Raw genomic sequence first — 72,089 nt, 5'->3', positions numbered from 1 at the left:
GTTATGTTATACTATGGGGCTGGATCATATGTAAGATCATGTTATACTACGGGCTGGATGGTATGTAAGTTTATGTTAAACTATGGGGCGAATGGTATGTAAGGTTATGTTATACCACAGGATTGGATGGTATGTAAGGCTATGTTATAGCCCGGGGCTGGATGGTATGTAATGTTATGTTTACCACAGGGCTAAATAGTATGTAAGGTTGTGTTATACCTTGGGGGCTGGATGGTATGTAAGGTTATGTTATCCCACTAGACTGGGTGGTTTGTAATGTTATGTTGTACCACAGGTCTGGATGGTATGTAAGGTTATGTTATACCACGGGGGCTGGGTGGAATGTAATGTTATGTTATACCACGGGCTGGATGGTATGTAAGGTTATGTTATCCCACTAGACTGGGTGGTATGTAAGGTTATGTTATACCATGGGGCTGGATGGTATGTAAGGATATTTAATACCACAGGGCTGGATGGTATGTAAGGTTATTTTAAACCATGTGGTTAGATGGTATGTAAGGTTATGTTATACAACGGGGGCTGGATGGTATGTTAGGTTATTTTATACCATGGGGGCTGGATGGTATGTAAGGTTATTTTATACCACGGGGGCTGGATGGTATGTAAGGTTATGTTATACCATGTCACGGTTTCGGCCGAGGCTGCCTCTCTCCCTTGTTCGGGCAGGCTTCGGCGTTCGTTGTCTCCGGAGTATTAGCTGCCACCGTTGTATGTTTCATGTTCGTTTGCTTCTGTCTAAGTGTTGTCACACCTGTTTTCATTCAGTGTCATTAGTGTCCTATTTAGTTCCCGTTGTGTGTGTCAGGTGTTGTGTATTATTGTTTTGTGTCAGACGTGTTTTCGCTCGGTTGAGCTTCTCTCCACTGCGCTGGAGTTTACGCACCTGTTTGTGCGCTGTTCTGTTTCTATTTCGCCTTCGTTCGTATTTCGCCTTCGGGCAAGTGTTGTCCGTTTGCCGTGTGTCGGCTCAATACAAGTTGGTTGGATTATCCGTCTGCGTCCTGCATTTGATTCCGCCACTACACCTACAGCACGCCTTGACAGAATAATACACCACCTATGGAATCAGCAGGAGCCGCAGCAGCCCAGGCGACTCTGGAGGACAGGGTCCGCGAGCAAGGGGACCAGATCCTGCAGATGGGGACCGCACTGCAGGAGGTGATCACCACCATCCGAGGCTGGGGGACGCCTCCACCGCCACCCTCCGTGCCAGCACCATCGGCCAGTCAGCCTAGTCCCGCACCAGAACCCCGAGGAGTCCGACTCTCGCTCCCGAGGGCTTACGATGGGACCGCAGCCGGGTGCCAGGGTTTCCTTCTCCAGGTGGAGCTGTACCTGGCCACCGTGCATCCGGCTCCCTCGGGACATGAGAGCGTGTCCGCCCTGATCTCCTGCCTGTCCGGGAAGGCGTTGGAATGGGCCAACGCGGAGTGGAGGAGGATCGACGCGGACACCATCACGTACAACGAGTTCTCCCGCCGCTTCAAGGCGGTGTTTGACCATCCCCCGGAGGGGAAAGCGGCGGGGGAGCGTCTGGTCTTCCTCCGGCAGGGGAGGAGGAGTGCTCAGGAGTTCGCCCTCGAATTCCGTACTCTAGCGGCAGATGCAGGGTGGAATGATCGGGCCCTCGTCGATCACTACAGGTGTAGTCTACGAGAGGACGTCCGTCGGGAGCTGGCCTGTAGGGACACCAGCCTCACGTTCGACCAGTTGGTCGACATGTCCATCAGGCTGGATAACCTGCTAGCTACCCGCGGGCGTTCCGAGGGGGGTCCGTCCATTTCACCCTCCAGCGCTTCCGAGCCGTGCCCCATGGAGCTCGGGGGCGCTGGCGCTAGAGAGAGGAGGGGTCGGCTTACTAGGGGGTCCATCCCTTGCACCAACTGTGGTCGGGGAGGACACACCGCGGCTAGGTGCTGGGGATGGCCTCCTAGGGGAGAGGACGACAGGTCCCGCACTGGGGATTCCCTCCAGGTGAGTAGGCGCCCCACTCACCCAGAGCTCTCTGTTGCACATTTTTGTATGCCTGTGCGTTTTCCACAGGTAGCACCTCATTCCCAGCATAAGGCGCTGGTAGATTCAGGCGCGGCTGGGAATTTTATTGATAAAAAGTTTTGTTTAGCGTTAGGGATTCCCCTTCTTCCTGTTGATGTTCCTTTCCCCGTTCATGCCCTAGATAGCCGTCCGTTGGGTACGGGCTTGATCAGGGAGGTCACGGCGCCACTTAGGATGTGTGCGCAGGGGGGTCATCAGGAGATGATTCAGCTATTTCTGATTGACTCTCCTGCGTATCCGGTGGTGCTGGGCATGCCCTGGTTGAGTACCCATAACCCATCCATTTCGTGGCAGGAGAGGGCTCTGATGGAGTGGTCTGCTCAGTGTGTGGGTAGATGTTTGGGCGTTTCCGTAGGGGCTACCTCGGTGGAGAGTCCAAACCAGGTGCCCGCATTGCACGTTCCCCCTGAGTATGGGGATTTGGCTATTGCGTTTAGTAAGGCGAGGGCGACGCAGTTGCCGCCCCATAGGCAGGGAGATTGTGCGATAGACCTCCAGGCAGGAGCTGCGCTCCCACGGAGCCATGTGTATCCTCTGTCTCAAGAGGAGAAGAAAGCTATGGAGACTTACATAGACGAATCTCTGAGACAAGGATACATACGGCCTTCCACTTCCCCTGCGTCCTCGAGTTTCTTTTTTGTGAAGAAAAAGGATGGTGGTTTGCGCCCGTGCATCGATTACCGTGGTCTCAATCAGATTACGGTGAAGTACAGTTATCCACTCCCGCTGATTGCGACCATGACTGAGTCATTGCATGGGGCGCGTTTCTTCACAAAATTAGATCTCAGGAGCGCGTACAACTTGGTGTGCATCAGGGAGGGCGATGAATGGAAGACAGCCTTTAGTACCACCTCGGGCCATTACGAGTATCTGGTCATGCCATACGGGTTGATGAACGCTCCGTCAGTTTTCCAATCATTCGTGGATGAGATCTTCAGGGACATGCAGGGGCAGGGGGTGGTTGTGTACATTGATGACATTCTCGTGTACTCGCCTACCCGTGTCGAGCATGTGGCCCTGGTGCGTAGAGTGTTGCGGAGGCTGGTGGAGCACGACCTGTATGTGAAGGCAGAGAAGTGTCTGTTTTTCCAGGAGTCGGTCTCCTTTTTGGGGTATCAGTTGTCTGCGTCAGGGGTGAAGATGGAGGTAGACCGGGTGTCGGCCGTGCGTAATTGGCAAACACCAACCACTGTGAAGGAGGTGCAGCAGTTTTTGGGGTTTGCGAATTACTACCGGAGGTTTATCCGGGGTTTTGGACAGGTGGCAGCTCCCATCACGTCTCTTTTGAAGGGGGGTCCGGTGCGTCTGCAGTGGTCGGCCGAGGCGGACAGGGCGTTTGGGAGGCTGAAGGACCTGTTTACCTCGGCCCCGGTGCTGGCGCATCCAGATCCCTCTTTGCCGTTCCAGGTAGAGGTGGACGCGTCAGAGGCCGGTCTAGGAGCCGTGCTTTCACAACGGTCTGGCGCACCACCTAAACTCCGCCCCTGTGCCTTTTATTCTAAGAAGCTCAGTCCGGCGGAGCGGAACTATGACGTAGGGGACAGGGAGCTGTTAGCCGTGGTACAGGCCCTAAAGGTGTGGAGGCACTGGCTTGAGGGGGCTCAACACCCTTTCCTCATTTTGACGGACCACCGTAACCTGGAGTACATCCGGGCGGCGAGGAGGCTGAACCCTCGCCAGGCAAGATGGAATATGTTCTTGACCAGGTTTACTTTTAAGATCACGTACATCCCTGGGTCACAGAATGGTAAGGCAGATGCGCTGTCTCGGCGGTATGACACGGAGGAGAGGTCCGTGGAGCCCACTCCCATACTGCCGGAGTCGTGTCTGGTGGCACCGGTAGTGTGGGAGGTCGATGCTGAACTCGAGCGGGCGTTACGCACCGACCCTAGTCCACCACAGTGCCCGGAGGGTCGGAAGTACGTTCCGCTCGAGGTTCGGGATCGATTGATCTATTGGGCTCACACGTCACCCTCCTCTGGACATCCGGGTATCGGCCGGACAGTGCACTGTCTTAGTGCCAAGTACTGGTGGCCCACGTTGGCAAGGGATGTGAGGGTTTATGTTTCCTCCTGCTCGGTGTGCGCCCAGTGTAAGGCGCCTAGACATCTGCCTAGGGGTAAGTTACTACCCCTGCCCGTGCCACAACGACCATGGTCCCACCTCTCGGTGGATTTCCTTACTGACCTTCCTCCTTCACAGGGGAATACCACTATACTGGTCGTTGTGGACCGGTTTTCTAAGGCCTGTCGTTTGCTCCCCATGCCGGGCCTTCCTACCGCCCTGCAAACTGCCGAGGCCCTGTTCACCCATGTGTTCCGGCACTACGGGGTACCCGAGGATATTGTGTCTGATCGGGGTCCCCAATTTACCTCCAGAGTCTGGAGGGCCTTTATGGAGCGGTTGGGGGTCTCGGTGAGCCTCACCTCGGGTTACCACCCGGAGAGTAATGGGCAGGTGGAACGTGTAAACCAGGATGTGGGCAGGTTTCTTAGAACATACTGCCAGGACCGGCCGGAGGAGTGGGCAAGGTACGTTCCCTGGGCCGAAATGGCCCAGAATTCCCTACGCCATTCCTCCACTAACCTAACCCCTTTCCAATGTGTGTTAGGTTACCAGCCGGTTCTGGCACCCTGGCAGCAGAGCCAGATCGAGGCTCCTGCGGTGGATGAGTGGGCGAGGCGCTCGGAGGAGACATGGAACGCTGCACACGTCCACCTGCAGCGGGCCCTCCGACGTCATAAGGCGAGCGCTGATCTCCACCGCAGTGAGGGACCGGTGTACGCACCTGGTGATCGAGTCTGGCTCTCTACCAGGAACCTGCCCCTCCGCCTGCCCTGTCGGAAACTGGGTCGGCGGTTTGTAGGGCCATTTAAAGTCCTGGGAAGGTTGAACGAGGTGTGTTATAAATTACAGCTACCTGTTGAATATAAAAGTATTAACCCCTCGTTCCATGTGTCCCTTCTCAGGCCGGTGGTAGCTGGCCCACTCCAAGACAGTGAGATCAGGGAGACTCCTCCGCCCCCATTGGACATCGAGGGGGCACCGGCGTACTCCGTGAGGTACATCTTGGATTCGAGACGTCGGATGGGGGGTCTCCAGTATCTAGTGGAGTGGGAGGGGTACGGTCCGGAGGAGTGGTGCTGGGTGCCGAGGGGAGACATTTTGGACCCGTCTCTCCTGACGGAATTCCGTCGTGGACACCCGACGCGCCCGGCTCCGCGTCCTCCGGGTCGTCCCCGAGGCCGGAGTCAGCGCACGTCTGGAGCCGCGCGTCAAGGGGGGGGTACTGTCACGGTTTCGGCCGAGGCTGCCTCTCTCCCTTGTTCGGGCAGGCTTCGGCGTTCGTTGTCTCCGGAGTATTAGCTGCCACCGTTGTATGTTTCATGTTCGTTTGCTTCTGTCTAAGTGTTGTCACACCTGTTTTCATTCAGTGTCATTAGTGTCCTATTTAGTTCCCGTTGTGTGTGTCAGGTGTTGTGTATTATTGTTTTGTGTCAGACGTGTTTTCGCTCGGTTGAGCTTCTCTCCACTGCGCTGGAGTTTACGCACCTGTTTGTGCGCTGTTCTGTTTCTATTTCGCCTTCGTGCGTATTTCGCCTTCGGGCAAGTGTTGTCCGTTTGCCGTGTGTCGGCTCAATACAAGTTGGTTGGATTATCCGTCTGCGTCCTGCATTTGATTCCGCCACTACACCTACAGCACGCCTTGACATACCAATGGGGTTGGATTGTATGTAAGGTTATGTAATACCACAGGGCTGGATGGTATGTAAGGTTATGTTATACCAAAGGGCTGGATGGCATGTAAGGTTATGTTATACCACGGGGCTGGATGGTATGTAAGGTTATGTTATACCACAGGGCTTGATGGTATGTAAGGTTATGTTATAGCACGGGGCTGGATGGTATGTAAGGTATGTTATACCACGTGGCTGGTTGGTACGTAAGGTTATGTTATACCACAGGGCTGAATGGTATGTAAGGTTATGTTATACCACGGGTCAGGATTGTATGTAAGGTTATGTTATACTATGGGGCTGGATGGTATGTCAGGTTATTTTATACCACAGGGGCTGGATGGTATGTAGGGTTATGTTATACCACAGGGCTGGATGGTATGTAAGGTTATGTTATACCACAGGGCTGGATGGTATGTAGGGTTATGTTATACCACAGGGCTGGATGGTATTTAGGGTTATGTTTTACCACAGGGCTGGATGGTATGTAAGGTTATGTTATACCAAGGGGCTGGATGGTATGTAAGGTTATGTTATACCACAGGGCTTGATGATATGTAAGGTTATGTTATACCACAGGGCTTGATGGCATGTAAGGTTATGTTATACCACAGGGCTGGATGGTATGTAAGGTTATGTTATACCACAGGGCTGGATGGTATGTAAGGTTATGTTATACCAAGGGGCTGGATGGTATGTAATGTTATGTTATGCCACATGTCTGGGTGGTATGTAAGGTTATGTTATACCACGGGTCAGGATGGTATGTATTTGTTTTCAATAAACATTGGAGAAGAAAAATAGTTTACATGTTGTCGACAATCTAAGCCAACCCCATCTGTTTTGACTCATAGTTGCGCACACGTCGGTTTTGTTGCTAAGTAACCAACCCATCTATAGCAGGGGTGTCAGACTGACTAATGGTTTTAGTTATTTCCTTTCAATTCATTTCAATTAAAACCTAGAAAACCAGGTGAGGGCAGTTTCTAACTAATCAATTAAAACCTAGACAACCAGGTGAGGGAAGTTTCTAACTAATCAATTAAAACCTAGACAACCAGGTGAGGGCAGTTTCTAACTAATCAATTAAAACCTAGACAACCAGGTGAGGGCAGTTTTTAACTAATCAATTAAATCCTAGACAACCAGGTGAGGGCAGTTTCTAACTAATCAATGATGTTAATTGATCAATCAAGGACAAGGAAGGAGCTAAAACCTGCAGAGCTAAAAGAGTTTAACACCCGTCCTATAGATACAGTATAGCTATGTTTCATACAGCCAGAAGAGGGCACCAAAGACAAACACTGGGGACTGTGTCCCTGCCAGACACCAGAACCAGCTAGAATACTAGAGCCAACGGAGAGAGGGACGATGAAAAGAAAGATGGAGAAAGGGGGAAGAGAGAGAGAGAGAGATGGGGAAAGAGAGAGAGAGAGAGAGAGATGGGGAAAGAGAGAGAGAGAGAGAGAGAGAGAGAGAGAGAGAGAGAGAGAGAGAGAGAGAGAGAGAGAGAGAGAGAGAGAGAGAGAGAGAGAGAGAGAGAGAGAGTCATCACTTGTAACACAGGCTGTCCAATGTTCAAAACATTGAATTGTGCATTCATATCTTTAAATAAATCTTACACTTGCACAATCATTGATTCAAAATACAAATTTATTATGAAATACCAATGAAACGTTAATTTAGATCACCCACACACAAGCAACCGATAGTTTCACTGTGTCATTGTTCGTACAATCATTACAGTTTTTGCCCATAGCATCGATAATAAGGACATTCCGACTGGAGAACAGCTATATCTTCAAGTTTCTACTCCAGACTGTACCTACTGTATGTGTCACATGATTCTGTATCATATTACAGTATTACTGTACTAACTATACTATACAAAAATGGATAGTACTGTGAAGAACTGTATATGTAAAGGAATACCATTGTGATGTTGCAGTACTGTGTACAATTTGAAAGTACAGTATGTGAAAAATAACCCAACCAATGACATCTTGTGGTGGCATTTTCTACAGAATGGTTGGACGACCTCCTCAAGGTGGAAGGGAACGGCTCTTCACTCAACAACAAGAGCTTGCCATCATTGAAATGGTGCGAGAAAATAATGCAATCCGACTTCGTGAGTTGCAACAACGCATAATTGCAAATGGAAATGAATTCAACAATATCAACAGGGTCAGCATTTCTACACTAAGTTGCATCCTACAGAAACAACTTCAGAATGAAGCAGCTGTACAGGGTGCCATTTGAGAGGAACAGTGTCAGGGTCAAGGACTTGCGCCATGATTATGTGCAGGTATGTGTCACTTTACTTTACATACTATATATTGTGATGTGGAAATGAGGGTTTATGCTGCCACCTGCCCTGCCTGTAGCTTGTAGTTTTGGTCTATACTCACTCAACCCAGCCCCTACTTGTGTGAAAATATAGACATTGTAGTTCCTTTATGTGTTTTCAGTAACAATATTCAATATTTTCTGTTACAGACGGTTCTGGAGTTTGATGCCGCCGAACTGCCGCATTAGTTCATCTACGTGGATGAGGCAGGCTTCAATCTGGCCAAAACCAGGCGTCGGGGCCGTAACGTAGTTGGACAAAGGGCTGTTGTAAATGTCCCTGGGCAGCGTGGCGGAAATATCACCTTGTGTGCTGCAATTAGTGTCGAAGGAGTCCTGCATCATCATGCCACTCTAGCTCCCTACAATACAGGACAGATCATTGCATTTCTAGATGCACTACAGTTGTGCAGGACAGACCACAGCAGCCCAGGTTGGTCATCTGGGATAATGTTAGTTTCCACCGGGCTGCTCTGGTCCGAGATTGGTTCAACAACCATGATCATTTCACAGTTTTATACCTTTCCCCTTATAGCCCCTCTCTAAATGCAATCGAGGAATTCTTTTCAGCGTGGCGGTGGAAAGTATATGATCGGCAACCACATGCCCGCATGACTCTTCTGCAAGCAATGGAAGAGGCATGTGGAGACATTGAGGTGGGATCAATCCAAGGGTGGATTCGGCACACAAGGCGATATTTTCCCCAATGCCTAGCCCGCGAGGACATTGCCTGTGATGTTGACGAGGTCTTGTGGCCAGATCCGAACAGAAGGCGTGATCCATAATCCCCCCCGCCCCCCACCACACACACGCACAAAACAAGTATACGTTTTTTCCCCCAATAGCAATTTATCCAGTAATTGTTTTGTTTTTTTACTTTTGTTTGTTGCTAAAATTGATGTTAAGAATTTCTGTAAGAATATTTGTTTTTTTGTAAAAACTTTTTTGTAAATACTGTTTGATTACTGCAGAAATTCTACTTTTGAGTTTTACAGAAGACATTGACAATAAAATGACAATAAAAATAGAAACATGAAGACTGCAGTGTTTTATATAAAGCCCATCAGTGTGTTTCTGGTGATATGAAAGTGTAATTCAAATGTTGCTTGTGTGTATGGTTTTGTTGCAATAATTTCATTTGTAGAAAGGAGTGTTAAGTTTTGATGGCAGTGTTTCATTTTGGCATATATGAGAGTTGTTAATCTCCAAGTGCTATGTCTGATAGGCTTGTGTGTTGAGTTTTGACATGAGCCAAATTCTGCAAAAAGTGTGTAAGCAATAGGCAAAAACTGTAAATATTGTAGTACAAAATAGGTGATACATGTTTCATTATGGTACTACATGTAAATACATCCCTGTAAAAGTACTGCAGAAGTAGAGAGAATACTACAGACACAGTGGAATCATTGAACAAAATCTGAAATATTGATAAAAAAAACAATACAGTACTGTAAAACATCAAATGCAGTGTTCCTCAACTTGCTTGTACTGTAAAAAGCTTAACATAGGAGTGATTACTGTACTTCTCACATTTTCATCAACTCTGTCTTGTGGTTTTGGCCACAGGTTCTCATCTACATCACAATGGATGTTTTCATTAGCCAAACATCTTGGAAAAAACCTTTGGCCATGGCGAATCCAGGCCTGACACTGGTCTGCCGTGATGTCATTGCATGCGTCATCCATGGCCTGGAGAAGTGTGACTTGTTCATGAGGGCGCCTATCATAAACCTTCCATCTCCATGTGGAGAAAAATTCCTCAATCGGGTTAAGGAAAGGAGAGTATGGGGGTAAATACAGGGTGGTAAATTGTGCATGGGCCTGAAACCATGCTTGCACCATATGAGCATGGTGGAACCTGACATTATCCCACACAATGACATAGGTCACGCCACCAGCTCTACAGGCCTGATCGAGCTCATCAAGGAAGGTTACAAGGGGACCATAGAAACGGTGTCTGATAAAGAATGATGATGAAATATTACATCCCAGATGGCATCTGCCATAGACAAGGGTGGAAATATAAACAATATGCAGGTTCTTTTAAAATGTGTTGTTTATTTTAAAGTGCAGATACCCAAAACTGAAATTTAAGTTGAACATATAAATATATTACAAAATTACAGATGTACATTTTAAAAATGGGTTTAAGGATATTTTGAGTCCCATCAGCTATTGGTGATTCCGTGCTGACTGGCCTAGCTGTCAAGCCATTCCAAAATCTTATCCTTCTCCACCAAAATATTTTCTTGACACCCCATAGTCAAACAACAGTTCTTCCTGCACCGGAATGTCTCGTTGGGCAATGAAAAGGATGACGTTCCACACTTTGCCATCCTCTTCAAGTTGCTGAAGCTGAGCTTTAATGTTGCTTCTCTTTCTGGAGTGGTTGATCCTCCGTCCAATTGTGTCCTTCTCTGGGTGGCAAGGGCAGGGCACAGTCTTGGCATCTATGCAGCACGTTTTCCCTGATACATCCCTGTAGAAATATAGGTACCCCATCTCGTCTTCATCTGTTGCTGCCAAAAGTTCTTTCCCCTGCTTCCCTGAGAGTGGGAGACCGTGGTAGTCACAGACGACTTCCCCTTCAGCAAATTTCCGTGTTGTCATGACCTTTCTTCCTTTGACAGGGTCATTGGAAATGTACAATCCTCTCCACTTCTGGGACTTCACCAGTTTCATAATTGCTTTGTTTTCATTTTTTGTGTCAATGTTGGTTGAAGGTTGCCAGTAACGAAGGACATCCTCCACCTTCACTTTGTTCTTCTCCCAGTTCTGCCGTTTAATGTATTTCTCTGCTTTTCTGGCAGTGGGTTCTCTTCTGGGGAAGTGAGCTGTAACAATGCAAAGACAAAAATACATGTGTTATTATTAATGTCATTTACTCAATAGCAGAAGCCCTTATCCAGGACTACTTACAGTCGTAGTTATGTGACTAAATCAAGTACATTCTCGTAATACCTAATATGTTAAAATTGTATTCAGTCTATTGTATTTTAGCTGCATCTTACCGATCACATAATCCTGTCTCATTTTCCCTTGCTGGTTTCTCCACTTGTCAAAGCAGTGTCTCTCATGCCTTCCTGCAATCAGTAGTCTATCCTTCTTTTTGATTGATTGTCCATCAATTGTGACAGGGAAGCTTTGATAGAAGAGGTTCAAGGCCTGTGCCTCATCCAACGTTTGGCTGCTGGACAATGCTCCTGTTCTACAACTTGTGCTTGCAGAGGAGGGGCCTGCAGTCTCATTACTTGAAAAAGGGAAAATAACAAAAACGTGTTAGCCAGATGTAACAACTTTACAAGACATTGTAAAGGGTCATTTATATAATGAGTATAAATACTTACTCAGATTCACTGGACATGGCAACTTTGGAGATCAGCTTCATTCCCATGCAGGCATTGAGTGGTGTCTTCATGCGGTAGTGCCTGTCAGCTGTAGCAGTTGTATGGGCCAAGTAGTCAGCAACAAGTTGTTTCTCTGCATCCGTGAAGTTGGCTTTGGTATGTGTCTCAAAAATGTGCCTTGCTACCTGGCTGGTGATGTTGGGGAGTTTGTATCTGATGAAAGAACAAGAATAATCAGTTTTGGATTTAGAAAACTGTACTGTCATAAAAGTATTGTGTAATGATAAAAAACAGTGTTGTTCTTAACAGTGTTCGACTTACTTGGCATGAAACCTTTGTAGGTCATTGGAAGGGTTGTAGATGGCTCTTCCAACTGTGGAAATGAAGAATCTCTCATCTTCTTCCACGTCATCACAGTTTTTAAGAAAAGCTGGTCAAACGTGTCGGTAGTACGTATCCAACCACTGAAAATGTAGACAAAAAAAACATATTTACCAGGTTTGTATTAAATCAATCTCATTCACAATAACCAGATTGTGGTAAATATACTTACAGCATCTTCCTCCTCGTCTAACGAATCAGTTGCCACCTGCTGTGTCCCTGTCTTGTGTTGCTTAACACAGATGACAGTCCATTTCTCATCATTTGGCAAGATGCACTCCTTCCTTGAGAGCCATTCGTTCAGCTACAATAAAAAATGTGACATATCAATAAAACATATGCCGAAAAAGCAAATACGATTCAACATTATAGCAATTAAATGACATTAGTTAACTTACGGTCATATTTTTTACAACTCCAGCCCTTTGGAGATGTTTCAGCATGAGCAGAGACTCCAGGTAGTACAGCATGAGCAGTTGTTCAGGTTCATCCAAAGATTCTTTACTCATGGCCTTCCCAATGACACCCAGAAAGTCTTTCTTGGCCACCTCCAAGACTGCCACACATTCTTTTGGTGTCTTTGCAACTGTCATCATCTGTGTGTACCTGCAGAAAAACAATAATACATTAATGATTTGAAGAACGACAACAATATACACTTAAAATGTTAACTACATTTCCGTGAGGATCAATTTAAATATATACACCTTTTCCTGGTAATTTCCTGAGACACCTGCTTGCTCATGGACTTCTGTAAGTCATTCAGGCAGTCCTGGAAATGCTTGCATTGCTCATACAAGCTCCTTTCTGTCTGGATGAGGTTTGTTGACGTCGTGATGTAGCGAAGAAACCTCTTCAGATTCTTCATGTAGTTTGCAATTGTTTGCTTCTTCTGTCCAATGTTTGCAAGCTTGGTAAAAAAGGACCTGCTTTGCTCCAATTTATTGACAAACTCCAGGGAAGGTTTGGTGGAGTCCATGTAAAACAAAAACCTAGACACATTTGCAACCTGTACATGAAAATGAAAATAATGTTAGTTGCATAGTTAATAACTACTTTGTAATTAAGTAATTCTCATTAAAATATTTCAACAGTTAAATTAAAGTAAAATTGCTGTACATACCTCCTGTTTGAAATTGGGAATGTTGTGGTCATCGCGGAGATATTTGGCAAATCCAGCCAGCAGATCACAATCCAGAGGGTGCTTTTGTTACAAACCACTCATTTGCATTGCCTTTCTCAGTTTGTTGTCCCATGACTGGTTCATTGGTCTGGAAAACATTTGGTATGCAGATTAGAATCAATAAAATACATCCATGTTCACTTATATACTTATGTGTAGTAGTTGTTTATGAGATTATTTATATTTGTATTTACTTACGGTTGGTACAAGGCAGACTTGTCATCCTCCGTGTTGTTGTCTGATTCAGCATCTGCATCTGCATCTTCAGTTGGTGTCAACACATGAGCCACTTCCACTTGGCTGAAATATCATACAGATAAACAAAAACAATTATATTATATTACAATCAAACATAATTGGACAACAGTTATAATGAGTTGAAATATGATGTAACTTGCATATATATTATTTTATCAGTGTAAGAAATAGCTTACACAGGTGCTTGTTTGACTTCTGGCTTGTTCTTAACAATATGACCCGTTTCTTCAAGCTTCTGGATCAGGAGTCGGAGTGCGTCTTGTTGTATAACAATACAGCTCAGTAAACTGTAGTCAAAGATCCTGCCTTTGCAAAGATGCTCTATCATGGAATCTCGGGCAGTGGTGACTTCTTGAACAATCTCTTGTTTTGTTTTTAACTTCATGCACACTCTGCTGAGGTGTAGAGAGAGGGTGTCCTGGTTCTTCAATTAAAATCTGCAGACAAGAGGGATCCTTCTTTGTTTTCTGTAAGACAGTAAATGCACAGTAAGTCCATGTAATAAAGTTACTAGCAGTATGTCAATACTTACACACCTATTATTACAGATGCTAGCAGAGCTACTGCTAACATTAGTAACAGCAACGTTACTGTGGTTTAATTGTGTTTATGGCCTCAAAGCTTATAATGCTCTCACACAAAAGCACATCAAATTTAGGTCATGCTTCATTTTGGGCCTACTACTAACATTAATAACAGCACCATACTAACAGTAATATACATTGAATAATTATAGAGATAAATTACCTTGAACCAGTTGCATTTGCAGATGCCATCTTGCTGAAAAATGAAGGAAGTAATAACACAATCGCGAAGAAATCTCTGCAGAATAAGGAAAAAAGCAATAATCCAAAATATCAGCTCCCAGAAGGAAAGAGTGTTGTCGTTGCTCTCAGTTGAATTCTCTTTTCTGAAGTGGAGTATATACTGTTGCCTTGGTCAGTATATATACAATCAGATTGGCCCAACCTCTTTCCACAATAAAATGTTCCATTCAGGCTAGATTTACACATACGCAAATGAGATGGCTCATTCAGCTTCACACCTCACAATACCTCTGGAGGTCAGATTTCAACCCTGCAGGGTAAACACCGTGCTTTACATTTAACAGACACTCTTACCCAGGCTGACTTAAAGTTAATGGATGCATATATTTTTTGTGTAATTATTTTTTTCATACCTTCCCCCAGTGGGAATCGAACCCACAACCCTGGCATTGCAAACACCATGCTCTACCAACTGAGCTACATCCATGCCACAATTCAGACTACTGCCCATAATAATTCCTATCTAAGCCTTTCGGCTTGTGAAACCCCCAGACAAAGGTGTGAAATTCCTCAACTTGAGGAGCTTCAAACATCAGAACAATGGCCTGACAACACCTGAGACATTTTTTAGCAAGATGGCATCTGCCAAAAGTGTGTTGAATAGACAAGGATGAAAATAAAAACAACATGCAGGTTTTCTTTTAAATGTGTTGTTTATTTTAAAGTGCAGATACCAAAAACTGAAATTTAAGTTGAACATGCATGGCTAAATATATTACAAAATTACAGATGTATATTTTAAAAAGGGGTTTAAGGATATGTTTGAGTCCCATCAGCTATTGGTGATTTCGTGCTGACTGGCCTAGCTGTCAAGCCATTCCAAAATCTTATCCTTCTCCACCAAAATATTTTCTTGACACCCCATAGTCAAACAACAGTTCTTCCTGCACCGGAATGTCTCGTTGGGCAATGAAAAGAATGCAATGGCCTAGGCGACAACACCTTGGGAGGGCAATTGTCTTCAAAATGAATGTTCATATATAACATGCCATTCTCCATGCATTATGCTGTTGGGTCAGGGAGGAGGGAGGTTGAAATGCTGGGAAAAACAACTCCACAGAAGATCCACATAGCATTTAAACATTTTTCAAATGAAAGTAACAGCATTAGAATATATATAGGGTTGCCTAATCACACATTTGACATTTTGGAAGGATTTAACCTATTTGAAAAAAGTTGAAAGGCAACGTGGATCTACTGTGGAGTAGTTCTTCCCAGCAATTCAACCAAATCAGATTTATATTACATATTGCCTGGTGTGATTTAAAAAGGAAATAAAGCTCTAATCTTTTCCCAAATGGTCTCAAATTATAGGCCTGATCACCCTGGACCAATGGGAGAAGGCACAAGTGAATAGGTGTGTCTGTGTGAGTGAGTGAACCTGTCCACAGGGGGGCAGAGCATGCAGCCCCTAGGAGCTGTTCTCCTAGTGAAAACCATCCGATTTCCAGGTGAACGGTTAAGGGGGGTTTGCCCCCCCCCCTTGGGGTCCCCCCCCAACCCAGCCATGGACCCCCAGCACGCCCATGTGTGAGTCAGGAGCCATCCCCTGGTTCTCCTAGTGAAAACCGTCCGATTACATGGTGAACGGTTAAGGGGGGTTTTTCCCCCCCTTGGGCCCCCCCCCCAACCCGGCCATGGGCACCCAGCACGCCCATGTGTGAGTCAGGAGCCATCCCCTGGTTCACCTAGTGAAAACCGTCCTAAAATGACAGGTGGCGCCCCGTTTTGGACGAATCCGGGTGGGGGGTTTGCCCCCACTTGGGGTCCCCCCCCCAACCCGGCCATGGATCCCCAGCACACCCATGTGTGAGTCAGGAGCCATCCCCTGTTTCTCATAGTGAAAACCTTCCTAAAATGACAGGTGGCGCCCCCTTGTGGACGATTCCGGGTGGGCCCCGCCCTTGGGGGTCTCCCCCAAGCCAGCCATGGGCACCCACCCGCCCATGTATGACTGAAGGAGCCCTACTCTAGTTTAATTAGTGAAATCCATCCTAAAATGCGAATTGGCGCCACCCCATAGCCGAAAATCAGCTTGGGGGCAGTGCACCCATACCCCCAACACCCCCCACCCCCAACCATCAAGCCCCTCGGGGTCTCCCCCAAGCAAGACATGAGCACCCATCCTGGGCATGTGTGACTGAAGGAGCCCTCCTCTGGTTCTCCAAGTGAAATCCGTCCTAAAATGCGAAACGGCGCCACCCCATGGCCGAAAATCAGCTGGGGGGCAGTGCACCCACACCCCCAACACCCCACACCCCCAACCCCCAAGCCCCTTGGTGTCTCCCCCAAGCCAGTCATGAGCACCCATCCTGGACATGTGTGACTGAAGGAGCCCTCCTCTGGTTCTCCTAGTGAAATCCGTCCTAAAATGTGAAATGGCGCCAACCCATGGCCGAAAATCAGCTGGTGGGCAGTGTACCCACACCTCCACCACCCCCCACCCCCAACCCCCAAGCCCCTTGGGGTCTCCCCCAAGCCAGACATGAGCACCCATCCTGGGCATGTGTGACTGAAGGAGCCCTCCTCTGGTTCTCCTAGTGAAATCCGTCCTAAAATGCGAAATGGCGCCACCCCATGGCCAAAAATCAGCTGGGGGGCAGTGCACCCCCACCCCCAACACCCCCCATCCCCAACACACAAGCCCCTTGGGGTCTCCCCCAAGCTGGACATGAGCACCCATCCTGGGAATGTGTGACTGAAGGAGCCCTCCCCTGGTTCTCCTAGTAAAAACCGTCGGGATACCATGTCCAATTGGAAGTGGGGTGTCTGACCCCCCACCCCAATCCGACCAAGAGCACCCATTTCGGCCATGTGTGACTCAGGAGCCGGTCCCTGGTTCTCCTAGTGAAAACCGGAGGGTTACCATGTGGGGTGTCTGACTCTCCACCCCAATCCGACCAAGAGCACCCATTTCGGCCTTCTGTGACTCAGGAGCCGGTCCCTGGTTCTCCTAGTGAAAACCATCCGATTTCCAGGTGAACGGTTAAGGGGGGTTTGTCCCCCCCTTGGGGGTCCCCCCCAACCCGGCCATGGACCCCCAGCACGCCCATGTGTGAGTCAGGAGCCATCCCCTGGTTCTCCTAGTGAAAACCGTCCTAAACTGACAGGTGGCGCCCCCTTTTGGTCGAATCCAGGTGGGGGGGTTTGCCCCCACTTGGGGTCCCCCCCCCCAACCCGGCCATGGATCCCCAGCACGCCCATGTGTGAGTCAGAGAGAGAGAGAGAGAGATAAAGAGAGAGAGAGATGGGGGAAGAGAGAGAGAGAGAGAGAGAGAGAGAGAGAGAGAGAGATGGGGGAAGAGAGAGAGAGATAGGGGAAGAGAGAGAGAGAGAGCGAGAGAGCGAGAGCGAGAGAAAGAGAGAAAGAGAGAGCGAGAGAGAGAGATGGGGGAAGAGAGAGAGAGATGGGGGAAGAGCGAGATAGCGAGAGAGCGAGAGAGCGAGAGAGAGAGAGAGAGATGTGGGAAGAGAGAGAGAGAGAGAGAGAGAGACAGAGAGAGAGAGACAGCGAGAGAGAGAGAGAGAGAGAGAGAGAGAGACAGAGAGAGAGAGACAGCGAGAGAGAGGCAGAGAGAGAGAGAGAGAGAGAGAGAGAGAGAGAGAGAGAGAGAGAGAGAACATGTCAGAGTGGTCCTAGCTTCCTGTGTGGTGGTAATGGGGTTACCTTGGTAACATGTCAGAGTGGTCCTAGCTTCCTGTGTGGTGGTAATGGGGTTACCTTGGTAACATGTCAGAGTGGTCCTAGCTTCCTGTCTGGTGTCCCGTGTACAACAGGAGTTCCCTGGTGCAGAATACACAGGGTTTCTCCTTCCCCATATTAACTGATACCAGTTCAAGAAGACAATACCAGTAAATGTTGTGCCTAGTAACATTTTTATGCGAAGTGCCACGTGTCAGTATCAAGCCTGTCTGTCAGAGTGCCAGGTCTCTCTCCATTCAGATACATCAGTATCAAGCCTGTCTGTCAGAGTGCCAGGTCTCTCTCCATTCAGATACATCAGTATCAAGCATGTCTGTCAGAGTGGCAGGTCTCTCTCCATTCAGAGACATCAGTATCAAGCCTGTCTGTCAGAGTGCCAGGTCTCTCTCCATTCAGAGACATCAGTATCAAGCCTGTCTGTCAGAGTGCCAGGTCTCTCTCCATTCAGAGACATCAGTATCAAGCCTGTCTGTCAGAGTGCCAGGTCTCTCTCCATTCAGATACATCAGTATCAAGCCTGTCTGTCAGAGTGCCAGGTCTCTCTCCATTAAGAGACATCAGTATCAAGCCTGTCTGTCAGAGTGCCAGGTCTCTCTCCATTCAGATACATCAGTATCAAGCCTGTCTGTCAGAGTGCCAGGTCTCTCTCCATTCAGAGACATCAGTATCAAGCCTTTCACTTTACAACCTGTTAGTTTGTTGTAATTATCCATTTAAGAAAATCAACCCCTTCCTCCAATCAAGTTTCAAGTTTTTTATGTCACGTGCACAAGTACAGTGAAATGTCTTTCTTGCAAACTCTAAACACAACAATGCAGTAGTCAATATCAAAGTAGTACTAAAAATAACATAAGGTAGAACAAAAACAGGAGAATTAAGCAAGCTTTATACAGGGTCAGTTCCAGTACTATATTTCCAATGTCATACTAAAGTATATACTATATATATATACTATATATATATATATATATATATATATATATATATATATATATATACAGTGGGGGAAAAAAGTATTTAGTCAGCCACCAATTGTGCAAGTTCTCCCACTTAAAAAGATGAGAGAGGCCTGTAATTTTCATCATAGGTACACGTCAACTATGCCAGACAAAATGAAGAAAAAAAATCCCGAAAATCACATTGTAGGATTTTTTATGAATTTATTTGCAAATTATGGTGGAAAATAAGTATTTGGTCAATAACAAAAGTTTCTCAATACTTTGTTATATAACCTTTGTTGGCAATGACACAGGTCAAACGTTTTCTGTAAGTCTTCACAAGGTTTTCACACACTGTTGCTGGTATTTTGGCCCATTCCTCCATGCAGATCTCCTCTAGAGCAGTGATGTTTTGGGGCTGTCGCTGGGCAACACGGACTTTCAACTCCCTCCAAAGATTTTCTATGGGGTTGAGATCTGGAGACTGGCTAGGCCACTCCAGGACCTTGAAATGCTTCTTACGAAGCCACTCCTTCGTTGCCCGGGCGTTGTGTTTGGGATCATTGTCATGCTGAAAGACCCAGCCACGTTTCATCTTCAATGCCCTTGCTGATGGAAGGAGTTTTTCACTCAAAATCTCACGATACATGGCCCCATTCATTCTTTCCTTTACACGGATCAGTCGTCCTGGTCCCTTTGCAGAAAAACAGCCCCAAAGCATGATGTTTCCACTCCCATGCTTCACAGTAGGTATAATATGCCATTTAGCAGACGCTTTTATCCAAAGTGACTTACAGTCATGCGTGCATACATTTTTTTTTTTGTGTGTATGGTGTTCTTTGGATGCAACTCAGCATTCTTTGTCCTCCAAACACGACGAGTTGAGTTTTTACACAAAAGTTATATTTTGGTTTCATCTGACCATATGACATTCTCCCAATCCTCTTCTGGATCATCCAAATGCACTCTAGCAAACTTCAGACGGGCCTGGACATGTACTGGCTTAAGCAGGGGGACATGTCTGGCACTGCAGGATTTGAGTCCCTGGCGGCATAGTGTGTTACTGATGGTAGGCTTTGTTACTTTGGTCCCAGCTCTCTGCAGGTCATTCACTAGGTCCCCCCGTGTGGTTATGGGATTTTTGCTCACCGTTCTTGTGATCATTTTGACCCCACGGGGTGAGATCTTGCGTGTAGCCCCAGATCGAGAGGGATTATCAGTGGTCTTGTATGTCTTCCATTTCCTAATAATTGCTCCCACAGTTGATTTCTTCAAACCTAGCTGCTTACCTATTGCAGATTCAGTCTTCCCAGCCTGGTGCAGGTCTACAATTTTGTTTCTGGTGTCCTTTGACAGCTCTTTGGTCTTGGCCATAGTGGAGTTTGGAGTGTGACTGTTTGAGGTTGTGGACAGGTGTCTTTTATACTGATAACAAGTTCAAACAGGTGCCATTAATACAGGTAACGAGTGGAGGACAGAGGAGCCTCTTATAGAAGAAGTTACAGGTCTGTGAGAGCCATAAATCTTGTTTGTTTGTAGGTGACCAAATACTTATTTTCCACCATAATTTGCAAATAAATTCATAAAAAATCCTACAATGTGATTTTCTGGATTTTTTTTCCTAAATTTGTCTGTCATAGTTGACGTGTACCTATGATGAAAATTACAGGCCTCTCTCATCTTTTTAAGTGGGAGAACTTGCACAATTGGTGGCTGACTAAATACTTTTTTCCCCACTGTATATACTATAAGGATACTGGAGTGATGGAGGTAGATACACTACATGACATCTGCTCTGTCCAACATCTCGTTCCAAAATCATGGGCATTAATATGAAGTTGGTCTTCCCCACTGATGTTGGCCGTAAGGGTCTTCCCCAAACTGTTTCCACAAAGTTGGAGGCACAGAATCATCTAGAATGTCGTTGTATGCTGTAGAGTTAAGATTTCCCTTCACTGGAACTAAGGGGCCTAGCACGAACCATGAAAAACATCCCCAGACCATTATTCCTCCTCCACCAAACTTTACAGTTGGCACTATGCATTCGGGCAGGTAGCATTCTCCTGGCATTCGCCAAACAAGATTTGTCCGTAGGACTGACAGATGGTGAAGCGTGATTCATCACTCCAGAGAACGCGTTTCCATTGTTCCAGAGTCCAACGGAGTACGACCCTGCCTTACACAGGAAGCGGCACAGGTCCTAATCCAGGCACTTGTCATCTCCCGTCTAGATTACTGCAACTCGTTGTTGGCTGGGCTCCCTGCCTGTGCCATTAAACCCCTACAACTCATCCAGAACGCTGCAGCCCGTCTGGTGTTCGACCTTCCCAAATTCTCTCACGTCACCCCGCTCCTCCGCACACTCCACTGGCTTCCAGTTGAAACTCGCATCTGCTACAAGACCATGGTGCTTGCCTACGGAGCTGTGAGGGGAACGGCACCTCCGTACCTTCAGGCTCTCATCAGTCCCTACACCCAAACGAGGGCATTGCGTTCATCCACCTCTGGCCTGCTGGCCCCCCTACCTCTGCGGAAGCACAGTTCCCGCTCAGCCCAGTCAAAACTGTTCGCTGCTCTGGCACCCCAATGGTGGAACAAGCTCCCTCACGATGCCAGGACAGCGGAGTTACTCACCACCTTCCGGAGACACTTGAAACCCCACCTCTTTAAGGAATACCTGGGATAGGATAAAGTAATCCTTCTACCCCCCCTTACCCCACCCCCCCCCCCAACCCCCCCCCCAACATAAAAAAAAAAAAAAACATATTGTAAAGTGGTTAACCCACTGGCTATAAGGTGAATGCACCAATTTGTAAGTCACTCTGGATAAGAGCGTCTGCTAAATGACGTAAATGTAAATGTAAGTTGTGTTCATTAAGTGGTGTGTTTGTTTAGTGTGTTTTGTGGAAATATGTAGCTCTTCACTTCTCTCTCTTTTCTTGACCCCTCCTGTGATTGGCTTTTGAACTTGTATCATGCCCCTTTTGTCACCTAGTGTCTGTGTGTATTCAAAGTAGCTTTCTCACATGTAAATGAGTATGTCATTCACTCAGAGTTTAACAATCTGAGAGAAAAATACACACTGAAGATTCCTCATAGTGAGGAACTTTGACAAACATCTTGTAGGTACACCTTTAAAATGTTTTTATAATTCTCTTTTCAAAATACAGCTTGTGCAGAGTGGCCTGTCAGATTATTGTGTGACTCTTGGGAGACTGTGTGCAGCTTTGGGGAGAGTCAGAGCAAGGTGTATGTATGGGTGGGGGTCTGCTCTAGCTGTCATGTTGGGGAAATGTTTTTAAAACAATGCATGGTGAGACTTTTTATATTTTCCCCTCACAGATGAGCTCAACAATGTTGTGTTGCCCCATTTGTCAGCGAAGTTATGCTGTCCTTCGTTCTCACTTAAGGATTGTCCACAAAGTGATGAACACGATGGAAAGAGCCTTCCTTTAGGCCTTAGTGAGAGGCAAAATAGGAGTACAGAACACACACTGTCCCATTTGCAAAATAAAATATGCACGGCTGTTGCGTCACATGATGACAGTACACAGGCAAGATGTAAGTCCTAGCTTTGATACATTTTTAAGTCCTATTTGTGTTTGGTCAACTGCTTAACCAGAATCAAACCCTCATACATTTCTTGTTTTTTCTGTTTTTTTCAGCATTCAGAAGCCACAGCGCAGCTTGACATCCTGAGAAGAGAACTAGCCCTGTCTAAATTAAGGGCTCTTCGATTAAAAAACCCTCAGCCTCCAATGGTGACCGAATGGGACATTGTAGGACTGCTGGAATCTCCCATTGGGCCAGACTGGAGTGTAGCTGGTTGGGATGTACAGGATGGGTATACCCAGGCAACACAAGCAGAACTGTCTGTCGCAGAAGAAGAGTTTATATCTTTTTTGCATGAGAATGTTGATCAAATAATTATTCCTTTGTGTAAATCTGTCTAGATTGTCAACGCAAGTGTCATCATTTCTTCCTATACTGAAAATTGTTTTTGAAGTTTTATTAAAGATGTTATTGTTATAAAAGATACTTGTTCAATTGAATTGTTATTTGTCAATACCACAAGGGTTTGGGATAGGGTAAAGCAGTGTTAGGGCGGCAGGTAGCTTAGTGGTTAAGAGCGTTGTGCCAGTAACCGAAAGGTTGCTGGTTCTAATCCCTGAGCCGACTAGGTGAAAAATCTGTTGATGTGCCCTTGACAAAGGCACTTAACCCTAATTGCTCTGGATAAGAGCGTCTACTAAAATGTTATTGCATTCTTATTTTTAAATGAACCAAACTAAGTTAAGGAACACAAAAGAATAGAGTGGATATAGGTGCTAAATGAAGCTACCAAGTTGAAAAAACACCATTATTTCAGGACATAAACCTCTGAAAAGTCAAACCAACAATAAACCTAGTTGGCAGCTGCATTGTGTTCACACTCTGAGAAGGTTTTGAAATGGACTATTTCCTAAGTAATTTCACTCTGATAAATAACAGAGTGAAATTAATTAAGATGATTGTCTTTACCAACATTCACAGACACAATGGATTAAGACTATTGTCTGTGAATGTTGGTTAAAAAAAATAAAGACAAGACAGTGCAGGTTCAACACTTGCAATATAAGTGACACAGACCAAATCCAAACCTTAAAAAAAGCACAACACAATAAATTACTCAAAAACATTTTTTATAAAACAGAGCAAACCTTGGAACATTATAAAGAATCACACCAACATGGAAAATAGATTAGACAGTTTGAATAAATTACACACATTTTATGATCTGAACAAGCACACTAAAATAGAAAACCACACAACACAAAATCAGAACAGTGTAAATGTGAGTCTTTAAGAGTCTTGGTAAGAGGTGCTGCTGTTTCCTTCCTCCCCTTGTTGAGTCTTGAAGTGGGTCGGCTCCCCTTCCTTCTGGCTGACAGAGGTCTCCCCTCTTTCCTTGTGCACCTTCTCATCCAGCTTCCTCCTCCTTGAGGCAATGGCTTTTTTGAGTCGGTCTTCATTTGAATTCAGCTGCTGCATACCTTGCATCGTGACAATGGGGGAGGTGAGGGGCGACTTGCTCTTCAATTTGATGGGTGAGACTAGCAGGGGGCTGACGGCGACCACCATGCGGCGCCTGAGGATGAGCTGCTTCTTGCTCGGGGTATGGTACTGCTCCAGCTCAGGCATGGTCAACTTGGAGGGTGTCTTCAGGCACAGCAAACACAAAAGAGAACATATATATATTAAAACATGCACGTTTGACTGTTACATGGTGTACAAGCACATTTGGTAATCTAATGTGTGGTGTCGGAATAGCTGATCTTACCACAGGTTGTCTGGCCGTCCGTTCCTCATCCTCGACCTCTTCCTCCTCCGAGTCCCTGGAGGACGGGCCAGACTCCTGGTACATCACCTTGGTCTCTTCGGGGGTGGTGCTCCCCTCGGAGAGGGAGTCCTCCTCTCTTGCCTTCCGCTTTCTTTTTGAAGAGGTGGAGGCCTGGTTCTCGGTGGTGACAGAGGTATCTTCTCCCTTTAATGCTGCCTCGAAGAGTACCCTGGTTTCACTGGCTTGGGACCGATTTAAATTGATGGCATAAAATGTATCTGCCGTCTGGATGTCGTGGCACATGAAGTTGGCCACCCTTTCCCTGTCAGCCTTCGGGAGCATGTTTTTGACCTGTAAGACACAAGCAAAAAAGACACACACACACACACACACACACACACACACACACACACACACACAGACACAAATAAATAAAAAGATTTGATATTATTTCAGACAACAGTGGAATAGGATCTTACAATACTTCTATTCATATCTAACCTGACTTACATGAGTGACAATGGAGGTCCGCAGGTCAGTGAAGGTAGGAGTTTCAGGCAGACCCATCTCCTTCCACACCTCCCTCAGGTAGGCAGGCAGGTTCTTGAGCTGAGTGCTTGTAGAATTGAAAAAAAAGTGCTGGGACTTCTTTCCCCCTGGGAGGCAGTGCTTGAATTTGAGGAAGTCTGAAAACCAAGTGTACTCATCCTTTGTCAGCGACATCTGGACCATGCCATGGTCTCTATTCGTTTTGTGTTCCTCTACCTATTAGAAATTGAACAGAAAAAACACACAAATGAAGCAAAGGCGACTGCAATTGTTTCCAAAAACAACCAACCAACCAAACAAACAAATAAACACATTCAGGTGTACGTTTATAGACTTACACTGATCAGATACATCCCAGACTGGTCACATTTAGCCTCCTCCACCTCCTCCACCAACATGTTCTTATCCAGGCCCGGTCTATGGCCGTCTATGGAGGTAAAGTAGGCCCACAGGTATCCATTAAACTGGTACAGATTTTTCTGTTTCCTTGTTTCTTTCAAGGTTTCTGTGGGGACATGAAAATAATAACAGGCATCTTTACACTGCACTCTATACATGTCTGACGTTTATATGTGTGTAATAACAGTGACATCAGAGATTTAGAAATACGTACTCAGCACTTCTGGGATCTTGGCCTTGGCAAGAGACTGGCACTCCAGCAGGGTCTTTCTGGAAACCACCTTGGCTTCCTTGCTGTCTTTCACCTTTACACACACACACACACACACACACACACACACACACACACACACACACACACACACACACACACACACACACACACACACACACACACACACACACACACACACAAACACACACACACAAATCATACAATCAATTACTGCATTGTTAATGAACGCTGATGAGACTAAAAAGAAAGAACTCTGCTTACCCCCTTATTTTGTCATGGTTAATCAGGAAAATGAGATTGGATGGGTAGGTCTCATCCTTCGCCATGTAGTTCAAAAATTGCGTCACCCTTTTGATCTTTCCGGCACAATTTTCCCTTAGTTTATAATTTGGATTGGGGCCCTCACAGGTCTTCCTGAATCCCTCAAGAAACACACCTGTCAAAGAAACATAACATTTTAGACAAGAATTACAATCTCATGAGGCAACATGAATCAGTCAGGCTGTTTAAAAAAAAAAAAATTGTTTCAAATACTTGCCACTATTTAAAGAAACAGTACTTACTGATGGCAGAGCCCGGGAAGATAAGTTTGCTGCCAGATCTGGACGCTGTAGCCTCCTCTGTCTGGTCCCCTGAACCTGTCACTTGGTCCAGCTGCAGCTCCTCTTGGGCTGTGTCTGCCTCGGCCTGAAAGCTGAGGGACCTCTATGCCGACCTCTCCTTTGCCGGACTCACCCTGAGAATCCTCATCTGCCTTTTCAGTAGCTGGTACCTCTTCCTCACTCTATGCAGCTCAGAGATCAGCTTCAGGTTGTCCTCTCTAATGGATTGGATGGTCTCACTTTTCTTGGTCAGGGCCTCATCCCTCTCTTTCACAGCTTTCTGCAGCCTCAAAAGTGGTGCTTGGCAGTGGCAGTAATCATATGTGCAGCCCTCTTCCTCCTCTTCCTCTGCAAAAGTATCTAAAAAGTTATCCTCCTCTTCTTCTTGCCTCGCAGTCTCCACAATATCAAAATCGGTGGCCACTGGGATGGCAGGGACCGACGCCCTCAATGCCGCCAGCCTCTCCATTGTCAGACGTCTCTTCACCTCCTCTAAAGCCCGTCTCCTCTGTGCTCTGTTGAGCTCTGTATGGGAGTCCATATGCCGGTCCAGCCTGCTGACATGGGTGGAGCATCCTGTCACTGGACACCGCTCCTGCCTGATATTGACACGGCCCCACTGCCAATTACAAAGGAGAATCCTCTCCTCAGTGTTCCGAACGTTGTGTACTTGCCTAAGGTGCTGACTGAAGCCAACCACAACCTTAAAGCAAAGTGGACATGAACGAAATAGAGAACGCACTGGAGCCATCTATATTATTGAAAAGTGAAACAACAGTAAATAAAAACCTTTACACAATCACTTCAGCTATCCAGGAAGTACAATGCTCCAGGCTGCTTAGTTGCTGCTTATAAACACATCTGAGACCACTCCCTCCACCCCTCCTCTGCCTGTCAGCCTCTAGTCAAACACATTCTATTTCCACAACAGACTCCTCCCACTTAACACACCTCCAACTCCTCCCCCTTGCTGTCAGCCTCTAGTAAATACATTCTATTTCCACAACACACTCCTCCCTCTAAAACACACCTCCAACTCCTCCCTTGCTGTCAGCTCAGTCAAATTCAGTCTTTTACCATTAAATCAATTCATCATTCAGTCAATTCCATACCTGTTACAAAAAATGTACACTATGGCTTTAAGTAATAAAGTCCACTACTGGGATACTCTACTGTACAAATACATTTCAAATGTTCTGTCCTTTGACTGTTTTTGATGAATTTATCAATGGGATGGCTGACTTGACTGCTTTCCCATGGCAATTAGTTACAATGGAATTTGACATAAGATTTATTGTTAAAATGTCCCGTTTAAGATATGAAGGGGACCATGTACTGTATTCATATTGATATCTGTAGAGCTACAGGTGACCCTGAACATGTGGCAAAAGGAATTTTGCTAATGGAATAAACAGGAGCAGAGTTAGAGCATAACCTTTAAACCAATGTTGTCAAAAAGGGCAACAACTCGGATGGGTTAAACTGAATGAACCGCCACACGAAGCTAGAATAACTCTGTGGCTTGTCCACCCCAACCTCCCCCAGATTACAATGGCCTGACAACACCTGAGACATTTTTTAGCAAGATGGCATCTGCCAAAAGTGTGTTGAATAGACAAGGATGAAAATAAAAACAACATGCAGGTTTTCTTTTAAATGTGTTGTTTATTTTAAAGTGCAGATACCCAAAACTGAAATTTAAGTTGAACATGCATGGCTAAATATATTACCAAAATTACAGATGTACATTTTAAAAAGGGGTTTAAGGATATTTTTGAGTCCCATCAGCTATTGGTGATTCCGTGCTGACTGGCCTAGCTGTCAAGCCATTCCAAATCTTATCCTTCTCCACCAAAATATTTTCTTGACACCCCATAGTCAAACAACAGTTCTTCCTGCACCGGAATGTCTCGTTGGGCAAAGAAAAGGATGACGTTCCACACTTTGCCATCCTCTTCAAGTTGCTGAAGCTGAGCTTTAATGTTGCTTCTCTTTCTGGAGTGGTTGATCCTCCGTCCAATTGTGTCCTTCTCTGGGTGGCAAGGGCAGGGCACAGTCTTGGCATCTATGCAGCACGTTTTCCCTGATACATCCCTGTAGAAATATAGGTACCCCATCTCGTCTTCATCTGTTGCTGCCAAAAGTTCTTTCCCCTGCTTCCCTGAGAGTGGGAGACCGTGGTAGTCACAGACGACTTCCCCTTCAGCAAATTTCCGTGTTGTCATGACCTTTCTTCCTTTGACAGGGTCATTGGAAATGTACAATCCTCTCCACTTCTGGGACTTCACCAGTTTCATAATTGCTTTGTTTTAATTTTTTGTGTCAATGTTGGTTGAAGGTTGCCAGTAATGAAGGACATCCTCCACCTTCACTTTGTTCTTCTCCCAGTTCTGCCGTTTGATGTATTTCTCTGCTTTTCTGGCAGTGGGTTCTCTTCTGGGGAAGTGAGCTGTAACAATGCAAAGACAAAAATACATGTGTTATTATTAATGTAATTTACTCAATAGCAGAAGCCCTTATCCAGGACTACTTACAGTCGTAGTTATGTGACTAAATCAAGTACATTCTCGTAATACCTAATATGTTAAAATTGTATTCAGTCTATTGTATTTTAGCTGCATCTTACCGATCACATAATCCCGTCTCATTTTCTCTTGCTGGTTTCTCCACTTGTCAAAGCAGTGTCTCTCATGCCTTCCTGCAATCAGTAGTCTGTCCTTCTTTTTGATTGATTGTCCATCAATTGTGACAGGGAAGCTTTGATAGAAGAGGTTCAAGGCCTGTGCCTCATCCAACGTTTGGCTGCTGGACAATGCTCGTGTTCTACATCTTGTGCTTGCGGAGGAGGGGCCTGCAGTCTCATTACTTGAAAAAGGGAAAATAACAAAAACGTGTTAGCCAGATGTAACAACTTTACAAGACATTGTAAAGGGTCATTTATATAATGAGTATAAATACTTACTCAGATTCACTGGACATGGCAACTTTGGAGATCAGCTTCATTCCCATGCAGACATTGAGTGGTGTCTTCATGCGGTAGTGCCTGTCAGCTGTAGCAGTTGTATGGGCCAAGTAGTCAGCAACAAGTGCCTTCTCTGCATCCGTGAAGTTGGCTTTGGTATGTGTCTCAAAAATGTGCCTTGCTACCTGGCTGGTGATGTTGGGGAGTTTGTATCTGATGAAAGAACAAGAATAATCAGTTTTGGTTTTAGAAAGCTGTACTGTCATAAAAGTATTGTGTAATGATAAAAAACAGTGTTGTTCTTAACAGTGTTCGACTTACTTGGCATGAAACCTTTGTAGGTCATTGGAAGGGTTGTAGATGGCTCTTCCAACTGTGGAAATGAAGAATCTCTCATCTTCTTCCACGTCATCACAGTTTTGAAGAAAAGCTGGTCGAACGTGTCGGTAGTACGTATCCAACCACTGAAAATGTAGACAAAAAAAAACATATTTACCAGGTTTGTATTAAATCAATCTCATTCACAATAACCAGATTGTGGTAAATATACTTACTGCATCTTCCTCCTCGTCTAACGAAACGGTTGCCACCTGCTGTGTCGCTGTCTTGTGTTGATTAACACAGATGACAGTCCATTTCTCACCATTTGGCAAGATGCACTCCTTCCTTGAGAGCCATTCGTTCAACTACAATAGGAAATGTGACATATCAATAAAACATATGCCAAAAAAGCAAATACGATTCAACATTATAGCAATTAAATGACATTAGTTAACTTACGGTCATATTTTTTACAACTCCAGCCCTTTGGAGATGTTTCAGCATGAGCAGAGACTCCAGGTAGTACAGCATGAGCAGTTGTTCAGGTTCATCCAAAGATTATTCACTCATGGCCTTCCCAATGACACCCAGAAAGTCTTTCTTGGCCACCTCCAAGACTGCCACACATTCTTTCGGTGTCGTTGCAACTGTCATCATCTGTGTGTACCTGCAGAAAAACAATAATACATTAATGATTTGAAGAACGACAACAATATACACTTAAAATGTTAACTACATTTCCGTGAGGATCAATTTAAATATATACACCTTTTCCTGGTAATTTCCTGAGACACCTGCTTGCTCATGGACTTCTGTAAGTCATTCAGGCAGTCCTGGAAATGCTTGCATTGCTCATACAAGCTCCTTTCTGTCTGGATGAGGTTTGTTGACGTTGTGATGTAGCGAAGAAACCTCTTCAGATTCTTCATGTAGTTTGCAATTGTTTGCTTCTTCTGTCCAATGTTTGCAAGCTTGGTAAAAAAGGACCTGCTTTGCTCCAATTTATTGACAAAATCCAGGGAAGGTTTGGTGGAGTCCATGTAAAACAAAAACCTAGACACATTTGCAACCTGTACATGAAAATGAAAATAATGTTAGTTGCATAGTTAATAACTACTTTGTAATTAAGTAATTCTCATTAAAATATTTCAACAGTTAAATTAAAGTAAAATTGCTGTACATACCTCCTGTTTGAAATTGGGAATGTTGTGGTCATCGCGGAGATATTTGGCAAATCCAGCCAGCAGATCACAATCCAGAGGGTGCTTTTGGTACAAACCACTCATTTGCATTGCCTTTCTCAGTTTGTTGTCCCATGACTGGTTCATTGGTATGGAAAACATTTGGTATGCAGATTAGAATCAATAAAATACATCCATGTTCACTTATATACTTATGTGTAGTAGTTGTTTATGAGATTATTTATATTTGTATTTACTTACGGTTGGTACAAGGCAGACTGGTCATCCTCCGTGTTGTTGTCTGATTCAGCATCTGCATCTGCATCTTCAGTTGGTGTCAACACATGAGCCACTTCCACTTGGCTGAAATATCATACAGATATACAAAAACAATTATATTATATTACAATCAAACATAATTGGACAACAGTTATAATGAGTTGAAATATGATGTAACTTGCATATATATTATTTTATCAGTGTAAGAAATAGCTTACACAGGTGCTTGTTTGACTTCTGGCTTGTTCTTAACAATATGACCCGTTTCTTCAAGCTTCTTGATCAGGATTCGGAGTGCGCTTTGTTGTATAACAATACAGCTCAGTAAGCTGTAGTCAAAGATCCTGCCTTTGCCAAGATGATCTATCATGGAATCTCGGGCAGCGGCGACTTCTTGAACAATCTCTTGTTTTGTTTTTAACTTCATGCACACTCTGCTGAGGTGTAGAGAGAGGGTGTCCTGGTTCTTCAAGCAAAATCTGCAGACAAGAGGGATCCTTCTTTGTTTTCTGTAAGACAGTAAATGCACAGTAAGTACATGTAATGAAGTTACTAGCAGTATGTCAATACTTACACACCTATTATTACTGGTGCTAGCAGAGCTACTGCTAACATTAGTAACAGCAACGTTACTGTGGTTTAATTGTGTTTCTGGCCTCAAAGCTTATAATGCTCTCACACAAAAGCACATCGAATTTAGGTCATGCTTAATTTTGGGCCTACTACTAACATTAATAACAGCACCATACTAACAGTAATATACATGGAATAATTATAGAGGTACATTACCTTGAACCAGTTGCATTTGCAGATGCCATCTTGCTGAAAAATGAAGGAAGTAATAACACAATCGCGAAGAAATCTCTGCAGAATAAGGAAAAAAGCAATAATCCAAAATATCAGCTCCCAGAAGGAAAGAGTGTTGTCGTTGCTCTCAGTTGAATTCTCTTTTCTGAAGTGGAGTATATACTGTTGCCTTGGTCAGTATATATACAATCAGATTGGCCCAACCTCTTTCCACAATAAAATGTTCCATTCAGGCTAGATTTACACATACGCAAATGAGATGGCTCATTCAGCTTCACACCTCACAATACCTCTGGAGGTCAGATTTCAACCCTGCAGGGTAAACACCGTGCTTTACATTTAACAGACACTCTTACCCAGGCTGAGTTAAAGTTAATGGATGCATATATTTTTTGTGTAAAACATTTTTTTGTGTATTTTTTTTTCATACCTTCCCCCAGTGGGAATCGAACCCACAACCCTGGCATTGCAAACACCATGCTCTACCAACTGAGCTACATCCATGCCACAATTCAGACTACTGCCCATAATAATTCCTATCTAAACCTTTCGGCTTGTGAAACCCCCAGACAGAGGTGTGAAATTCCTCAACTTGAGGAGCTTCAAACATCAGAACAATGGCCTGACAACACCTGAGACATTTTTTTGGAAGATGGCATCTGCCAAAGACAAGGGTGAAAATAAAAACAATATGCAGGTTTTCTTTTAAATGTGTTGTTTATTTTAAAGTGCAGATACCCAAAACTAAAATTTAAGTTGAACATGCATGGCTAAATATATTACAAAATTACAGATGTACATTTTAAAAAGGGGTTTAAGGATATTTTTGAGTCCCATCAGCTATTGGTGATTCCGTGCTGACTGGCCTAGCTGTCAAGCCATTCCAAATCTTATCCTTCTCCACCAAAATATTTTCTTGACACCCCATAGTCAAACAACAGTTCTTCCTGCACCGGAATGTCTCGTTGGGCAATGAAAAGGATGCAATGGCCTAGGCGACAACACCTTGGGTGGGCAATTGTCTTCAAAATGAATGTTCATATATAACATGCCATTCTCCATGCATTATGCTGTTGGGTCAGGGAGGAGGGAGGTTGAAATGCTGGGAAAAACAACTCCACAGAAGATTCACACAGCATTTAAACATTTTTCAAATGAAAGTAACAGCATTAGAATATATATAGGGTTGCCTAATCACTCATTTGACATTTTGGAAGGATTTAACCTATTTGAAAAAAGTTGAAAGGCAACGTGGATCTCCTGTGGAGTAGTTCTTCCCAGCACTTCAACCAAATCAGATTTATATTACATATTGCCTGGTGTGATTTAAAATGGAAAGAAAGCTCTAATCTTTACCCAAATGGTCTCAAATTAAAGGCCTGTTGGTAATTTCAGTGGAACCATCCAACCCAAGTAGCTATTCAACCTCAAAACTACCTGGTTTTGCTGTACATTCAAAACAGCAGTATAATGTGAAACTTCTTGTGGGCATTTAACAATGACAGAAAATCTTTTCCCAAATGGTCTCAAATGAGCTGTACTCTCAGGCCCATGTGAGAAAGGGTTTTACTAGGTAGGGAGTGTAGAACAAGATGCATGGAGCTCCAGAGGTCACAAGGTCAATGTGGGCCTGAATGGATGTCAGCAGGGCATGAGGGAGAAACCCCCAAGTGAAAAGGTGTGTCTGTGTGTGTCTGTGTGAGTGAGTGAACCTGTCCTACAGGGGGCCAGAGCAGGCAGCCCCTTTCTCCTAGCCTGCTGCACCTCTGGATGACCAGGGAGTGAGCTGTACTCTCAGGCCCATGGGTGAGAGTGTTTTAATAGGCAGAGAGTGTTTAAATAGAGGCATGGAGGTCCATGGAGTGAGCTGTACTCTCAGGCCCATGGGAGATGTCCTTTACTAGGCAGGGAGTGTAGAACAAGATGCATGGTGCTCCAGAGGTCACAAGGTCAATGTGGGCCTGCATGCACAAGTGAATAGGTGTGTCTGTGTGAGTGAGTGAACATGTCCACAGGGGGGCAGAGCAGGCAGCCCCTAGGAGCTGTTCTCCTAGTGAAAAACATCAGATTTCCAGGTGAACGGTTAAGGGGGGTTTGCCCCCCCCCTTGGGCCCCCCCCCCCCCCCAACCCGGCCATGGACCCCCAGCACACCCATGTGTGAGTCAGGAGCCACCCCCTGTTTCTCCTAGTGAAAACCGTCCGATTACATGGTGAACGGTTAAGGGGGTTTGTCCCCCCCTTGGGGTCCCCCCCCAACCCAGCAATGGACCCCCAGCACGCCCATGTGTGAGTCAGGAGCCACCCCCTTGTTCTCCTAGTGAAAACCGTCCTAAAATGACAGGTGGCACCCCCTTGTGGTCGAATCCGGGTGGGGGGTTTTCCCCCCCTTGGGGTCCCCCCCCCAACCCGGCCATTGGCACCCTGCACGCCCATGTGTGATTCAGGAGCCATCCCCTGGTTCTCCTAGTGAAAACCGTCCTAAAATGACAGGTGGCGCCCCCTTTTGGTCGAATCCGGGTGGGGGGGTTTGCCCCCCCTTGGGGTCCCCCCCCAACACGGCCATGGGCACCCAGCACGTCCATGTGTGAGTCAGGAGCCATGCCCTGGTTCTCCTAGTGAAAACCGTCCTAAAATGACAGGTGGCAACCCCTTGTGGACGAATCCGGGTGTGGGGGGTGGGGCCCCTTGGGGTCTCCCCCAAGCCGGCCATGGGCACCCAGCATGCCCATGTGTGAGTCAGGAGTCATCCCCTGGTTCTCATAGTGAAAACCGTCCTAAAATGACAGGTGGCGCTCCCTTGTGGACGAATCCGGGTGGGGGTGGTGGGGCCCCCCCTTGGGGTCTCCCCCAAGCCGGCCATGGGCACCCAGCACGTCCATGTGTGAGTCAGGAGCCATCCCCTGGTTCTCATAGTGTAAACCGTCCTAAAATGACAGGTGGCGCCCCCTTGTGGACGAATCCGGGTGGGGGTGGAGCCAGCCATGGGCACCCACCCGCCCATGTATGACTGAAGGAGCCCTACTCTAGTTTAATTAGTGAAATCCGTCCTAAAATGCGAATTTGCGCCACCCCATGGCCGAAAATCAGCTGGGGGGTAGTGCACCCCCACCCCAAACACCCCCCACCCCCAACCCACAAGCCCCTCGGGGTCTCCCCCAAGCCAGACATGAGCACCCATCCTGGGCATGTGTGACTGAAGGAGCCCTCCTCTGGTTCTCCTAGTGAAATCCGTTCAAAAATGCGAAATGGCGCCACCCCATGGCCGAAAATCAGCTGGGGGGCAGTGCACCCACACCCCCAACACAAACCACCCCCAACCCCCAAGCCCCTTGGGGTCTCCCCCAAGCCGGATATGAGCACCCATCCTGGGCATGTGTGACTGAAGGAGCCGGTCCCTGGTTCTCCTAGTGAAAACCGGAGGGTTACCATGTGGGGTGTCTGACCCTCCACCCCAATCCGACCAAGAGCTCCCATTTCGGCCATGTGTGACTCAGGAGCCATCCTCTGGTTCTCCTAGTGAAAACCATCCGATTACATGGTGAACGGTTAAGTGGGGTTTGCCCCCCCCTTGGGGTTCCCCCCCAACCCGGCCATGGACCCCCAGCACGCCCATGTGTGAGTCAGGAGCCATCCCCTGGTTCTACTAGTGAAAACCGTCCTAAAATGACAGGTGGCGCCCCCTTGTGGTCGAATCCGTGTGGGGGGGTTTGCCCCCCCTTGGGATCCCCCCCCAACCCAGCAATGGGCACCCAGCACTCCCATGTGTGAGTCAGGAGCCATCCCCTGGTTCTCCTAGTGAAAACCGTCCGATTGCATGGTGAACGGTTAAGGGGGGTTTGTCCCCCCCTTGGGGTCCCCCCCCAACCCGGCCAATGACCCCCAGCACGCCCATGTGTGAGTCAGGAGCCACCCCCTTGTTCTCCTAGTGAAAACCGTCCTAAAGTGACAGGTGGCGCCCCCTTGTGGTCGAATCCGGGTGGGGGGGTTTGCCCCCCCTTGGGGTCCCCCCCAACCCAGCCATGGGCACCCAGCACGCCCATGTGTGAGTCAGGAGCCATCCCCTGGTTCTCCAAGTGAAAACCGTCCGATTACATGGTGAACCAAGAGTTGTTCCCTAGCTTACGGCCATACCAGCCTGAATACGCCCCTTTCGGTAATTGAGGAAGTGGTTACAGGTGCGGTGGTATTGGAGGAGAAGGAGAGGGAATTGGTTGCTGCGTTTTGAAATCTTTTTTTGTTTGGTTATTTATGTGGAATTTGATTTTTGTTTTGATTTATTAGTAGAGTTGTTTCTCCCCTAGCAGCTTTTGCTGGGGGGGGAAGGAAAGGAGGGAAAATACAGATATAATTAGTTAATCGGACGGACAAAAATGGATACAACGACCTACGCGATGGAACAGACAAAGAGTACTGGACATGGAGGAAAAGTTCCTGATGCACCATCATCGAGGGAAAAGTCCTATGATAAGACTTGTACGGTGGCGGTGGATATCACTGGGGAAAAGAAATTAACGATGATGGAATTGCTGAGAGGGATAAAGGAGGCGTGTGGAACGGTGATAGGGTGCAGATTTAAAGGTGATCAGAAGTATGAGATTACGATGTCCCATGTCCATGGGAAGGAGAGGTTAATGGATGGACTAAAAATCAAATCGTGCACGGTAATGGCGAGGGACATTTCAGCGGATGAGCTGGTGGTGTCCTTCATGAATTTACCAGTGTATATTAGTGACGATACTATCGTGGCAAAATTGGAAGGATGGGGTGTGAAGGCGGTTTCTGGGATTAAGAGGAGATTATGGCCAGGAACAGAGATCGCTGATGGCACAAGATTCTGTAAAGTCCGATTTACAGACGTGGTGCGCTCACTACCATATTCTACCAAGTTCGAGACGTTGGAGGGGACTGAGTACTTTCGAGTGATACATGATAGGCAAGTTAAAGTGTGCCGAATATGTATTCAGTCTGGCCACGTAGTACGGGACTGTCCTGATTTTCTATGTCGGAGATGCGGAGCACAAGGGCACTATGCAAGAGAGTGCGGCGAGAGAGAGGAGAGACCATGTAATGGATGTGGGGAGAGAAGAATGCGCTGTACGTGTACTGGGCCAACAGATGGTGAAGACATGGAACAACAGGAGGAGGAGATGGAAGAAGAGAGAGTGGAGGAGGGGGAAAAAGGAGGCAAGGATGGTGGAGGAGGAGGAGATGGTGAATCTACTGCGACAGAGAGGGATGGAATTGGGGCGAGCATGGATGTCGAATTCCTAGATGTCTACTGCACAGATGGAAAGGAGCCTGATGGTGGAGGAGGAGGAGGAGGTGAGCAGGAAACGGAAACATCTGAAGGTGAGGGAGATGAAGATAATGGAGGGGTTGTACCTGACACTATTCCTGAAAGTATGGATGTGAAGGGGGAATCCGCGAAGAGGAAGGACTCTGAGAGTGAAGTGTCCGCGGGTGAAGTCCAAAGGGTGAGGGAAGAAGCAAAGGAAAGTAGGAAGAGCAAGAAGAAGAAGAAAAAGACTGGGTCTTGATGATGGGAAAAATCAACATATTAATTGTACTTATGGTGAGTGTTGTATCTGTTAATATTAATGGACTAAGGAATATGGGAAAGTTAGAACAGACAGTGAGTCTACTACAGGCTGATATTTTATGCTTCCAAGAGACACACTGGACTGACAGTATGATGGATGGAGTAAGAAAGAGATGGATGGATTTGATTTATTATAATAATGGTGGGGAGAGGACGTGTGGGGTTGCTATATTAATTAAGAGGGATAGTGTACAGAATATTAGGCAAGTGTATGCGGATAAAGAGGGTAGACTTTTGAGTGTTAAATTTGAATTTCTAAATGTGCAATACACTTTATTGAATGTTTATGCACCTAATAATGAGAGTGACCGAGAAGTATTTTTTAAGGCACTTGAGCAACATTGTGTGGGTAACTGTATATTGGTTGGGGATTTTAACGTTAGATTGACAAAACTGGACACGTCAAGGAGTACTTTGTTGCGCTCTGACATGTCTAGGCGAGTATTGTTGGGGATAATGAAGGATCATTGTCTGAGTGATGTATGGAGGGGAATGCATCCAAGTCAGAGAGTTTTTTCAAGGAGGCAGGTTGTTTTGAAGGTTCTCAGGCAAAGCCGCATAGATTATTGTTTAGTGGCGGAAAATGTTGTGCAATATATACAAAAGATTAGGTATGATTTTAATACATTAAGTGATCATGCCTCTCTTGGTTTCCTGCTGGGTCCTAGTGTGCCTTCTAGAGGGGGTGGTGTATGGTGTTTGAATGCTGAGCTACTAAAAGAAGGAAAATATATTGATATGATTTCTGATTGTATAAATAGAGAAATATTGAGTGATTTTAAAAGTGTTAATATTGGATTGTGGTGGGAGGGTTTAAAAGAGAAGATTAGAGGGTTGAGCATTAAATATGCAAGACGAAGGAATTTTCTTTTAAAGAGGGAGAGGATAGCTTTGAATAAAAGACTAGACATTGAGCTGGGAAAAGTTGATACGGTGGAGGGTTATGATATGGCAGGTTTTATGGAAGCTCAGGCTGCGGTACATAACTTTGAAAAGAGTGCATGTATGGGGGCAATAGTAAGGAGTAGAGTACAGTATGCCATAGAAGGAGAGAAATGTACATCCTTCTTTTTAGGGTTAGAAAAGAAGAAGCAGGCTAGAAACTATATTACAGAAATCGAGAATGAGAGGGGGGAGACAGTGAATGATCTGGTGGGGATTTTAGATACAATAGAATGTTTTTATAGTAATCTTTTTAAAAAAGAATGCAATGATCAAGGATGTATAGAAGAGGTGTTGAGCTATGTAGATGCCAGAATATCAGAGGATGAAAGACTCATGTGTGACACAGACTTGGCGGTCACAGAGATACGGGAGGCGATTTTGTCTGCTCATAGAAATAAGAGCCCTGGCTCTGATGGGCTGACAAGTGAGTTTTACAAAACATTTGTGGATATACTGGCACCTGTTTTATTAGATGTGTACAAATATATGGAGCAATCTCAGGAAGTCTCGGAGTCGATGGCGACTGGCTTAATAACTATAATATATAAAAACAAGGGAAGTAGGAAAAGATTAGAAAATTTTAGGCCATTATCTATTTTAAATGTAGATTATAAGATCTTAACTAAGGTGCTGGCTAACAGAATTAATAAAGTAATGGGAAGTATTATTTCAGAGACACAGGCTTACAGTGTTCCTGGTAGAGAAATAGCAGACATTATTTGCACTTTAAGGGATGTCATAAGACATATGAAGGGTGAGGGAGGTGTAGTATTGAGCATTGATTTAAATAAAGCTTTTGATAGAGTAGAACATTCATTTCTAATGCAGACGCTTAAAACTTTTGGATTTGGGAGCAGAATGGTGGCCTGGATACAGCTGCTATACGGTGCTGCAGTAAGTAGAGTAAAATGTAACGGGTTACTTACTGATGCTTTCCCATTGGAGAGGTCGGTGAGGCAAGGATGTCCATTGTCTGCGGCCTTATATTGTATGTCGGTTGAGCCTCTGGTGGCTCTCCTTAAAGCAGACCACCAGATCCGAGGCGTTTCTATTCCAGGGGGTGGAGTCAGCATTGTGCAGCAATATGCAGATGACACTACAATTACTGTTAGAGATGTGGAAAGTGTAAATAGAGTGATGGAGTGTTTTGAGCTCTTTGGGAAAGCATCAGGTGCTAAGATTAATGTAGAGAAGACTGAGGTTTTGTATGTGGGGCTAGTGAATGATAATGGGTGTAGGTATCATTTTAAAAGAGCTAATGGCTATTTTAAAGCGTTGGGAGTTATTTTGGGTATTGATGAAAAGGAGGCATGTGATAGGACTTGGGCAGGTGTATTGAATAAAATCAAACAAACTCTGGCATTTTGGAGATGGAGGAATTTAAAATTGAAAGGAAAGGTAGTGGTAACAAATTCTTTACTAATATCTAAATGTGTATATGTCATGGGTGTGCTTCAGATGCCTGAGTGGGTTTTAAAAGAACTTAATTCTATTGTTTCTAACTTCTTGTGGGATGGCAAAGGGGCTAGAATATCTAGGTCTACACTTGCTGCAGAGTATAAAGATGGGGGTCTAAAATTAGTGGACATAGACGTGAAAAGAAAAGCATTAAGAATTAAAATTATACAGAAGTATTTATATGGGGAGGAAGAATATGGGTGGAAGAGGTTCTTTAGGAATTATTTGTATAATAATGGTGGATGTGAAGAGAGTGGGTTATTAATGATATGGAAAAAGCCTATGTATGAACAAGTTCCTCTGTTTTATCAGGAAGTGTTACGTGCATGGGGAGAATTTCTTCCTCGTGTAAAATATGTGTGTGAACATAAGGATATAATACTGAATCAACCTGTGTTTTTAAATCCCAAAATTATGTTCAATGATGAAGTGTTGTATAATCCCCTTTTTATGAGGGCTGGACTGAGACTTATTAAAGACTTTGTATATGAAGTTATTCCTGGGTTTCTAAGAGACCAGGCCATTTATGACAATGTGAAGGATGTGGATGATACAGTTTGGAAAGGTACTATATTGAATGGTTTTGAACGGGTGAAAAGGAGCATTCCAGCAGAATGGGTTTCTGTCATTAATGGAGATGGAATTTGGGAAGATTTATATGTATTACCGAATTTATATGTTGACAATGGGGATAAATGGAAAACATTGTCTAGTGTCAGAACAAATGTTTTTTATAAACAATTACTGGTTACTGACAGGCCTGCTGCTGAGAAGAGGTGGGTAGAATTGTTTCCGAAGATGGATCGAAAAGTATTATGGAAAAACTTATACTTACATGGGAATAAATTGGAATGTGAAAATAACGATTTTAAAATAAGACATAATCGGATATACACAAAAGTAGTGCTGCATCAAATAAATAAAGAAATAAAAAGAGAATGTGATATATGTGGTAAGGCACCAGAAAATTTATTACACTTATTTGTAGAATGCGAGGATTTAAAAGATATGTTTTGTAAAGTAAAGGAAATAATATGTAAAAACTGGGGGAGTGGTTTGTTGGAAAAGAATGCGTGGGAGGAATTGGTTTTATTTGGAGTGGGAGATGAATGTAAAGGGGTTAATGTGAGGTTGTTGAATATTGTATTGAGTTTTGTTAGGTATGCTATTTTTTGTGGGAGGAATTATGCTTATTTTGAAGGGAGGAGGGTAAGGGTGTGGGGTATTTTTGTAGCTTTGTTTAAGAAGCACATCGATATGTTTTATAGTTATGGATTGGAAGATTTTGATGAACTTTTTGTAGAGGGGAGTGGGTTAATTGCAAGGGTGGATGGTGGAGGAATCACTTATAATTTTTGAAAGGAATATTTTGATATTTTCTATGTTTATTTTTATTTGACAGGGAGATGCTTTTAAATCTGCCTATTTAATATGTGGAATTTGTTATGTCTTAGTCATGTCTGGTTTTTGTATACTAGTTTTTTGTTTTTATTTCTTTGGGTTCTTTGATTTGATAGGGGGTGAATTGTTCGCCTGCCTATGGTAGAATAGTTTCTAGTGTATGGTTTTTGAATATAACACTGTACATGGTATAATATAAGTGTATTTGATGAATATTTTACAATAAAAAAAAATAAAAAATAAAAAAAATAAAAATACGCCCGATCTCGTCCGATCTCGGAAGTTAAGCAGGGTCGGGCCTGGTTAGTACTTGGATGGGAGATTGCCTGGGAATACCAGGTGTTGTAAGCTTTTTGTCCCAGTAGAGCGTGCTCTTGTGTCATGGAGCAACTGCTTTTTATTTATCACCCTAATAATATCATGGATTGTTATTGGACTAAATGCAGTTTGTGTGTGCTGCCCTGCCCTGCCCTGATCAAATCAAATAATGGACAGTGCGTTTCCCTCAAAATATAGGCAGTACATGCAGCCTTTGTTTTTAGTCTAGGAGACAGTCAATGTCTGTAGTCCATTAGGGCACTATAAAATCCCTTCAATGTTTTGCCTGATTCTGTTAATTCCCAAGTTCCCTTTTCTCCGTTTAGATTTCCCCGTTGACCGTTTGTCCCTGTTTTGGCAGGTTTTGCAAATGATCACGGTATAATTCTGCCAGGCAGGCATAGGCTACTTTGTAGTTAACATTTACTTGCGAAGGTTTTGGGGAAAGCCATTCCTTCCCTACCAGAAGAAGGTTATCATTAGCATCATCGCTAACGGCTACACAAAGTGTAGACATACGCGCGCACCGCACACATGCACACAGACAGGGGCATTCCTTTGCCGTGCCAGAAAGTTCATGGAAATACGAATCACTGATGCATTTTGTTCATGTCTTATGATTGACTTGGGCAAATGAATGTGTTTTCTAACAAGTTGAATAGATTTAGTTGATTTCTTACTAAGTTCAATAAATGTTTGAATATTGTTGCATTTCGGTTTAATGTCTGGATTCCGTGATTCGGTCCGCAACGCCTATTTTATAGGGCCCTAGTCAATGAACTTGTCATCAATCAACATAGGATATGCCCTCTTCCCCCCCCCAACAAGACTCATATATATATATATATTGGAAATGTAAGCAAGGGTTGAGCTTCTTCAGTTTGTGTCACAAAGTGGATACGTTTCTGTGTCCCTTTCAGAGTGAGTGACACATTGACTTTATATAGTGTACCAAGAGTTGTTCTCTCGCTTACGGCCATACCAGCCTGAATACGCCCGATCGCGTCCGATCTCGGAAGTTAAGCAGGGTCGGGCCTAGTCAGTACTTGGATGGGAGACTGCCTGGGAATACCAGGTGCTGTAAGCTTTTTGTCCCAGTAGAGCGTGCTCTTGTGTCATGGAGCAACTGCCTTTCATTTATCTCCCTAATAATATCATGGATTGTTATTGGACTAAATGCAGTTTGTGTGTGCTGCCCTGCCCTGATCAAATCAAATAATGGACATTGCGTTTCCCTCAATATATAGGCAGTACATGCAGCCTTTGTTTTTATTCTAGGAGACAGTCAATGTCTGTAGTCCATTAGGGCACTATAAAATCCCTTCAATGTTTTGCCTGATTCCGTTAATTCCCAAGTTCCCTTTTCTCCGTTTAGATTTCCCCGTTGACCGTTTGTCCCTGTTTTGGCAGGTTTTCGCTCTCAAAAGTACACCTTTTTAATAGCAAAACAACACAATTGGATGTTCTATGTCCACAACAATGTTTAAACCCTATCAGGTGACCATTTGTGAGGTCTGGGAAAAATGTAAGACATTTAGATTATGGGGTGTAGTTACCCTTAAATGCAAGCGTGCACCAGGAAGAGACCTTTGTTTGGTTAAGTGGTGTTTCTGTAGAACAAATGGCAACTGGAGTGATGCAAATGATCACGGTATAATTCTGCCAGGCAGGCATAGGCTACTTTGTAGTTAACATTTACTTGCGAAGGTTTTGGGGAAAGCCATTCCTTCCCTACCAGAAGAAGGTTATCATTAGCATCATCGCTAACGGCTACACAAAGTGTAGACATACGCGCGCACCGCACACATGCACACAGACAGGGGCATTCCTGTGCCGTTTCAGAAAGTTCATGGAAATACGAATCACTGATGCATTTTGTTCATGTCTTATGATTGACTTGGGCAAATGAATGCGTTTTCTAACAAGTTGAATATATTTAGTTGATTTCTTACTAAGTTCAATAAATGTTTGAATATTGTTGAATTTCGGTTTAATGTCTGGATTCCGTGATTCGGTCCTCAACGCCTATTTTATAGGGCCCTAGTCAATGAACTTGTCATAAATCAACATAGGATATGCCCTCTTCCCCCCCCCCCCAACAAGACTCAAATATATATATATATATATTGGAAATGTAAGCAAGGGTTGAGCTTCTTCAGTTTGTGTCACAAAGTGGATACGTTTCTGTGTCCCTTTCAGAGTGAGTGACACATTGACTTTATATAGTGTACCTAGTGTTGTTCCCTAGCTTACGGCCATACCAGCCTGAATACGCCCGATCTCGGAAGCTAAGCAGGGTCAGGCCTGGTTAGTACTTGGATGGGAGACCGCCTGGGAATACCAGGTGCTGTAAGCTTTTTGTCCCAGTAGAGCGTGCTCTTGTGTCATGGAGCAACTGCCTTTTATTTATCACCCTAATAATATCATGGATTGTTATTGGACTAAATGCAGTTTGTGTGTGCTGCCCTGCCCTGATCAAATCAAATAATGGACAGTGCGTTTCCCTCAAAATATAGGCAGTACATGCAGCCTTTGTTTTTAGTCTAGGAGACAGTTGTAGTGTATTGACAATATGATGGTGTTAAATGTTTTTTAAATGGAACTGAAAGAATGTTGATTTTTGGTATCAAGAGGGAAGGTTTTAGCGTGACGCCACATATGACAGACAGGAAGTGGGTTGTAAGATACGGGGATTGGACAGTAGAGGGAGCCATTCAACTCTTGGAAGGCTATATAAAGGGGGGAAGAACGGCGGAGAGGCAGAACACAGTAAGATTTATTTGGGACTGTTTCTCCGGATCTCCGCGGTTCTGTTAACTTATGCTGTAACCTCGTGGTTTTAATAAAGGCCTTTGAACACGATACAGCCTAAGCAGACTCCTTGATTGACGGTAACACCTACGAATAACCGACACTACAAATGGAGGCTCCGCTGAGATATTGATTTCATCGTTATTGGTCCCTTTCCTGGATTCGCGAGTTGACTACTGTCCAAGCCGGCTTTAAAGGTGAGAGATTACTCACAAAGAATTTGGGCATTGGTTATCCCGCTGATTCATGAGAGGGCTTTGACGGTGTACAGTTAAAAGTACTTGGGTCGTGGTTGATGTGGGGTGTTGCTGTCGATTAGGAGTCTGATAATAAATATTCTAAATTTGGTTGATGGGTAAACGGGGAATAATAGCAAGTCTAGAACAATGGATTGGTAGAGAATAAAGGCTGGGATGCGTATGCATATTTAGGGCACCGTGAATCTGGTAAAGACCTCGAAGCGAGGCGATTCTTTAGGAATGGGCCATGAAATCCTTGCAACGCGTTCGGTGGGGTAAGGTTGATTCGGTGGGGTAAGGTTGATGTATGTTATGCTCATTCTGTGGTTGACGAATTATATGTGTGGGATAACCGCTCTATGATTATCCAGAACTTACGGCAGCATAAAGTTAGACGGAGATAATTGGGATAATGATTTGGCCACGGTGCAGGATATTTATTTGCGTAGTAGGCCGCAGTTAGCTAAAGGCTAAGGCTAATTCGAAATGCTTGATTATATGGTTCAGGCCACGTGGTACATCGTGGCTAAATGCTAAGGCTAAATGCTAATGCTTAATGCTAAATACTAAGTGTGTTTTGTGTCACAGTGTACCTCAGGCTAATGCTAAATGCTAATGCTAAATGCTAATTGTGTTGCGTGCTACATGCTAACGGATATCCTTAGAGATTCCATTGCGATGGATTAAAGTCTCTTAAACTTGTCTCGGTGTGTAAAGTCAGGTTATATGTTTTGTGAGCGCTGTTAAATGTTGTTTAACTATGAGGGGGGAACGGAAGGTACAGCTGGACTGTTATCCGTTTATTTGAGGTGAAAAAGTATTTTTGAATGTATGTGCGCATGCGCTTGATTTTACAGGGCTAAAACTACGACATGTGGTCGCGCTGAGCCTACAAAACAAAATGGTGGCTTTGGGGTTTCCTTGCAGGGGTTTAATAGCTACCGAGAAGGAAAGGTGGACACGAATCTTTTAAAATCGTTAAAGTAACTGTTATTTGAACGTTAAACTATTTGTTGAGATGTAGTAAATTTATAAATTAAATATATGTTGACGAAGTATAATGCATTGAATTGAATGACGGATTAAAATAAAATTAAAATGTTTTGAGCAATCTATTTATTCCTGGGTTCAGTTGTTTAAAATGTTTTGAGCGATTTATTTATTCCTGGGTTCAGTTTGGTAGCAAATGTGAGTGGGGAATATTGAATGTGGATAACTTGGTTAAGTGTAAACTTTAAATGCTTGTCTGTATTGTTTTCTTCCCTTGTTATATGAGGCTATAGAACGGAGCAAAGGAGAGAGAGGGGGGCTAACGTGTGCGTGACGTGACGTGACAAGGTGTGACGCAGGCAGAGGATCATTCAAAATCAGGCTAGTACTTTTTTGTCTACAAAATCTTTCCATAGGATGTTGGATGCAATGACACTCTCTTGGACGCTTGGCAACGGACTGATCAGTTATTCTGTGATATTGAAATATTTGGGTTCATATTAAACAAGGGAATTTATTGGTGTGGTATTGTTGTAGATTGGAAGTCTTTTATTCTGTGATATTAAAATACTTGGGTGCATATTAAACAATGGAATTTATTGGGGTGATAGTGTTGTAGATTGGAAGTCCATGTTGTTTTGATTGCTGTGAAGTTGACTACTGGTATTCACTTTCCGGAGGGGTTAAGGTAAGTGGGCCACTAATTGATACATTGGTAAAATAGGGGTAGAAATAAAAAATTGGTCTTAATTATTCATAATTATTCATAGTTTTTAATTAACATTTTAATTGATTTTTTAATTGATATTTCTGATTGATATTTTTATTTTTTTAATAATTTAATTGATTTTTTTTAAGGGGTTTTATTTTTAATTGAGGGAAGAAAAAAAAAAGTGAAATTTTAAAATTTAATTTTTTTTAATTAAATTTTTAATATTCATATTTTTCTAAAAAAAAAAAAAAAAAAAAAATTTTTCTTTTTTTTCTTCGCTGTTTTCTCTCGGGTTGTTTAGGTTATATTAATAATTAAAGGGGGGGAAGCCTTAGGCTATATAGGCTAAAATAAAATAGTTCACAATAAAGGAATATAAAAGAGTACTTACAATGGGGAGAAAGGATAGCAAGACTATGAAGGTTATTACACCGGTTAATATAGTGGAACATAGTCATCCTTTAGTTAAGGGTATTGCGAGATTATCCGGCAAATGGAACAAACGTTGGCCTGACATTGAACAACCCTGGCCAGTGGAAGGGACTCTTAACCCGGACGTCATCAACATCATGAAAGTGCTTCTGTCAATTTACAAGGCAGATCAGAAGAAGGGAAAACAAAAGGAACGACGTAAAGAGAAGAGACAAAGGGAGCTGGGTGTTCTTAAATTGTTTGAAGATGAAGGACAAAAACTGATGAAAGATACCAACGACAAGGGAAGTAAAGGTATGGAGAAAAGGCTAAAGGAAGAGACGTCGACAGAGAAACTGAGGGTAGAGGTTGGTATACCTTTCTCACATACGGACTCGGCGAGAAGACCCCCACCTTATGAGAAGGAAGTCGAGCTTAGGGATGCTTATCCTCAGCTTCCAGTGATCCTCCAGCAGGGGGATTATTACATCAGAGATGAAGATGAACAAATAATAGAGAGAGGACAAGCAGAAACGACCATAAAAATGCATCCAAGCACCAAAGGTGGAAAGAAAACGAGAAGTCTGAAAACTAAGGGTGGTATGAGGTTAAGTAGGATGGAACTGGAGGAGGACGATGATGATCAGAGTGATTTAGAAGGGATCATGGGTGGATATGATCCTGTCATCAAACGGAGGTTGGCCAGAATGGAGAGAAGGGGTAAGGAAGGTTTGAAGAAGAAGGATACAAGATATTACAGTGCTGAGGAAGATTCGAAGAAGAAGGATACAATATATTCGAGTGCTGAGGGAAGCAAAGATGAAGACAGCGATAAAGAGAAGACTGAAGGTGCTGCGTATTCGAAAGGAGTTTATCCTGCAAAGACTGTCGCAGAAGAAATAGAAGGAGATATAGATCAATGCTTATCAGAACTGAAGAGTGCAAGGACTGCAGGAGAAGTAAGAGAGCTACAGGAAGAACTCCAGACGCTGACCATACGGAAGGAGAGACAGCTGAGAAGAGAATCTGAAAAAGATGAGACAAAATATGCATTAAGGTCAAGGAAAGATAGCACGAGCAAAATGGTACCAGTTATCATTCGAGGTCAAAACTTTGAATATAAGCCGTTGCAAAATACCGATATGTCGAACATACTTGAGAAGCTGCCTATTCTTCAGAATGGGGCCTATCCTTGGATTTCGAAATTGGAAGAAATTACGGTGGGAACACAGTCTGCCATAGGAGACGTTAAAAGACTGTTGGCTAATCTCATTGGGATTCCAGATATGGAAGAAGTCTTCCAGAGGGCTGGACTCATGAGATATGTTGGTACTGCAGTGAACGATCCTGAATTGTTGGCTGCAAGTAGGAATCGTCTGTGGAGAGCATTGAAAGATACATTTCCAACAAATGTGCATCCTGATAATATTCTGATTGATCCACTAGGACAACAAGAAAATCCGAGAGCCTATGTGTCAAGAGTTCATCAAGTGTGGAGAAATATTACTGGAAATGATCCAGATGTGAGTCAAATTGAGCAGTCAATTTTGAGAGCTAAACTGCAAATGGGACTGCCCTCCCCAGTAAGAAATAAACTGGCAGAAGTGGTTGGACTTGGAAGCATGACAAAAGGGGTCTATACAGATCACATAGCTCATCAAGTGGATCTGTACAGGAAGAAGGAACTCAACCAGAAAGAGCAGGACGAAGAAACTCTCAGGAAACTCAATCAAATACAACTGGGAGAAAATAAAAAGGATAAGAAACAAGCTTTGGTTATGCAGAGTCCGTGTGCACCAAACCAACAAGCACTGCCACAGCTTCAACCAGAACAGTTCCAACCGCAATTGTACCAGCCACCAATGGCGGCACCAGTTAATTCATATCCACAGCCAATTTCTGGACAGACACAGAATTGGAGAGGAAGAGGACGAGAAGGATTAGAAAGGGGAGGAAGATTTAAGCCATACTTCCCGCAGTCTCCAGAGGTGTGTTATAATTGTGGACAGGTTGGTCACTTTTCCCGTGAGTGCAATTGGTCAGGAGGAAACATTAGAGGGAATTTTAGAGGAAGATACAGGGGCCAGTCAAGATCATCTGGAGGACCGGTGAACCCCTACAGGGGTCCGGAGCCAGGATTCTAGAGGTGCCTAGATGATTCGAAAGGGGGGTGTCAGCTGGTAGCATCAGGACCGGAAAGAGATCCAACAATTGAGGTGAAAATAAACAACCGACCATTGGAAGTGATGGCGGATAGCGGAGCAGCGTTCACCTGTGTTCGACCTGAAGATGCTACACATCTCCCTATGTCCAATCAACTTGTTAGGACAATCGGATTTGAGGGAGTAAAACAGCTGATTCCTCTTACGGAACCAATTGAGCTCTGCTATAAAGATCACAAAATTACAATACCCATACTGGTATCAGAACATACACCTGTTGCATTATTGGGAAGAGATGCATTGTGTAAGTTGAACTGTACAATAAGATGTACACCAGACGGCTGTCTGATAGAAATGCCAAAGGAAAAGGTTTACCAATTGTCGATGATGACGGAGATGGATTCGTCTTCAGTATTCTGGATTGGAAATCTCAGTGAAGATTTTATGAAGCAGGCTAAGATATGGGAAAGATTTATTGTTGCAAATATGCCGGATGCGAAGCTTCCGGAATATCCATTCCATTGTACGCTCAAATATTTCAAGAATGCGGCTCAACCACACTCAGAGGAATGGTTGAGTCATCAGCCGAAGAATGTTCAACTTAGCTCAAGTTGCATTATTTTAGGACCACAAGGAGCAGCTATGAAGATAAACACAGACGATTATCTGAATAGAGAATTTGAAATTGAGAAGAGTGTGCCACATGTTACCTTGTTGGTTTCAGAAGGCTATGAGCAAAAGCAAATAGGAGAAATGATGACAGAAGCAGAGAAACTTTGTTTCAGACCAATGAAAGACAATTTGGCGATCTGGAGAAGTGAAGATCAACGATTTCTTAAAATAATGATTTCGGCTCAAGGACAAGGAGAGCCACAGGCTGTAGGAATGACACATGAATCTATTTGCAATATGAAGATTGATTCAGACCCTATGAAAGAGGAGATGTTGCAACAAGTTCCAGAAGGGTTGTGGTCTCAACATAGTACTGATATTGGACTTGTGAAATCAGCCCAACCTGTGAAGGTTGAACTTCGACCAGGAGCCAGACCTCCATGGAAAAATCAGTATCCATTGAAAGAGGAAGCAATCAAAGGGATTGAACCACAAATTGATGGACTTTCGACAGCAGGGGTTTTAAGGACAACAAAACACCCTCGGAGTAACACGCCTTTGTGGCCTGTAAAAAAACCAGATGGAAGTTATCGTGTAGCTCATGATTTGAGAGCAGTAAATGAGGTAGTGATTGACTTTCCAGCAGAAGTGCCAGACCCTCATACCTTGTTAGCTCAAGTTCCTCCGGATGCGACACATTTTACAGTACTGGACTTATGTGGAGCATTTTTCAGTGTTCCACTTAGTGTAGAGAGTCAGGATTTATTTGGGTTCACCTATAAGGGACAGTTCTATGAGTACAATAGAATGCCACAGGGATACCGGCATTCGCCGCATATCTTCAATAAAGTACTGAAGGAAGATTTGGTAGGGATAGATCAGATATTGCAGAGCACTGTCATTCAGTACGTGGATGATATAATGGTTTGCTCACAAAATAAGGAAACATGTCATAGGGACTCAATTACATTACTACAGGTATTGGCAGAAAAGGGGCACAAGGTGTCACAGAAAAAGCTGCAATATTGTCAGGAGAAAGTTGTATATTTAGGTCAAAACATAACTCATGGCCACAGAAACATTTCGGACAAGCAGGTGGAAACTATTCGTAAGGCTCCAAAACCTAGAACAGTCAGAGAAATGATGACATTTCTGGGTATTGCTGGTTATTCCTCAGCTTGGGTAGAGGATTATACTAGTTTGATGGCCCCATTGAGGGCTATGGTGAGGGGTACTGAGAGTGGTCAACTCCATAGCAATCTTTCCTGGACACAGGAAGGCCATGTGGCATTTGAAACGATCAAACAGAGGTTGCAGGAGGCACCTGCACTGGCACTACCAGATTACTCAAAGAACTTTTTGCTATATGTGTCTACTTCTACTGGAGGTAGATATGCGTGTGCGGTTCTTTGTCAACCGACAGGCATGGGGACGAATCCTCAGCCTATTTCCTACTACTCTACTGCTTATTCAGAGGTAGAACTAGGGTTACCACTGTGCTACAGAGCAATGGTGGGGGTATATTCAATGTATGACAAAGCATCATCGGTCACGATGGGCTACCCAGTGACAATTCTTACCCATCATAGTCTCAGAAATCTTCTGAACTATGGGAAATATACATTGACTATGCCTAGGCTCAGAGACTATCATAGACTCTTAGAGCAGGAGGATGTCACCCTTGTGAGATGTGATACAGTAAATCCAGTCGAGAGTTTACCAACTTCCGAGGATGGTGAGCCACATGATTGTGTCCAAGAAGCAGAGAGATATTCGAGGCTTCGATCAGATTTACAAGCCTTTCCATTACGTGAGGCAGACCTGGAGTATTGGACTGATGGGTCTTGCTATCGGGTGGGAGATAAATGATGTGCTGGTTATGCAGTAGTTAGAGGCAGAGGGACGGGATTTGTTGTTGAAAAGGCTGAAGTAATACCACAGCCTGCGTCTGCACAACTTGCTGAACTTGTGGGGCTAACAGAAGCATGTTTGTTAGCAGAAGGAAAGTGAGTAACCATATACACTGATTCAGCATATGCACATAGTGTATGTCATTTGTTTGGGGCGGTATGGAAAGGTCGAGGGTTCAAGAAAACGGATGGTTCTCCGATACAACATCATGCACAAATAATGAAATTGTTGCATGCTATGATGAAGCCTACAGAGATAGCGATAGCTAAGTGTGCAGCTCACAAGACAGATATGTCTAGAGTGACACAAGGGAACAAGGCTGCTGATGAAGCTGCAAAAGCCGTCGCAGGAGCGGATAAATTGGGGAAAGTTTTGCTGGTGACTCATGTAGTGGACTTGGAAGACAAAATTACGCTTCGAGATGTAATTTTGATGCAAGAAGCCGCTTCTATGATCGACAAACAGCTATGGCTAGACCGAGGAGCGGTCAAAGATGCTACTGGTCTGTGGAGAAACCATGAGGGGTTGATAGTAGCGCCTCTAGACCTCTTAGGTCTGATGATTCAAGAAGCACATGGCTTAGCTCATGTTGCGAGGGGGGAGGTTCACAGAAAGATCACAAAGGAATATGGTTTTTGGGCTCCATATTTGTTTGAACAAATTGATTATTTGATAGGAAGATGCACTATCTGTCTTAAAAATAATGTTCGAAGAGGGATACCTGTTCATCCAGGTTACATTCCTACACCAAGGGGTCCTATGCGTGAGTTGGTCATTGACTTTGTTGATATGATACAACCAGTTGATGGGAAAAGATACATGTTGGTGGTTGTAGATAGATTTTCACGATGGACGGAAGCTTGTCCAACCAAGCGTAAGGATGCTCAGTCGGTTGCCAAGTTCTTATGTAAAGAAGTCATAAGCAGGTGAGGATTACCCGATCGAATATCCTCAGACAATGGAAGAGAATTTGTGGATAAATCAGTAAAATTGATGTTGCAAAAATTGGGAATTAAGCAACGTCTTGGAGCAGTTTATCACCCACAAAGTCAGGGGATGTGTGAAAGAATGAACGGTGTCTTGAAAAATCGCATTGTGAAGATTTGTCAACATACAGGTCTAAACTGGATAGCGGCGCTTCCTTTAGCACTAATGGTGTGTCGCTCAAGTGAGTTACGTGATCTACGTATGACACCCCATAAGTTGGTAACCGGAAGAAGGATGCCAACGCCTTGTTTGCGAACAAGCGGAAAGGGTCCAAGCTTGGCCCTGTTGGAAGATTAAATGAGAGCGTACGTTACATATATGGCCAATTTTCATAAAAAGTTGTCCACATATGTTTCTGACAGGCAAAGACAAGAAGAGGTGCAGAAGGCGCCTGAGGAGGATAAGAGGAATACAGTACAACCGGGAGACAAAGTATTCGTAAAGGTATTCAGAAGGAAGTGGTATAACGAACGTCGTGAAGGACCATTTGAAGTGGTTCGTAGTACTGGAACAGCTGTCCAGGTTAAGGGGTCTCCTACGTGGTATCATTTGTCACATTGTGTTAAAGCACCTACAGAAGAGGTGCCACGCGCAGAGAGAGAGGATGGAAATAGGGGAGAACAGGAAGAGGGAGAGATTGTCAATGTTGGGGTTAACGTTGATAATGGTGACACTTCTGATGATGCCAGAGATGACTATGCAGGGGGTGGAAAGGAAGGAGGATTTGGGGAAATTGATTTCCAATACGTCCCAGAAGCAACAGGGAATATTTCAGTGGGATGTGAAGCAGCAGAGACCACCAAGGGCAACTCTGTTAAAGGAGAAGCTAGTGATTCGGTTGGACAAAATAGGCCTAGACCAGTTAGGAGAAAAGTCAGACCAAAACGTTACGAAAACTAGGAATGAAGTAACAACAATAACACCAACACGTCAGTCTGTTAGAACAACAGTGGGAAGCAATTTAACTCTTTCAACATTGACAGTTGGTAAAGCCATAAATATATCGCATTCGATTACAAGAGATCCAATAGTGTCAGCACCAATGTTAGAACAAAAGACATTAACTAAATCAACTACTTTAATGGTAACTTTGGAAGGATTTGGGGGTACGACGGCAATAACAAATGTAGGAGGTATGATATCGACACCGACAACTTTTCTAAAAATAAACGATGTAACGGAAATGACTCAGCAAATAGTCATAGAGAACAATATAGGTTCATCTGAAATAGTACATGATAATATCATGGAAGAACAGGATGGGTTCTTTGGGTTCAACTTAACATCAGAAGATACATCTGATCAATACCGCTCGGTAGGGAAAAGAGACGCTAAATGGAAAGCATATGGATTTGATTCATCTGTTTTGAAAATTAAAGATCAATGGGCAGGGAGAAATCTTTGGTTCCAGCAATTAACTCATGCTGTAAGATCAGTGAGGAATCTTGAGGGTCCATGTCTGTTGAGAATTCCAGCACCAGAGACGTGGGGTTCAATTTTACAGACGGTCGCTCAACCATTGGTGGGTGGGTGTCAGGCCTATGCGTTGAGATGGCTGTTGTATCATCAACGAGCATTGACAGATAAAGACATGTCGTTGTCACAACATTTGTATAAGCCTAGTTATAAGTGTTCTTGGTTAAATGAATTTCCCTATGTGAATATGTTGGATGGTAAAGAAAGTCAGGTGACAGTGATCCCTGAAGCATTTGAGGTGAGAGCAGTGAGAGCTAAAAGTTGTATTTGTTCTAATAATACAGATGAGGTAAATGGTATGTTCATGGGAATATCAGATTGTGATGATTATATGATGACTTTGGGTAAACACGGACAAAAGGTTAAAGTTGACCAATATAATGTAACTTTTTATGCACCAGGTAGTAAGAAGGGCAGGACTTTGATGGTGAGAGATCAATTTTTCCCTTTCAATGTAACTATTGGGAATTTTAGAGATATTTGGTGGGTTTGTGGTGATAAAGCATATATATTTTTACCCTATGGATGGAAAGGGTGTTGTTACATGTCAACGTTGAAGCTGCCATATGAGGTTTTTACAATTAGAAGAGGAGTAGCACCGAACCCAGATCAATCTGAAACTACTGTTGAAAATAGGGTTAAAAGAGACATGGCTAAATTTACTAATCTTGAAGCCTACCATTGGAGAATAAGTCTGGGAGAGAAGTGGGGACTTGGTCTTTTTCCATGGTATGGTGTAACATTCTTAGCAGATCATATTGATAATATTACATATACGTTGCAGGGCTTTGCAAATGAAACAATAAGAGGGTTTCACCTTCTGTCAAATGCTCAAAGAAGTCACAGACTGACGTTGTTGAAACATGACATGGCTCTTGATTATATTTTGGCAAAACAAGGTGGATTATGTTTGGCTATGAATCTGACGGGGGATGATTGTTATACTTTGATCCCAGATAGTTCCGATAATATCACGAGTGTTATAGATGCCTTGAAGAATATAAGGGATGCATTTGGGAGATCTGAGAAAGCTGGATGGTCAGCGAAGTCTTGGTTGCAAGATCAGTTAGGCCCAATAGGGGCAGTGATGGTTCAGATTTTAGTCGCAGCTCTGATAGCGTTGTGTGTCATGTTTTGCTTTTGTACTTTGTTACTGACCTTTGCAAAAGCTATGATATTAAGATGGGTTGGTGTTGTGATGCCTGGAGACAACACTCAGATGCCATTGTTGATTGTTCCTGATCTGGACGAAGATGGACGAGGGGGTCTAGATGGACTACTGATGGATAAATATCCTTTTTGATTATTTGATCATTTTTCAATTTTTTTCAATATTAGTGTGATTTTTATGAATCAAGGGGGGAATGGGTTTATATGATTCATATATCATTTATATATCATTTTTAGATTGTTAGTGGATATTGATGTTTAATTTCAAAATGTTGTTTTGCAAAAGATACTGTTGGGTTTTTTCTTTTCTTCCAGAAGCATTTGGGGGAACATGGGAAGGGACAATATGACTGGAGGAGATGAAACAAGGAGGGTGTGGCCGATTCCATCAACAAATCCATTGGAAGTCGAGACTACGGGGAGATTAAGTGTAGTGGACTACATTCCAGTGTCTGCAATGAAATATAGACATGTGTAATACATAATTTGTGTAATAGCCTTAGGGATTAATTTTGTAGAATGATGTTTGATGTTATTGAATACATGTGAGGATCTTAGATGTTTTTGTTTATTTCGTGAATGTTTAGGGACAGAGAGGCTAGGAAGGGAGAGTTTCACTGTACGGTCCAATGGGTTGACCAGCCTTACAGTGGATGTTATTGGATAGGATTTTGTTTGCAGGGGCTTACATGTGTATTTAGTTGCATCATAGTTTCAAATGTATTTACGTGGGTTATGAGGTTATCTGGAGTACCGAATGGTGGTTGCCTGGGGCAGAGGGACCGTGAGAGAATTTTACTGTCTTGATTGATGGATGGATATCTGAAAAGATGGCTGCCGGACAGTTTTTCGCTCTTACACTCCATAGAGATTTCTTCATATGCCATAGTAATGTATTCCCACTTCATAAACAGTTATTGCATAGAAAGGTATTTACACTCTAGAGAAGAATGTTTTTGGTTTAATGTTAAAGATACTCAATAAGATAAATTGTTACTTGTTATAATCCTATTCTGTTTGGTTTCGAGACGTTTAGGTTGTCTCGAAAGGGGGGAATGTAGTGTATTGACAATATGATGGTGTTAAATGTTTTTTAAATAGAACTGAAAGAATGTTGATTTTTGGTATCAAGAGGGAAGGTTTTAGCGTGACGCCACATATGACAGACAGGAAGTGGGTTGTAAGATACGGGGATTGGACAGTAGAGGGAGCCATTCAACTCTTGGAAGGCTATATAAAGGGGGGAAGAACGGCGGAGAGGCAGAACACAGTAAGATTTATTTGGGACTGTTTCTCCGGATCTCCGCGGGTCTGTTAACTTATGCTGTAACCTCGTGGTTTTAATAAAGGCCTTTGAACACGATACAGCCTAAGCAGACTCCTTGATTGACGGTAACACCTACGAATAACCGACACTACACAGTCAATGTCTGTAGTCCATTAGGGCACTATAAAATCCCTTCAATGTTTTGCCTGATTCCGTTAATTCCCAAGTTCCCTTTTCTCCGTTTAGATTTCCCCGTTGACCGTTTGTCCCTGTTTTGGCAGGTTTTCGTTCTCAAAAGTAAACATTTTTAATAGCAAAACAGCACAATTGGATGTTCTATGTCCACAACAATGTTTAAACCCTATCAGGTGACCATTTGTGAGGTCTGGGAAAAATGTAAGACATTTAGATTTTGGGGTGTAGTTACCCTTAAATGCAAGCGTGCACCAGGAAGAGACCTTTGTTTGGTTAAGCGGTGTTGCTGTAGAACAAATGGCCACTGGAGTGATGCAAATGATCACGGTATAATTCTGCCAGGCAGGCATAGGCTACTTTGTAGTTAACATTTACTTGCGAAGGTTTTGGGGAAAGCCATTCCTTCCCTACCAGAAGAAGGTTATCATTAGCATCATCGCTAACGGCTACAGAAAGTGTAGACATACGCGCGCACCGCACACATGCACACAGACAGGGGCATTCCTGTGCCGTTTCAGAAAGTTCATGGAAATACGAATCACTGATGCATTTTGTTCATGTCTTATGATTGACTTGGGCAAATGAATGCGTTTTCTAACAAGTTGAATAGATTTAGTTGATTTCCTACTAAGTTCAATAAATGTTTGAATATTGTTGCATATCGGTTTAATGTCTGGATTCCGTGATTCGGTCCGCAACGCCTATTTTATAGGGCCCTAGTCAATGAACTTGTCATAAATCAACATAGGATATGCCCTCTTCCCCCCCCCCCAACAAGACTCAAATATATATATATATATTGGAAATGTAAGCAAGGGTTGAGCTTCTTCAGTTTGTGTCACAAAGTGGATACGTTTCTGTGTCACTTTCAGAGTGAGTGACACATTGACTTTATATAGTGTACCAAGAGTTGTTCCCTCGCTTACGGCCATACCAGCCTGAATACGCCTGATCTCGTCTGATCTTGGAAGCTAAGCAGGGTCGGGCCTGGTTAGTACTTGGATGGGAGACCGCCTGGGAATACCAGGTGCTGTAAGCTTTTTGTCCCAGTAGAGCGTGCTCTTGTGTCATGGAACAATTGCCTTTTATTTATCACCCTAATAATATCATGGATTGTTATTGGACTAAATGCAGTTTGTGTGTGCTGCCCTGCCCTGATCAAATCAAATAATGGACAGTGCGTTTCCCTCAAAATATAGGCAGTACATGCAGCCTTTGTTTTTAGTCTAGGAGACAGTCAATGTCTGTAGTCCATTAGGGCACTATAAAATCCCTTCAATGTTTTGCCTGATTCCGTTAATTCCCAAGTTCCCTTTTCTCCGTTTAGATTTCCCCGTTGACTGTTTGTCCCTGTTTTGGCAGGTTTTCGCTCTCAAATGTACACCTTTTTAATAGCAAAACAGCACAATTGGATGTTCTATGTCCACAACAATGTTTAAACCCTATCAGGTGACCATTTGTGAGGTCTGGGAAAAATGTAAGACATTTAGATTTTGGGGTGTAGTTACCCTTAAATGCAAGAGTGCACCAGGAAGAGACCTTTGTTTGGTTAAGCGGTGTTGCTGTAGAACAAATGGCCACTGGAGTGATGCAAATGATCACGGTATAATTCTGCCAGGCAGGCATAGGCTACTTTGTAGTTAACATTTACTTGCGAAGGTTTTGGGGAAAGCCATTCCTTCCCTACCAGAAGAAGGTTATCATTAGCATCATCGCTAACGGCTACACAAAGTGTAGACATACGCGCGCACCGCACACATGCACACAGACAGGGGCATTCCTGTGCCGTGCCAGAAAGTTCATGGAAATACGAATCACTGATGCATTTTGTTCATGTCTTATGATTGACTTGGGCAAATGAATGCGTTTTCTAACAAGTTGAATAGATTTAGTTGATTTCTTACTAAGTTCAATAAATGTTTGAATATTGTTGAATTTCGGTTTAATGTCTGGATTCCGTGATTCGATCCGCAACGCCTATTTTATAGGGCCCTAGTCAATGAACTTGTCATAAATCAACATAGGATATGCCCTCCCCCCCCCCCCCCAACAAGACTCAATATATATATATATATATATATATATATATATATATATATATATATATATATATATATATATATATATATATATATATATATATATTGGAAATGTAAGCAAGGGTTGAGCTTCTTCAGTTTGTGTCACAAAGTGGATATGTTTCTGTGTCCCTTTCAGAGTGAGTGACACATTGACTTTATATAGTGTACCAAGAGTTGTTCCCTCGCTTTCGGCCATACCAGCCTGAATACGCCCGATCTCGTCCGATCTTGGAAGCTAAGCAGGGTCGGGCCTGGTTAGTACTTGGATGGGAGACCTCCTGGGAATAACAGGTGCTGTAAGCTTTTTGTCCCAGTAGAGCGTGCTCTTGTGTCATGGAGCAACTGCCTTTTATTTATCACCCTAATAATATAATGGATTGTTATTGGACTAAATGCAGTTTGTGTGTGCTGCCCTGCCCTGATCAAATCAAATAATGGACAGTGCGTTTCCCTCAAAATATAGGCAGTACATGCAGCCTTTGTTTTTAGTCTAGGAGACAGTCAATGTCTGTAGTCCATTAGGGCACTATAAAATCCCTTCAATGTTTTGCCTGATTCCGTTAATTCCCAAGTTCCCTTTTCTCCGTTTAGATTTCCCCGTTGACCGTTTGTCCCTGTTTTGGCAGGTTTTCGCTCTCAAAAGTACACCTTTTTAATAGCAAAACAGCACATTTGGATGTTCTATGTCCACAACAATGTTTAAACCCTATCAGGTGACCATTTGTGAGGTCTGGGAAAAATGTAAGACATTTAGATTTTGGGGTGTAGTTACCCTTAAATGCAAGCGTGCACCAGGAAGAGACCTTTGTTTGGTTAAGCGGTGTTGCTGTAGAACAAATGGCCACTGGAGTGATGCAAATGATCACGGTATAATTCTGCCAGGCATGCATAGGCTACTTTGTAGTTAACATTTACTTGCGAAGGTTTTGGGGAAAGCCATTCCTTCCCTACCAGAAGAAGGTTATCATTAGCATCATCGCTAACGGCTACACAAAGTGTAGACATACGTGCGCACCGCACACATGCACACAGACAGGGGCATTCCTGTGCCGTGCCAGAAAGTTCATGGAAATACGAATCACTGATGCATTTTGTTCATGTCTTATGATTGACTTGGGCAAATGAATGCGTTTTCTAACAAGTTGAATAGATTTAGTTGATTTCTTACTAAGTTCAATAAATGTTTGAATATTGTTGAATTTCGGTTTAATGTCTGGATTCCGTGATTCGGTCCGCAACGCCTATTTTATAGGGCCCTAGTAAATGAACTTGTCATAAATCAACATAGGATATGCCCTCTTCCCCCCCCCCCCCCCAACAAGACTCAAATATATATATATATATATATATATATATATATATATTGGAAATGTAAGCAAGGGTTGAGCTTCTTCAGTTTGTGTCACAAAGTGGATACGTTTCTGTGTCCCTTTCAGAGTGAGTGACACATTGACTTTATATAGTGTACCAAGAGTTGTTCCCTCGCTTACGGCCATACCATCCTGAATACGCCTGATCTCGTCCGATCTCGGAAGCTAAGCAGCGTCGGGCCTGGTTAGTGTTTGGATGGGAGACCGCCTGGGAATACCAGGTGCTGTAAGCTTTTTGTCCCAGTAGAGCGTGCTCTTGTGTCATGGAGCAACTGCCTTTTATTTATCACCCTAATAATATCATGGATTGTTATTGGACTAAATGCAGTTTGTTTGTGCTGCCCTGCCCTGATCAAATCAAATAATGGACAGTGCGTTTCCCTCAAAATATAGGCAGTACATGCAGCCTTTGTTTTTAGTCTAGGAGACAGTCAATGTCTGTAGTCCATTAGGGCACTATAAAATCCCTTCAATGTTTTGCCTGATTCCGTTAATTCCCAAGTTCCCTTTTCTCCGTTTAGATTTCCCCGTTGACCGTTTGTCCCTGTTTTGGCAGGTTTTCGCTCTCAAAAGTACACCTTTTTAATAGCAAAACAGCACAATTGGATGTTTTATGTCCACAACTATGTTTAAAACCTATCAGGTGACCATTTGTGAGGTCTGGGAAAAATGTAAGACATTTAGATTTTGGGGTGTAGTTACCCTTAAATGCAAGAGTGCACCAGGAAGAGACCTTTGTTTGGTTAAGCGGTGTTGCTGTAGAACAAATGGCCACTGGAGTGATGCAAATGATCACGGTATAATTCTGCCAGGCAGGCATAGGCTACTTTGTAGTTAACATTTACTTGCGAAGGTTTTGGGGAAAGCCATTCCTTCCCTACCAGAAGAAGGTTATCATTAGCATCATCGCTAACGGCTACACAAAGTGTAGACATACGCGCGCACCGCACACATGCACACAGACAGGGGCATTCCTGTGCCGTGCCAGAAAGTTCATGGAAATACGAATCACTGATGCATTTTGTTCATGTCTTATGATTGACTTGGGCAAATGAATGTGTTTTCTAACAAGTTGAATAGACTTAGTTGATTTCTTACTAAGTTCAATAAATGTTTGAATATTGTTGAATTTCGGTTTAATGTCTGGATTCCGTGATTCGATCCGCAACGCCTATTTTATAGGGCCCTAGTCAATGAACTTGTCATAAATCAACATAGGATATGCCCTCTCCCCACCCCCCCCCCCAACAAGACTCAAATATATATCTATATATTGGAAATGTAAGCAAGGGTTGAGCTTCTTCAGTTTGTGTCACAAAGTGGATACGTTTCTGTGTCCCTTTCAGAGTGAGTGACACATTGACTTTATATAGTGTACCAAGAGTTGTTCCCTCGCTTACGGCCATACCAGCCTGAATACGCCCCTTTCGGTAATTGAGGAAGTGGTTACAGGTGCGGTGGTATTGGAGGAGAAGGAGAGGGAATTGGTTGCTGCGTTTTGAAATCTTTTTTTGTTTGGTAATTTATGTGGAATTAGATTTTTGTTTTGAATTATTAGTAGAGTTGTTTCTCCCCTAGCAGCTTTTGCTGGGGGGGAAGGAAAGGAGGGAAAAATACAGATATAATTAGTTAATCGGACGGATAACAATGGATACAACGACCTACGCGATGGAACAGACAAAGAGTACTGGACATGGAGGAAAAGTTCCTGATGCACCATCATCGAGGGAAAAGTCCTATGAGAAGACTTGTACGGTGGCGGTGGATATCACTGGGGAAAAGAAATTAACGATGATGGAATTGCTGAGAGGGATAAAGGAGGCGTGTGGAACGGTGATAGGGTGCAGATTTAAAGGTGATCAGAAGTATGAGATTACGATGTCCCATGTCCATGGGAAGGAGAGGTTAATGGATGGACTAAAAATCAAATCGTGCACGGTAATGGCGAGGGACATTTCAGCGGATGAGCTGGTGGTGTCCTTCATGAATTTACCAGTGTATATTAGTGACGATACTATCGTGGCAAAATTGGAAGGATGGGGTGTGAAGGCGGTTTCTGGGATTAAGAGGAGATTATGGCCAGGAACAGAGATCGCTGATGGCACAAGATTCTGTAAAGTCCGGTTTACAGACGTGGTGCGCTCACTACCATATTCTACCAAGTTCGAGACGTTGGAGGGGACTGAGTACTTTCGAGTGATACATGATAGGCAAGTTAAAGTGTGCCGAATTTGTATTCAGTCTGGCCACGTAGTACGGGACTGTCCTGATTTTCTATGTCGGAGATGCGGAGCACAAGGGCACTATGCAAGAGAGTGCGTCGAGAGAGAGGAGAGACCATGTAATGGATGTGGGGAGAGAAGAATGCGCTGTACGTGTACTGGGCCAACAGATGGTGAAGACATGGAACAACAGGAGGAGGAGATGGAAGAAGAGAGAGTGGAGGAGGGGGAAAAAGGAGGCAAGGATGGTGGAGGAGGAGGAGATGGTGAATCTACTGCGACAGAGAGGGATGGAATTGGGGCGAGCATGGATGTCGAATTCCTAGATGTCTACTGCACAGATGGAAAGGAGCCTGATGGTGGAGGAGGAGGAGGAGGTGAGCAGGAAACGGAAACATCTGAAGGTGAGGGAGATGAAGATAATGGAGGGGTTGTACCTGACACTATTCCTGAAAGTATGGATGTGAAGGGGGAATCCGCGAAGAGGAAGGACTCTGAGAGTGAAGTGTCCGCGGGTGAAGTCCAAAGGGTGAGGGAAGAAGCAAAGGAAAGTAGGAAGAGCAAGAAGAAGAAGAAAAAGACTGGGTCTTGATGATGGGAAAAATCAACATATTAATTGTACTTATGGTGAGTGTTGTATCTGTTAATATTAATGGACTAAGGAATATGGGAAAGTTAGAACAGACAGTGAGTCTACTACAGGCTGATATTTTATGCTTCCAAGAGACACACTGGACTGACAGTATGATGGATGGAGTAAGAAAGAGATGGATGGATTTGATTTATTATAATAATGGTGGGGAGAGGACGTGTGGGGTTGCTATATTAATTAAGAGGGATAGTGTACAGAATATTAGGCAAGTGTATGCGGATAAAGAGGGTAGACTTTTGAGTGTTAAATTTGAATTTCTAAATGTGCAATACACTTTATTGAATGTTTATGCACCTAATAATGAGAGTGACCGAGAAGTATTTTTTAAGGCACTTGAGCAACATTGTGTGGGTAACTGTATATTGGTTGGGGATTTTAACGTTAGATTGACAAAACTGGACACGTCAAGGAGTACTTTGTTGCGCTCTGACATGTCTAGGCGAGTATTGTTGGGGATAATGAAGGATCATTGTCTGAGTGATGTATGGAGGGGAATGCATCCAAGTCAGAGAGTTTTTTCAAGGAGGCAGGTTGTTTTGAAGGTTCTCAGGCAAAGCCGCATAGATTATTGTTTAGTGGCGGAAAATGTTGTGCAATATATACAAAAGATTAGGTATGATTTTAATACATTAAGTGATCATGCCTCTCTTGGTTTCCTGCTGGGTCCTAGTGTGCCTTCTAGAGGGGGTGGTGTATGGTGTTTGAATGCTGAGCTACTAAAAGAAGGAAAATATATTGATATGATTTCTGATTGTATAAATAGAGAAATATTGAGTGATTTTAAAAGTGTTAATATTGGATTGTGGTGGGAGGGTTTAAAAGAGAAGATTAGAGGGTTGAGCATTAAATATGCAAGACGAAGGAATTTTCTTTTAAAGAGGGAGAGGATAGCTTTGAATAAAAGACTAGACATTGAGCTGGGAAAAGTTGATACGGTGGAGGGTTATGATATGGCAGGTTTTATGGAAGCTCAGGCTGCGGTACATAACTTTGAAAAGAGTGCATGTATGGGGGCAATAGTAAGGAGTAGAGTACAGTATGCCATAGAAGGAGAGAAATGTACATCCTTCTTTTTAGGGTTAGAAAAGAAGAAGCAGGCTAGAAACTATATTACAGAAATCGAGAATGAGAGGGGGGAGACAGTGAATGATCTGGTGGGGATTTTAGATACAATAGAATGTTTTTATAGTAATCTTTTTAAAAAAGAATGCAATGATCAAGGATGTATAGAAGAGGTGTTGAGCTATGTAGATGCCAGAATATCAGAGGATGAAAGACTCATGTGTGACACAGACTTGGCGGTCACAGAGATACGGGAGGCGATTTTGTCTGCTCATAGAAATAAGAGCCCTGGCTCTGATGGGCTGACAAGTGAGTTTTACAAAACATTTGTGGATATACTGGCACCTGTTTTATTAGATGTGTACAAATATATGGAGCAATCTCAGGAAGTCTCGGAGTCGATGGCGACTGGCTTAATAACTATAATATATAAAAACAAGGGAAGTAGGAAAAGATTAGAAAATTTTAGGCCATTATCTATTTTAAATGTAGATTATAAGATCTTAACTAAGGTGCTGGCTAACAGAATTAATAAAGTAATGGGAAGTATTATTTCAGAGACACAGGCTTACAGTGTTCCTGGTAGAGAAATAGCAGACATTATTTGCACTTTAAGGGATGTCATAAGACATATGAAGGGTGAGGGAGGTGTAGTATTGAGCATTGATTTAAATAAAGCTTTTGATAGAGTAGAACATTCATTTCTAATGCAGATGCTTAAAACTTTTGGATTTGGGAGCAGAATGGTGGCCTGGATACAGCTGCTATACGGTGCTGCAGTAAGTAGAGTAAAATGTAACGGGTTACTTACTGATGCTTTCCCATTGGAGAGGTCGGTGAGGCAAGGATGTCCATTGTCTGCGGCCTTATATTGTATGTCGGTTGAGCCTCTGGTGGCTCTCCTTAAAGCAGACCACCAGATCCGAGGCGTTTCTATTCCAGGGGGTGGAGTCAGCATTGTGCAGCAATATGCAGATGACACTACAATTACTGTTAGAGATGTGGAAAGTGTAAATAGAGTGATGGAGTGTTTTGAGCTCTTTGGGAAAGCATCAGGTGCTAAGATTAATGTAGAGAAGACTGAGGTTTTGTATGTGGGGCTAGTGAATGATAATGGGTGTAGGTATCATTTTAAAAGAGCTAATGGCTATTTTAAAGCGTTGGGAGTTATTTTGGGTATTGATGAAAAGGAGGCATGTGATAGGACTTGGGCAGGTGTATTGAATAAAATCAAACAAACTCTGGCATTTTGGAGATGGAGGAATTTAAAATTGAAAGGAAAGGTAGTGGTAACAAATTCTTTACTAATATCTAAATGTGTATATGTCATGGGTGTGCTTCAGATGCCTGAGTGGGTTTTAAAAGAACTTAATTCTATTGTTTCTAACTTCTTGTGGGATGGCAAAGGGGCTAGAATATCTAGGTCTACACTTGCTGCAGAGTATAAAGATGGGGGTCTAAAATTAGTGGACATAGACGTGAAAAGAAAAGCATTAAGAATTAAAATTATACAGAAGTATTTATATGGGGAGGAAGAATATGGGTGGAAGAGGTTCTTTAGGAATTATTTGTATAATAATGGTGGATGTGAAGAGAGTGGGTTATTAATGATATGGAAAAAGCCTATGTATGAACAAGTTCCTCTGTTTTATCAGGAAGTGTTACGTGCATGGGGAGAATTTCTTCCTCGTGTAAAATATGTGTGTGAACATAAGGATATAATACTGAATCAACCTGTGTTTTTAAATCCCAAAATTATGTTCAATGATGAAGTGTTGTATAATCCCCTTTTTATGAGGGCTGGACTGAGACTTATTAAAGACTTTGTATATGAAGTTATTCCTGGGTTTCTAAGAGACCAGGCCATTTATGACAATGTGAAGGATGTGGATGATACAGTTTGGAAAGGTACTATATTGAATGGTTTTGAACGGGTGAAAAGGAGCATTCCAGCAGAATGGGTTTCTGTCATTAATGGAGATGGAATTTGGGAAGATTTATATGTATTACCGAATTTATATGTTGACAATGGGGATAAATGGAAAACATTGTCTAGTGTCAGAACAAATGTTTTTTATAAACAATTACTGGTTACTGACAGGCCTGCTGCTGAGAAGAGGTGGGTAGAATTGTTTCCGAAGATGGATCGAAAAGTATTATGGAAAAACTTATACTTACATGGGAATAAATTGGAATGTGAAAATAACGATTTTAAAATAAGACATAATCGGATATACACAAAAGTAGTGCTGCATCAAATAAATAAAGAAATAAAAAGAGAATGTGATATATGTGGTAAGGCACCAGAAAATTTATTACACTTATTTGTAGAATGCGAGGATTTAAAAGATATGTTTTGTAAAGTAAACGAAATAATATGTAAAAACTGGGGGAGTGGTTTGTTGGAAAAGAATGCGTGGGAGGAATTGGTTTTATTTGGAGTGGGAGATGAATGTAAAGGGGTTAATGTGAGGTTGTTGAATATTGTATTGAGTTTTGTTAGGTATGCTATTTTTTGTGGGAGGAATTATGCTTATTTTGAAGGGAGGAGGGTAAGGGTGTGGGGTATTTTTGTAGCTTTGTTTAAGAAGCACATCGATATGTTTTATAGTTATGGATTGGAAGATTTTGATGAACTTTTTGTAGAGGGGAGTGGGTTAATTGCAAGGGTGGATGGTGGAGGAATCACTTATAATTTTTGAAAGGAATATTTTGATATTTTCTATGTTTATTTTTATTTGACAGGGAGATGCTTTTAAATCTGCCTATTTAATATGTGGAATTTGTTATGTCTTAGTCATGTCTGGTTTTTGTATACTAGTTTTTTGTTTTTATTTCTTTGGGTTCTTTGATTTGATAGGGGGTGAATTGTTCGCCTGCCTATGGTAGAATAGTTTCTAGTGTATGGTTTTCGAATATAACACTGTACATGGTATAATATAAGTGTATTTGATGAATATTTTACAATAAAAAAAATAAAAAAAAATAAATAAAAATACGCCCGATCTCGTCCGATCTCGGAAGCTAAGCAGGGTCGGGCCTGGTTAGTACTTGGATGGTAGACCGCCTGGGAATACCATGTGCTGTAAGCTTTTTGTCCCAGTAGAGCGTGCTCTTGTGTCATGGAGCAACTGCCTTTTATTTATCACCCTAATAATATAATGGATTGTTATTGGACTAAATGCAGTTTGTGTGTGCTGCCCTGCCCTGATCAAATCAAATAATGGACAGTGCGTTTCCCTCTAAATATAGGCAGTACATGTAGCCTTTGTTTTTAGTCTAGGAGACAGTCAATGTCTGTAGTCCATTAGGGCACTATAAAATCCCTTCAATGTTTTGCCTGATTCCGTTAATTCCCAAGTTCCCTTTTCTCCGTTTAGATTTCCCCGTTGACCGTTTGTCCCTGTTTTGGCAGGTTTTCGCTCTCAAAAGTACACCTTTTTAATAGCAAAACAGCACAATTGGATGTTCTATGTCCACAACAATGTTTAAACCCTATCAGGTGACCATTTGTGAGGTCTGGGAAAAATGTAAGACATTTAGATTTTGGGGTGTAGTTACCCTTAAATGCAAGCGTGCACCAGGAAGAGACCTTTGTTTGGTTAAGCGGTGTTGCTGTAGAACAAATGGCCACTGGAGTGATGCAAATGATCACGGTATTATTCTGCCAGGCAGGCATAGGCTACTTTGTAGTTAACATTTACTTGCGAAGGTTTTGGGGAAAGCCATTCCTTCCCTACCAGAAGAAGGTTATCATTAGCATCATCGCTAACGGCTACACAAAGTGTAGACATACGCGCGCACCGCACACATGCACACAGACAGGGGCATTCCTGTGCCGTGCCAGAAAGTTCATGGAAATACGAATCACTGATGCATTTTGTTCATGTCTTATGATTGACTTGGGCAAATGAATGCGTTTTCTAACAAGTTGAATAGATTTAGTTGATTTCTTACTAAGTTCAATAAATGTTTGAATATTGTTGCATTTCGGTTTAATGTCTGGATTCCGTGATTCGGTCCGCAACGCCTATTTTATAGGGCCCTAGTCAATGAACTTGTCATAAATCAACATAGGATATGCCCTCTTCCCCCCCCCAACAAGACTCAAATATATATATATATATATATATATTGGAAATGTAAGCAAGGGTTGAGCTTCTTCAGTTTGTGTCACAAAGTGGATACTTTTCTGTGTCCCTTTCAGAGTGAGTGACACATTGACTTTATATAGTGTACCAAGAGTTGCTCCCTCGCTTACGGCCATACCAGCCTGAATACGCCCGATCTCGTCCGATCTCGGAAGCTAAGCAGGGTCGGGACTGATCAGTACTTGGATGGGAGACCGCCTGAGAATACCAGGTGCTGTAAGCTTTTTGTCCCAGTAGAGCGTGCTCTTGTGTCATGGAGCAACTGCCTTTTATTTATCTTGGCCTTCATTGGACACTGTGTTAACAAACCTCCAAACGAGCTTCAATGCCATACAACAATCCTTCAGTAGCCTCCAACTGCTCTTAAACACTAGTAAAACTAAATGCATGCTTTTCAATCGAACGCTGCTGGCACCCGCCCACCCGACTAGAATCACCACTATCGACGGGTCTGACCTAGAGTATGTGGACAACTACAAATATCTAGGTGTCTGGTTAGACTGTAAACTCTCCTTCCAGACTCACATTAAGAATCTCCAATCCAAAGTAAAATCTAGAATCGGTTTCCTATTTCGCAACAAAGCCTCCTTCACTCATGCTGCCAAACATGCCCTCGTAAAACTGACTATCCTACCGATCCTTGACTTCGGCGATGTCATTTACAAAATAGCCTCCAACACTCTACTCAGCAAATTGGATGTAGTCTATCACAGTGCCATCCGTTTTGTCTCCAAAGCCCCATACACTACCCACCACTGTGACCTGTACGCTCTTGTTGGCTGGTCCTCACTACATGTTCGTCGTCAAACCCACTGGCTCCAGGCCATCTATAAATCACTGCTAGGCAAATCCCCGCCTTATCTTAGCTCATTGGTCACCATAGCAGCACCCACCCATAGTCTGCGCTCCAGCAGGTATATCTCACTGGTCATTCCCAAAGCCAACACCTCCTTTGGCCGCCATTCCTTCCAGTTCTCTGCTGCCAATGACTGGAACGAATTGCAAAAATCTCTGAAGCTGGAGACTCTTATCTCCCTCAATAACTTTAAGCATCAGTTGTCAGAGCACCTTACCGATCACTGCACCTGTACACAGCCCATCTGAAATTAGCCCAACCAACTACCTCATCCCTATATTGTTATTTATTTTGCTCTTTTGCACCCCAGTATCTCTATTTGCACATAATCTCTTGCACATCTAGCATTCCAGTGTTAATACTATTGTAATTATTCTGCACCATAGCCTATTTATTGCCTTACCTCCATAACTTGCTTCATTTGCACACACTGTATATATATTTTCTGTTGTATTTCTGACTTTATGTTTTTTACCCCATATGTAACTCTGTGTTGTTTTTTATTGGACTACTTTGCTTTATCTTGGCCAGGTCGCAGTTGTAAATGAGAACCTGTTCTCAACTGGCTTACCTGGTTAAATAAAGGTGAAATAAAAAATAAAAAAATAAAAATATCACCCTAATAATATCATGGATTGTTATTGGACTAAATGCAGTTTGTGTGTGCTGCCCTGCCCTAATCAAATCAAATAATGGACAGTGCGTTTCCCTCAAAATATAGGCAGTACATGCAGCCTTTGTTTTTAGTCTAGGAGACAGTCAATGTCTGTAGTCCATTAGGGCACTATAAAATCCCTTCAATGTTTTGCCTGATTCCGTTAATTCCCAAGTTCCCTTTTCTCCTTTTAGATTTCCCCGTTGACCGCTTGTCCCTGTTTTGGCAGGTTTTCGCTCTCAAAAGTACACCTTTTTAATAGCAAAACAGCACAATTGGATGTTCTATGTCCACAACAATGTTTAAACCCTATCAGGTGACCATTTGTGAGGTCTGGGAAAAATGTAAGACATTTAGATTTTGGGGTGTACTTACCCTTAAATGCAAGAGTGCACCAGGAAGAGACCTTTGTTTGGTTAAGCGGTGTTGCTGTAGAACAAATGGCCACTGGAGTGATGCAAATGATCACGGTATAATTCTGCCAGGCAGGCATAGGCTACTTTGTAGTTAACATTTACTTGCGAAGGTTTTGGGGAAAGCCATTCCTTCCCTACCAGAAGAAGGTTATCATTAGCATCATCGCTAACGGCTACAAAAAGTGTATATATACGCGCGCACCGCACACATGCACACAGACAGGGGCATTCCTGTGCCGTTTCAGAAAGTTCATGGAAATACGAATCACTGATGCATTTTGTTCATGTCTTATGATTGACTTGGGCAAATGAATGCGTTTTCTAACAAGTTGAATAGATTTAGTTGATTTCTTACTAAGTTCAATAAATGTTTGAATATTGTTGAATTTCGGTTTAATGTCTGGATTCCGTGATTCGGTCCGCAACGCCTATTTTATAGGGCCCTAGTCAATGAACTTGTCATAAATCAACATAGGATATGCCCTCTCCCCCCCCCCCCCAACAAGACTCAAATATATATATATATATATATATATATATATATATATATATATTGGAAATGTAAGCAAGGGTTGAGCTTCTTCAGTTTGTGTCACAAAGTGGATACGTTTCTGTGTCCCTTTCAGAGTGAGTGACACATTGACTTTATATAGTGTACCAAGAGTTGTTCCCTCGCTTACGGCCATAACAGCCTGAATACGCCCGATCTCGTCTGATCCTGGAAGCTAAGCAGCGTCGGGCCTGGTTAGTACTTGGATGGGAGACCGCCTGGGAATACCAGGTGCTGTAAGCTTTTTGTCCCAGTAGAGCGTGCTCTTGTGTCATGGAGCAACTGCCTTTTATTTATCACCCTAATAATATCATGGATTGTTATTGGACTAAATGCAGTTTGTGTGTGCTGCCCTGCCCTGATCAAATCAAATAATGGACAGTGCGTTTCCCTCAAAATATAGGCAGTACATGCAGCCTTTGTTTTTAGTCTAGGAGACAGTCAATGTCTGTAGTCCATTAGGGCACTATAAAATCCCTTCAATGTTTTGCCTGATTCCGTTAATTCCCAAGTTCCCTTTTCTCCGTTTAGATTTCCCCGTTGACCGTTTGTCCCTGTTTTGGCAGGATTTCGCTCTCAAAAGTACACATTTTTAATAGCAAAACAGCACAATTGGATGTTCTATGTCCACAACAATGTTTAAACCCTATCAGGTGACCATTTGTAAGGTCTGGGAAAAATGTAAGACATTTAGATTTTGGGGTGTAGTTACCCTTAAATGCAAGCGTGCACCAGGAAGAGACCTTTGTTTGGTTAAGCGGTGTTGCTGTAGAACAAATTGCCACTGGAGTGATGCAAATGATCACGGTTTTATTCTGCCAGGCAGGCATAGGCTACTTTGTAGTTAACATTTACTTGCGAAGGTTTTGGGGAAAGCCATTCCTTCCCTACCAGAAGAAGGTTATCATTAGCATCATCGCTAACGGCTACACAAAGTGTAGACATACGCGCGCACCGCACACATGCACACAGACAGGGGCATTCCTGTGCCGTGCCAGAAAGTTCATGGAAAAACGAATCACTGATGCATTTTGTTCATGTCTTATGATTGACTTGGGCAAATGAATGCGTTTTCTAACAAGTTGAATAGATTTAGTTGATTTCTTACTAAGTTCAATAAATGTTTGAATATTGTTGCATTTCGGTTTAATGTCTGGATTCCGTGATTCGGTCCGCAACGCCTATTTTATAGGGCCCTAGTCAATGAACTTGTCATAAATCAACATAGGATATGCCCTCTCCCCCCCCCCCCCCAACAAGACTCAAATATATATCTATATATTGGAAATGTAAGCAAGGGTTGAGCTTCTTCAGTTTGTGTCACAAAGTGGATACGTTTCTGTGTCCCTTTCAGAGTGAGTGACACATTGACTTTATATAGTGTACCAAGAGTTGTTCCCTCGCTTACGGCCATACCAGCCTGAATACGCCCGATCTCGTCCGATCTCGGAAGCTAAGCAGGGTCGGACCTGGTTAGTACTTGGATGGTAGACCGCCTGGGAATACCATGTGCTGTAAGCTTTTTGTCCCAGTAGAGCGTGCTCTTGTGTCATGGAGCAACTGCCTTTTATTTATCACCCTAATAATATAATGGATTGTTATTGGACTAAATGCAGTTTGTGTGTGCTGCCCTGCCCTGATCAAATCAAATAATGGACAGTGCGTTTCCCTCTAAATATAGGCAGTACATGTAGCCTTTGTTTTTAGTCTAGGAGACAGTCAATGTCTGTAGTCCATTAGGGCACTATAAAATCCCTTCAATGTTTTGCCTGATTCCGTTAATTCCCAAGTTCCCTTTTCTCTGTTTAGATTTCCCCGTTGACCGTTTGTCCCTGTTTTGGCAGGTTTTCGCTCTCAAAAGTACACCTTTTTAATAGCAAAACAGCACAATTGGATGTTCTATGTCCACAACAATGTTTAAACCCTATCAGGTGACCATTTGTGAGGTCTGGGAA

This window comes from Coregonus lavaretus (genome assembly GCF_964263955.1).
Source record: "Coregonus lavaretus genome assembly, chromosome: 19".
Lineage (NCBI taxonomy): Eukaryota > Metazoa > Chordata > Actinopteri > Salmoniformes > Salmonidae > Coregonus > Coregonus lavaretus.
This window is presented reverse-complemented; position numbering follows the sequence as displayed.